This window comes from Sorghum bicolor, chromosome 1, assembly GCF_000003195.3.
Source record: "Sorghum bicolor cultivar BTx623 chromosome 1, Sorghum_bicolor_NCBIv3, whole genome shotgun sequence".
NCBI classification, from domain to species: domain Eukaryota; kingdom Viridiplantae; phylum Streptophyta; class Magnoliopsida; order Poales; family Poaceae; genus Sorghum; species Sorghum bicolor.
Genome location: NC_012870.2, coordinates 18319990 through 18378162, shown reverse-complemented (window position 1 = coordinate 18378162; position 58173 = coordinate 18319990). Strand labels below are relative to the sequence as shown.

Here is a 58173-nt window from a genome sequence, read left to right as displayed (position 1 = left end):
ACGAAATATATATTAACGTTTGTGCAGCTAATCTAGTGTTACATTTTGGAGGGCGAAGCTTCGCGTGGATGCTCACCGCTTTTTCCGGTTTGGGCAAAGATGCCAAGGCTACTGCCTTTTCAGCCGGCCTCGCCCAATTCATGCGACGTCACAGCTCGTGACGCGACCACCACTCACGTATTCCTTGCCGCTCGCCCGCCGTGTTTTCGCAAAAAATTTTAAATTTTAATACAGTAGCATTTTCATTTTTATTTGACAAACATTGTCTAATTATAGAGTAAAGCCTTGTTTAGATGCACCCAAAAACCCAAAACTTTACAAGATTACGCATCACATCGAATCTTGCGACACTTGCATGGAATATTAAATATAGATAAAAAAGATAACTAATTGCACAGTTTATATGTAAATCACGATACGAATCTTTTAAGCCTAGTTACTCCATGATTGGATAATGTTTGTCAAATAAAAAAGAAAGTGCTACAGTGTCAAAATCCAAAAAGTCACTATACCACAACCCAAACTAGTGTCCGACCAGGGTCGCTAAAGATATAGAAATAGCGTTGGACGGTTGGTCGGTATAGCATAGTGGCTTACGGTCTGACGCTATATTTTGTTTTGGCGTCCGACGGTTGGACGCTAGTTTTAATTAGGTTTACCGTTGGACGGTCGGACGCTATTTCTTACGAACTGGGTCCGCCGATCGGTCGCCATATTAAATTGGTCCTGCGCGCCCAACATCCCTTGATTTCGCGTCTACAATTTGGAGGACGAAAACGTCATGGCGCCCTTCTCTGTCTTAACTGGCGTCTAAATTTTTGGAGGCCCACTTGTCAGATGAAAAAACTAAAACCTAGCCACTCCAATCTAATTTCCAGCATCCTCGCAGACTCTAGAAACTCGCATCCTCGCAGCGCCGCCGTCCCATCCTCGCAGCACCCATCCTCGCATCCTCGTGATCCTCCCATCCTCGCATCCTCGCAGCGCCGCCGTCCCGTCGCCCCCAGGCCGGCGTCTCCCAGGCGCCCCGCCCAGGCCAGCGTCTCCCCGGAGCCCCGCCCAGGCCGCGCTGCTTCCCGGCGTGTTGCCCAGGCCGACGTCTCCCCAGCGTGACGCCCAGGTCGGCAGCCCTTCCGCTCGCCAACCAGGCCGGCGGCCCTTCCGCTCGCCGCCTAGGCCGGCGACTCTCCGGCGACCCCGCCCCGTCCACTACGGCGGTTTCCCATCGAGTGCCCCTGCTCCCCTCCCTGGCACCCCACATCCTCAGCACTTGTCTCGAGCAGGCAGCACCCAGGGGTGGATCTGTTCCCTATTGAGCAGGCAACAACCAGGAGCAGGCAACACTTCGAGATCTTCTTTAATCAAATTCAAAGGTAAATATCAATTTGCTCAATTTTTTGGGGCCTCAAATTTACAGTCTAGCAAGGGCATATATACTGTACCGCAGGGGGGGGGGCTTCGCCCCCCCGCACCCCCCATGCACACACGGGCGCGGCGTGATGGGCCTCCGCTTCGCTTCGTCAGAAGCCCGGCCAATATCCTAAAGTAAATTTGGAACAACTCCAATATTGTCTGTCATCTCGCCATTTTCTGCTAGGCCTGGAATGAAACCTGAACTTCTGAAATCTGTTATACACCTATGCTGATTTACAAACTGGCGAACTGACATAGAGGCTGAGGCTAATTGGAGTTGTCATATATAGTATTTTACTGTTGGAATTATTTGTATTGATTAATTACTTACTAAATGCTAAACTTTGGCCAGTTTGTGTAGAACTTTTGTGTTGGAATTATTTGTTTCAGAGGTTTGCTATATAAAACATTTTAGTATATATATTGTTGTCATTATTTTCAGGGCCTATTTTAAATTTTCGAACAAGGTCCCGGATTTTGTCGCACGGCCCTGTTTCTACATTACACATTCCTACTAATATTGATATATTTAAAAAATTTAGTACATTTCATATAGTTTAACAAAAACAATATAATTCCTTGCAAAATAATACAAACACCATGAGAAGTGTTGAGTGTTATTGCTGACCACATGCATGTTATATGTTCCCTGCTGACCAACTAAATTTTTTTCTCTCTGTAGCTCAAGATTCATAGAATTTCTCTAACTAACAATATTTTTTTTTGTTATGTTGGAGTGTCTAATGCTAAGTCTCTTTTGTAACAGATGGGATTTCTCGATATGATATGAAAAGCAGGAGGGAGTAGTAGGAGCTGTTGTGCTGAAGCCAGAAGTCAAGATCTGGGAGGTGTCCTCGAGTTAAGATCCGGTGTCGTTCGAACAAGCAGTTGTCATCATGCTTGTGGATTTAAGGTGACGCTCTCTCTCTCTCTTCCGTCTGCATGTGTGCTTATTTTAAGAACCATTAATTTTTGGTGCCCCAAGTTTCATGGATGGATTATATGATTTGGACAGCTTGTTGTTCTTCCCTCATTAACGATTGATGGATAAGTCTTGGATTGATGATGATGCTAGGTAAAAAATAGTAGCTTCATAAATAGTGATAGCGTTATATGTAGCTATATAAAATATCTTTTAACACAATAGTTTCATGTAGGCACGAAAAGGCATATTTGCAAGGAGTGGATAGTTTCTTAGCTTTTGCATTGAGTAACTCAGCTGTTGGTAGCAAGATACTGTGCCCATGTAGAAAGTGTGTCAACTCTTTCTAGAAAGAGGCTAGTGAGGTCCGTGAACATTTGATATGTGATGGGTTCCTAAGAGGGTATAGAACATGGAATTTACATGGAGAAGCTACCCCTTGTGTGAATCTTGAAGACTTTGTTGGTGATGATGTTGAGGGTGTGGATGAGTCCAATGAAGATGATGACATATCTGATTTTCTTAGAGACTTAGCTGCTGGCTTAGATGATAGGGGAGATTATGAGGAGGACAGTTCTGTTCGAGATCCTTGTAAGGAACTAGTTGCCATTCAAAAGTTAGTCGCGGAAAATAGCAAAGAATTGTTCCCTAATTGCAAGAAATATACACAACTTCGATTTATTATTAGATTGCTCCACCTTAAACTCCTTGGAGGATGGTCTGACAAATCTTTCAACCTGCTGCTAGAGCTACTTAATGATGCGTTCCCTGAGGGTTCAGCACTAGCTAAAACCTTTCATGAGGCTAAGAAATTGGTGAAAACCATAGGGATTGGGTATACTAGTATTCATGCCTGTAAAAACAATTGCATTCTCTACTGGAAGGGGAACATAGATCTGGATTCATGTCCAAAGTGTAAGCTTTCACGGTGGAAATCAGTAAGGAAGTCTCTAGATGGGAAACATACATATAAGGTTCCTATGAAGGTTCTACGCTAGTTTCCAATAAAGAAATGTCTCCAAAGGCTGTTTTTGTCCTCAAAAACAGCTAGTCTAACAAGATGGCATGATGAAGGCAGAAAAAAAAGATGGTCTGCTAAGACACCCCACAGATTCACCTCTATGGGATGACTTTGATAAGAAACATCCAAAGTTCTCTGAAGATAGTCGGAATATCCGTCTAGCATTCGCCAGTGATGGTTTTAATCCATTTAGAATGCAGAATGTTACCTACAGTATTTGGCCTGGTATTTGTATTCCCTTGAATTTTCCACCTTCAATGTGCATGAAGCAATCAAATTTCATTTTGTCTTTTCTGATACCTGGTAAGGAGGCTCCAGGTATGGATATGAATCTCTATTGTGAGCCACTTGTTAATGACATGTTAGATATGTTTGAAAATGGTGTTAGAACTTATGATGCTTCGAGGAGAGAGTTCTTCCAACTACGCGCAGCAATATTGTGGACTATTACTGATTTCCTTGGTCTAGGATACGTGTCGGGATCTGTGACATCCGGTGAAGCAGCATGTCCTGATTGCCACCTGTTTACAGATTCTTTTAGACTTGGTAGTGGTAACAAGAATATTTATATGTGCCATCGAAGATTCTTGCATGAAAATCACCCATTTAGGTTTGATGCCAACAAATTTGGTAGTACTGAGTTTAGGACAACACCTGTACCACTTACTGGGGAGGAAATTTGGGAGTGCACTAAAGATCTTAGCACTAGTTTTGGCAAGGATCCATCTGGAAAGAAACCAACACGCAAGAAACGCCAAGAAGGTGAACCATTAGTCATTTTCAAGAGAAGATCTATTTGGTTCAAACTTCCATATTGGAAAGATTTGATGTTGAGACATAATTTTGACTTCATGCACATAGGCAAAAATGTTTGTGAAAGCTTACTGAACACATTCTTGGGCACAATTGGAAAATCAAAGGATAATCTGAACTCTCGCTTAGACCTTCAAGCTCTAGGTATTAGAAGTGATCTTCACCCAGTTGAAGTAGAGGACCAATTTTATTTGCCACCTGCACCATACTCAATGAGTACAGATGAGATGAAATTATTTTGCCAAATACTAAAAGGGGTGAAGTTTCCTGATGGTTATGCATCTAATATAAGACATAATGTACATGTGAATGAGAGGAAAGTATTTGGGCTTAAGAGTCATGAGAGTCACATTATTCTACAAGACTTGCTGCCCATTGCTGTGAGAAAGATATTACCAGAAACAGTCAGTGTTGCAGTGATTCGAATATGTAATTTCTTCAAGATACTTTCTGCCCCTATCATTCGAATAAGTGATATGGATAGTCTACAGGCTGAAATAGTTGAAACCATGAGCCTTCTTGAGACTATATTCCTTCCATCTTTTTTTGACATGATGGTACACCTGATGGTACATCTTCCTACCCAAGCTAAAATAGCTGGTCCAATCCATTTTCGCAGCATGTGGCCTGTAGAGAGGTAACTATCATAGCAATATTGCATCTTAGTGAAAACAAATGTGTATCTACTATATGTATAACATTATCAACATGGCTATTATTTATGTGTGTGTGTATAGGTATCTCATGAGATTGAAGGGTTCTGTACGTACCAAAAGTCATCCTGAGGATCAATTATGGAGTGGTCTAATTTCACGGAGTGCCTTACACTTTGTTCTCGCTATCTACATGGTGACACAAAAATTTACCGCCAAATTAGAAATGACCAAGATGATAGTACAACTCCTTTCTTCCATAGCATCGGGCAAGGATTGACTGGAAAAATACACATTTAGTTTAGACCACAAGACCTGGATGCAAGCTCATAGATATGTTTTGTTCAACTATGGCAACATAGTACCATACTTAGAGTAAGTAATCCAAATCACTTACATCATATCATTAAGTTTGTAACCAATCTCAAAGTCAAATAACTTTTGTAGTAAGCATGCTCAATACCTTTCCTTTATCAGCATTCGAAATAAACAGGAGATCAACCGCATGCAGCATGAATCCTTTCATGAGTGGTTTAGGCTGCATGTAAGTGAAAGTAAAACTTAGCACTTGATATTGAGACAAACAACATGTTACTATAATAATAGTAGTCTATCATAATCACAGGTGGAAGAAACATGTGAGGAAGCACCAGAGGAGATCAAAATTTTGTCCAAGGGGCCAATGATGCACGCAAGTACAACAGCTATAGTATTAATGGATTCTGTTTCCACACAAAATCCTATGATGAGGGAAGACCTATTCAAAATAGTGGGGTTGCTGTGGTTGCTGAGGCAACAACCTTTGAGGGGCACAATAACAATGATGCGATAATAAGAAACAATATCTATTATGGGGTTATTAAGGAGATTCTTGAACTAAATTATAACCACAAAGGAAGTGTGGTGCTTTTCAAGTGTGATTAGGTTGACAACCGTGTTCAAGAAAAATGGGTAAAAACTGATCAATTTGGGATCACATCTGTTAACTTTAAGCACTTGTTCAATACGGGTGAAAAGCTGTGTGATGAGCCTTTCATTCTAGCATCACAACCAATTCAAGTGTATTATGTTCCTGAGGATCATGACTGGTCTGCTGCTGTTCAGTCCAAACCAAGAGATGTGTATGACTTAGATAATTTAGAGAATGAGCACACAGATAATGATATTGGATCAGTATGGCCATTACATGATCTGAGAGCAGATGTGACTGTGGATATTGTAAATGGGGTGGTTCCTTCAGTTCGAACTGACATAGATGGTACAATTGTTGATAAAAAAACCTAAGAAACAGCAAAGAAAGTATGTTTTCTGTTGCTGCTATAATTATGCTATTGATCTTTTATTCATCCTTGTATAGAACTAATTGTACATGTCCTTTTTCACGAAAACAGATGGCAAACGGAAAAGGAAGTAGTCAGAATGCCCCCCTTACCGAGATCGAGCGGGAGAGGAATGAGACCATTGCAGCAAACCAAGCGAAGCTGAAGTCCTTGCTCCCTAATCTATCTAATCCTAAACCACCTGCTAAGAAAAGAGCAAAGGTCATCTTCTTAGAAATTATTGTGTTTTGATGTCTTTGCTTATTTAATGAAAAGTATTTACATAAGAAATCATATTTCTTCTTGTAGAGAACTTATAAGACCAATGATGGAGAAACCCATGATCATAATTTGTGCCAAAGGCCACAAACAAACCCCACAGTGAATGTGAATGAACAAATTGAAGAAGGAGATTTGGACTGTGAACAAATTGATGAAGAACAAATTGATGAAGATTGGGAATGTGAACCAATTGGAGGTTTCTTAGGTGATGATCAAGGTATTGTAGCATACTCTTCTCCTCTTTTATTGTAGCATAAAAACTACTTTGCCATTGTGCTTCTAATTTTTCAAATTATGTATAGAAGATTTTTATGGCACAACACAAAAGAGGAAAGGAAGAAGTATCACTTTACTGAAGGACATCTTTGAAAGGCCACCTGGCATGCCTAAAATCAAAGTTCAAGTGAATCACCTTGGTCAACCTGTTGGAGACAACTATAGGCGCTTTTGTAGTGCTGTTGGGTGCCATGTGAGAAAGAAACTATCTGTTGCTTGTCCTGATTGGAGGCAAATTGATATTAAAAAAAGATGGATGTATGGACAGACATAAAGGTATGTCTTAGGCTCTTAGCTATGTCCCTATTAGGCTCTTAGGCTCTTAACAAGTATGCTGAAATCTAAGTACACATTTGCTATTTTCCATATTTCATTAGGAAACCTATGATATTAGTGATCGAGCTATGCCCTGGTTTTTACGTGATGCTGCAAAGAAATGGAAAGGTTTTAAATCCTACTTAAAGAAGAAGTATTTGGATGCAAAATTAACTGAACAGGAAATAAGGAAAATATATGGTGAAAGACTGAATGATGATGATTGGAAAAAACTAAAAGAGTATTGGGCATCCGAAGAATGTGAAGTAAGTACAACCAAATATATGAATTCAACAATGGTTTTGTAGAATTTAATATTTTTTGCCATAGGCTCGCACAATACAAGCAAAAGCAAACCGTGCAAAGTTGATCATACATCACACATCGGGAAGTAGGAGCTTTGCTCAAGCAGCATATAAAATGGTATGTCAGACTACATTTGAGTTTTATTTAAAACACTAATGTGCTATATTTTTTGGTACTGAGAGTGAAACACATGTAGGGAGTTGAACTAGGGCGTCCTGCTCGAAGAGATGAGGTGTATGTCACAACAAATACGAGAAAGAATGGAGTTCCGTTACCACCTGCAGAACCAATTATTGTAAGTTTTTCCTTTAACAACTTTTATTGCAGCTTGAAATCCTACTTTATGTAGTATTAACAATGATACTCTATGTATTTAGAATAAACTAAAATCAATTATTGAGGAACATCCTGAGTTGACACAAAAGTCAATCCAAGAAGGTGATGCATTTGCTGCTGTTTGTGGAGAAAAAGAGCCAAAAGGACGCGTGCGTGTTTTGGGTCTAGGTCCAACTCCCCAAAGTGTTGGTACACCAGGGGTGAAGTCTTACATACCAACAATCATTCAAATGGAAGAGATGGCCCTTAAAGATGTAGAATTAGCCCATAGAGATGCACAAGCTGAGCAAGAAGCTCTACGACAACGCATAGTGGAGCTAGAACAACAACTGTGAAGGGTCGAGATGGCGGACTAGAGGGGGGTGAATAGTCCTTTCTAAAACTTATCGCGCCGGCTAACCGAAACAAATGCGGAATTAAAACTATCGGTCTAGCCAAGACTACACCCCTCTATCTAAGTTCTCTAGCACCTTGTAAAAGATCCTAAACAAAAAAACAAGGTGCTACCTTAGCAAGAGCTCACCTAACCAATTCTAGAAGCAAGGTCACACAAACCTATGCAACTAGTACTTTGCAAACCGGGGGAGCTCCTACACAAACTAGTGAGGCAAAGCGCACAAAGCCTAAGCTCACTAGGAAGCTCAATAATAAGGCAACTAATGCCAAATTAGAGAGCGCAACTTACTTAGCTACACAAACTAAGCAATGTGACTAACAAGGTTACACAAACCGAATTAGCCACGCAAGGGAACTATTTCTAGCTTACACAAGCAAGAAGGTAACTAGCAAGCTACACAAGCTTAACTAATTACAAAAGCAACTACACAAGCACAAGTATATAAAGAATATAAATACAAGCTCAGGTATATGCAAACCACCGAGAAGAGTAGACAATGTTGACACGGTGATTTTTACCGAGGTTCACTTGGTTGCCACCAAGCTACGTCCTCGTTGTGGCGATACACCCACTTGATGGATCACGAGCTAATTGGCATTCCAAAGCCAAACCCTCAGCGGGTGCCGCACATCCACTCTCAAGATGGGGATCTTCCAAGCCACAAGCAATCCACTAGAGTTGCTCTTCGCGATCCCCACGGGGTGAGCACCGTACCCCTCATAATCTCTTCTCCGGAGCACCGCACAATCTCCTTGCGTGCTTCGACGGAGTGACAAGCCACCAAGCCGTCTAGGAGATGGCAACCTCCAAGAGTAACAAGCACCACCGGCTTGCAACACGAACACCTAGTGCCACTCGATGCAATCTCTCAATGCAACGCACTAGAATCGCTCACTCACACAATCGGATGATCACTATCAAGCATATGTGAGTTAGAGGCTTTACTAGCACTCCCCAAGCATGGACACTAAGTCCCAAGGGTGCTCAGCACCAGCCAAGGCCGGCCACCACTTCTATTTATAGCCCCAAGGGCTAAACTAGCCGTTGCCCCTTCACTGGGCAAAAGTCGTGAGCACCGGACTCACTGTAGGTAGCACCGGACGCTAGAACAGTGCGTCCGGTGCTTTAGAAACAGCCACGTGTCACTAGCCGTTTGAACTCGACCGTTGCCGCCAACGGCTAGCACACGCACGCGCGTCTGGAACAGTACCGGACGCTCTGCTGCTTCACACCGGACGCGTCCTGTGCGCACCGGACTCACACGCAGAGAGCAACGCAAACTTGCAGCAGCACCGGACTCTCAGCGTCCTGTGACACCGGACTCGTCCTGTGCGCACCGGACTCTCAGCGTCCTGTGACACCGGACTCGTCCTGTGCGCACCGGACTCTCAGCGTCCTGTGCCACCGGACTCGTCCTGTGCGCACCGGACTCTCAGCGTCCTGTGCCTGCAGTTCAACTTGTTAGGTTGCTAACTTTTAGCTCCGAACTCCGAATTCGATGATCTTGGATATTTTGGAAAGCTTACTTAGAGTGCTATCCAATCTATATGAATACTCAATCCAAATCAAAATGGATCAAAGTAGTATTCCAATCTAAAGGCCATCCTAATGTCCAGAGAACACCAAAAAACTACTCTCTCTTCTCCAAGTTGATCAAAATCAACTCCAACACCTTCTCCTTTGCAAATGTGCCAACACCACCAAGTGTACACCACCATGTGCAAGTGTGTTAGCATTTTCACAAACATTTTCTCAAAGGAGTTAGCCTCTCAAACTTGCCACGCCACTCGATCCTAACATGTATGCAAAGTTAGATCACTCAAGTAGAACTAGCTGACCGATATGCAAACAAGTTTGCCCCTCTTGATAGTACGGCCATCTATCCTAAATCCGGTCATAAACTTCTCTACACACCTATGACCGGTGAAATGAAAATGCCCTAGGTTATACCTTTGCCTTGCGCATTCCATTCCATCTCCTCCAATGCTGATGCAACACATGCACCAACCAATCACCAAATGATATGATCCACTTCATATCATCACGTGACCGTATTGGTTCATCGATCTGACCTTACTTGCTCTTCACCGTTGCCTTGGTCCATCGTCGCCAAGTCTTGCTCAAGCTTCACCGTCACACGCGGTCCCTCGCTTCAAAGCCTCTGACTTGTCCTTCATTCTTACAACCGATCCATCAAGCAAAGCCTCATCTTGATCTTCTCCACCATGGTCACATGACTCCATGTCATGTCTCATATGCAATGAGCTCCTCCATCATCACATCATCACCTGTGGACTAATCTCTTGTGTATCTCACATAAACACTATTAGTCCACATAAGTTGTCACTCAATTACCAAAACCAAACAAGGACCTTTCAAACTGTTGGAGGAAAGGTTAGCACGTGAAAGGTCAAATATAGAAAACATCTCACGGAATGGCTCTAATTCACAACATCACATGGTAAATGTTTACACCTCCTCTAATTCATGGCTAATATACTATCAAGTGCTACATAAATCTATAATATGTCTTGTATGTTTGTAGAGCCCAAGGTCTGAAGATGATGGTGTTGGGACACGTGTTGAAGCTGAATTTAATGAAAATGATGATACATATGAAGAACATACTAATGAATGTGATTACACGACTATGCGTAGGCATGCTACACCCTGCCAAGTCCAGAAATGCCCTCAGTCCAGCCCCATTAGTGGATCTCCATTAGAACAAACTTCTCATCGTCAGTCAAACCTTGTTCATGCAGGCACATTAGCCCAGCAGCCTCATCAATCCACCATAAGAGCAGCCCCATCCCAACAACTCCCTCAATCCACTAAGAGAGCAGCCCCATCCCAACAGCCCCCTCAATCCACTATGAGAGCAGCCCCATCCGAGCAGCCCCAACAATCCACCATAAGAGCAACCCTATCCCAGGAGCCCCCTCAATCCACCAAGAGAGCAGCCTCATTCCAGCAGCCCCCTCAATCCACCATGAGAGCAGCCCCATCCCAGCAGCTCCCTCAATCCACCAAGAGAGCAGCCCCATCCCAGCATCCCCCTCAATCCAAAATGACAGCAGCCCCATCCCCCAGGAGCCCCTTCAATCCAACCATGTTTATGTCCAGCAGCTGCAGCCCTGTCTAGGCATAGATACAAGGAAGGGTGATACTAATCATTCCTCATATGACGAATATGTAAGTTCTCATTCATCTTACAATTTTTTGCTTCTAGGTTAATGGTGTTTTTATTAGTTGATATAATTCTCATACATCCATCATTTGTTTCAGATTGGCAGAGAAGTTATACTTTATCCAAACATTAAGTCTAGTCAACCTGTCGCCAAGGGAATGGTTATTGCAACTAATCCTAGCTGCGTGCTAGTAGGACAGGCTCTTGGAAGGCAATTTTGTCAAGTTGTTGTTAAGCTTGTGATGAAAAGAGATGTTGTTTTGCCTCGCCCTTATGCAGGTGTTGAAAATATGGTCGATGCAAAGGACCTGGGAATTGCATGGCCATACAATTGGGTAATAAGCAACTCCTCTTTTTATTTCTTATTTCCATTTGTTTTATGAATGATGAGATTTTCTTATTACTGATATCTCTAACAGCTGAAGCTTTGCAAGACATCAAAATCATCCCATGATACAGGTATGCAATTAGTACTTTATCCCAAGCTCATTCTTGTAGTAGTCTTGATCTTTACATCTTGTGCAAGTGCATGCAGCTTGCTCTGTCTCTAGATTGTGTATGTGCTTGTGATTGTGCCATTTATATTAATTATTAGTTGGCTTGTTAGCTAGTCAATTCCTAGAGCCATATTAACTTACAAACCACAGCCGCAGAGCCTCTATGAACTGCTTTCTTCAAACCTGGGTTCACATATATATTAATTTCAGCATCATATATCGGTTTCTTCTTTGCCACAAAATCACTGGGTATCATCAGAATTTATTTATGTCAAAAATATGATTGCTTAAAAAATATTTAAATATCTAACACTAACTAGGAAAGGTGCTCCAACAGTCCAGCCTTCAAGTATATAATTATTATTTTTTTAAACATGTACATCACTTCTCTGCTTTGCATACAAAAAAGAGAGAAGAGATGGAGCTCCAGTTTATTCTTTTTCAATTCCAAATCTATACAACTACTGCTCATGAATTTAGAATTTTGTAAGACTTGGATTTCTAGTTTTTATTGATGGATGTAATCTTTTATTTGCAGGTGGGAGGTAATAGCTTGAGGTGGCCATGCAGGAAGCAGGGGCTGGAAGTGTGCATGACTAGTGCTTATTTTGTACATCCTAACTAGAGATGAATGCTTTTGTTAAGACTTAAGTTATGAATCATTTTGTAATGAGTGCAAGCAAACCATGAGATGTGAGCTGTGCAACTAGTTCAAGCATCTATGCGCTATGCATATATCTTGATGGCCAAACCGTACGTATGCCATGTAACTTATTTGTGCAAGTTGTGGAAAATAACACAAGACAAATGTTTATGGATATAATATAATTTTGAGCTATGATGAACTTCATTGTCATGATTGTGTATTGTCCAAAATGGAATTGGTGATTTTATGGCTCCTTGATTGTATGTTTGATTGTATGATTAGTACTAATCTTGAGGTTAATGAATAACTGTGTTGTTATTTTCTATTATGGATAGCGTCTGACAGTTGGACGCTATATATTACTAGCGTCTGACTAATGGTCGCTATAAGTTTCTAAAAGGCGTCGAACGGCTGGTCGCTATATCTTCAACTTACTGTCCAACGGTCGGTCGCTATAAGTATGGTCGGACGCTAAAACTTATAGCGACGCCACTTATGGGGACCGGCCAAGTTGGTCGGTATATGTTTATAGCGACCGTCCATAGGTCGCTATACCGATTTATAGCGACCGTCCGTAGGTCGCTGTAGATAGGCTGTGGTATAGTGAGTTTTTGGATCTAAACAAGACCTAACTAGGCTTAAAAGATTTATCTCGTGATTTATAGATGAACTGTGCAATTAATTTTTGTTTTTATGTATATTTAATGCACCATGCATGTGCCGCAAGATTCGATGTGATGAGAAATCTTGAAAAATTTTGAAAACTAAACAAGGCCTTATTTCCCAAATCTATTTCACCCATTGCTCAGTGCTCACTGGTTACCTCCAGTACAGCGAACAACACATGTGCTCGCAAGGATCTCTTTTCCGTACCATTCCTTTTTTTACTGGTTCTATATGCCGTTTCTTTCTTTCTTTTTTTCTTTTGGTTTTGTGCAGTTCTTAAATATATTTTCCCTCTTTCGTGGCATACAACGTGCACACATGTAATTTTTTAAATACTGATAGTATGCCCGTATGTTGCCACGGGATAACAACATTTTATACTAAAAACACATAGATCACACAATAAGATAACAATATTTTAAAAATTAAATACCAATGTTAATTAAATATTTAATTTAAAAATAAAGTTTATGAAATTAATACCGAAGAGTGTAATGTCGTAGGCTCATAAATTCTATTTTATAGAATTTTCTGTGATATTTGCATATGAGCCCTCCACCGTCTATATCTTTCACTGTCCAATACTCTAGGCTAGACTCCTCCACACTGCCACTGCGTACTACAGTAATATACGGGCATACGGCCAGACCTCTATTGTAGCCTATATATACACTACAGCACGTCCCATTATAGGAGGCATTTACAAATGCCTTCAAAAGAGGTCAAAACGCAATCAAAGACCTTTTAAGGCATTTATTAAAATGTCATCTAAAACAGGGAAGTAAAAGGTCTTTTAAGACATTTTTTCAAACCCTTTTAATATCAATATTTAAAGGTATTTTCTGACTGCCTAAAATACTATTTAGAGGCGTTCTGTTCAACGCCTTCAAACATTAATGGAGGCATTATTAGAAATACCTCTAAAATCAAGCTATTCATATGGAACTGCTAGCAATATAGAATCGATCCATTGGAGAATGAACTAATAAGAGCACACTTAACACTATATACTCCAAATATTTTAATCTTGCAGACATACAGGGCCTGTTTGAAGCTGTTGTGAGCTGTTTTATTTGCCAAACATTTATTTCCAAAACAGCTTCATAGGTGAAGTTATTTTTCCCCCTCCTCTCACAAAGACATAAGTTGGGATGAAGCTGGAAAAAGTAGCTTATTGCAGCTCCCTCTCTCTCATTTCTCTCTCTCAGCTATGTATGAAGTAGTTCGTGAAGCTATTTTGCCAAACACTTTTTACAAAATAGCTCAGCTTTATCTAAAAAGTCACTCATGAAGCTATTTTCTAAAAAAAAACAGCTTTACTAGTGAAGTTGAGCTGTGCCAAACAAGCCTATAGTTATATTTCTAACCAGATTACAATGCTCCCTTTAAGAGAGATTAAAAGCCAGACATGTTCACATCACAATTACATACATATGCAAGCTCCTGTCCTCATTTGGCAATTGCTCCCACTTGAAACTAAACATGTCCGAATGAGTGAAGGTTAAGTGGTGTGCTAATGTATTACTGTGCCTTGGAGGTCATGGGGATTACCACCATATTATGCTACAAACCCCACCGAAGGACAAGCTGCGCCAACATCTTGCCGTGCTTCTCAGCCAAGCTCTGCAAATTGTATTGCTGCCACAATGCCAAATTAGCTGATCACATTGGCACCAAAACTGATGATATTCAAAGTATCCAAACAAAATGTACTACTATTTGTTAAACAAAATGATGGTTGACAGTCTAGAGGGTTGTAATGGAAATTTGAAATAACAACCACCTTAATGACTGATGCGCAGCTATGAGTGCGTGAGTTTCCTTCATCTGTTAGCATTTCTGTTAGCTGCAGAGACACATATTTTTGTTCAGTTTTGGCAGTAGAGCCATCCAGAGGTATGCGCTGTGATGGTTGATAGTATTATTATTGTTGTAGAAAAGTGACTTCACCAGCATGAAAAGTAAATCGCCAAGTATGGAAAAAGTTGCAGCAAAAAAATTTTAGTGTAAGACTTATTATACTCCAATTCAGGATATTTCGGAACTACACTACGCTTTGAGCACCTCCAAGTACAAAAGGAAATGTTGCCAATGCAATGAATCATAATACAAAGGGAAGCTTCCCAATACTAAATATTTCAAATGTCAAACTGGTGCTAACGAAACAGAGAAAATTGTTGGTTTGGTTTACCTGATTCCAATGCTGCGCACCAGTCCCATGGAAACAAGTTCTTTCATTGCATAACATGTTGTTTCTAATGAAATAGAGGAATCAATGTCTACCACGCCATCATCACCAATTGAGGTCATGGCATCTTTATCACTAATCTGAGCAAATTAAGTAAGGCATCAGAAGCACTAACCCAGCACCCATCCATATATAGGAAGATAGCTAGTACTAGTACGTGTACAATAATATATATATAATACTATACTACTCCTATAGTAATCAAATAATGTAATGAAAATATTGTAGAGACACTCAGCTTCAAGGACAAACATATATAGTCAATCCAATTGAGGTCACACTCAACGAAAATGTTGTAGAGACAAACATCTCTGAGGTTACTGAATTTAGGGGAGGGATGCTATGTAGGCAGTCATGAGCGAGCGAGGGAGGGAGATGAGCCCATCACCAAGACCAGGAGAGTGTGCTACAAGCAAGTGTTTATTTGATTCTAAGGATGGACTAGTGCTCGATCATTTTCTACTTTCAGAGTGTAGCTATCCCCTTCCTTTTCTACTGCATTGGTTTCCTTTCAGAGTGTAGTTACTAGATATCTAACCAAGGACTATTCCATGGCCGATGGCCTATTAGCAAAAATCAGGCATTTATAGTACCAGATATCTACGAAACCTATTAGCAAACATCAGGACACTATAGCTTCGATTCATATTTGGATATTACAATGCACACTATCTAATCACTGGAGATATTGGAGATAATCTAGTGTGACACTTTCTATAAGCATTTTCACAAACAGGTGTTGAGCATGAGACACTAGCATTCATAGATTCAACAAAGTGAAACAAATTAAGTGCAGAACGAAACTTGATGTAGTTCCTGACCTGCGCATGAGCCAGGGGAATGAGGAGCCTTAGTAGTCATAGCAGTAAAGGCACGGTAACCTCGGCGAAGGGCGGTGGTGGCGATTGATAACGGAGGCGCGGTGGTGGTACATTGGTACTGATGGGATGGTGTAGTGGAGAACCTCGTTGTCGGCGAGCTCGCGAGCACTCGTGGCCGCCTCAGGCCGGGATGTTGTGGAGGACGTCATCGTCCGCGAGCTCGCGAACCCAACAATCTCACCGCCCTGCCTCCTAGCACCCGCGCCGTCCCTCCCCGTGCCGCCCAAGGTAGCTGTGCTACCTCCTCGTCGCTGTCGCGCCATCCCTTCCCGTGCCGCCCGATGCAGCCGCGCCATCCTCACGGCGACGCCGGACGCAGCCGCGTCGCGAAACCCTATCGCAACGGGTGAAGGGGGAGGATAATGGAGCGAAGCTTTTTTTGCTACGGGGAGGATACGGGTCGTCCTTCATTTCACGAGCTGGAGCTGGGCCACAGCCGAGAGGGATTGACGCAGGGGTCTCCAGCATTTGTTTTCTCGAAATTTAAAAAAAACTGAATATACGTGGTTGTATGCGCACGTACAACATTACGTAATGGACTAGTAGGAGTTGTCATTTTCAAACAGAGCTATATGCACATACATCAAAGGCGTTCTGTACAAAAACGCCTCAAAAAGTTGTAAGTAACTAAGGCATTTTTTATAAGATGCCTCTAAAGATTGTAGTTATTTAAGGTGTTTTTTAGTTTGCCTTTAAAAATATACTTTTAAGGGCCTTTTAAGAGAAATGTCTTTATACAACAATAAATTAAGACACTTTAGAAAAAATGTCTTTGATAAAATGCCTCTTATAATAGGACGTGTTGTAGTGATAGGAGTATAATAAAGTAACTGGAGTTTTAATATGTTGCTGGTCCTACGACGAACGCAAACGTATATACTCCATCGGTAATGAAAACTTTAATTTGTAGACTTATCTTAAGTCAAACTTTTAAAATTTTGACTAAATTTCTAAAAAAAAAACGCTAAGATTTGTAATACTAAATTAATACCATTAGACTTATCATAGAATATATTTTCATAATTTACTCATTTTATGTCATAGATTTTAATGTTATTTTTTCTAAAATTAGTTAAACTTAAAAAATGATTGACACGAATTCTAAGAGTTGGGACAGTAGGAGTACTGGATTTTTATACCGTTTCAAACTAGCTAGTCAATAATGCACGGTAACAATGACGATCTATCGTTGTTAACTTAAGTAGCCAATCGGCTCCTACTGGATTTTTATACCGTTTCAAACTAGCTAGTCAATAATGCACGGTAACAATGACGATCTATCGTTGTTAACTTAAGTAGCCAATCGGACCACCAGTGGCGGGTCAACCAAAAAAATCTAACTTGTCAAAACTAAGGATAATCGACGACTGCCTAGCTTGATTTATCGACTTGACGTAGGTGCTCACATTTTCTATATGTATTTTAGGATCAAATGTGTTATTCTTCCGATGTTAAACGACACATCTTTAACAGAAAGATGTTTGAGATGATTTTGTAAACCAGCATGATAGACGTGTCTCTATTTTTCTAAGGTGCTTCTTTATGTTTTGTATTCCCTCCCTCCCAAATTATAAATTATTCTAAGAATTTTGGAGAATCAAAATAGAAAGAATTACAAAGATTTATGTCATCAAATAGGTATATTGTGAAAATATAATTAATGAAGAACCTAGTAGTAGTTAGTTGATATCATAAATATTACTATCTTATTATATAAAATTGGTCAAATTTAGGATGCTTTGACTCTCTAAAATTCATAAAATGACTTATAATTTAGAATGAATGGAGTATGATTTTACTATCTAGAGGATACTTATAAGTATATATAACAAAAATTGTTATATTTTTCTCTTAATATAAATAAAAATTATAAATTTATACTAATAAAAATATTTGTTGATACATGTTAGGGGGGGCATGGCCTCTGCTAGCCCCCCTTGGCTCCGCCACTGCGGACCACCACACAAGCTCTGCCAAAAACGACGAGCATTACCGGCACCGAGCTATAACTGGCCGGCGTCGGGCGGCCAGACTGACCAAACAATCCTCCGCGCGATCGAATTCAGGTACACCGGCAGTCTCTCTCTCTCTCTCTCTCTCTCTCTCTCTCTCTCTCTCTCGTATAAGACCAGGTGCTTTGCGTTACAACTGAAAAGTTGAGATAGGATTGCAACAACCAAAGTGTAAGACTAAAAGTAGCGATATGATTGCATTGCAACAACTAAAATGGAAGATAAGATAGATGATATCATAAGATGCTACAGCAATGTAAGGTGCTGATATATTGCCAAACTTCCGAGAATCAGGAAGGAACCTCTGGGGAAGTCAAGAACAAGCTGTTGCTGTGATAATGTCTCAGAATATACCACTAAAGGACTGCCAGTTTTCTGTTCTGACTAAATGCTATGAGCAAAATGCTTATCTATTCTTTTACTTCATAACTGAATACCTGGACAAACTTGTCCTCTGATTAAGTGAAAAATTGTTGTTCTACTAAACTTGTTGATTCTTGTACAAGCAACTAGTTCCTCTCTGTAACCGTGTCACATTTTAAGAATACAGACAACTCTTCATCTGTAGCATGTTCAAGCTCTAATCTCCTTTTTGCCTCTACTGCTCTCCCGAGTACTAGTACTGGTGGTAGCCGGATAGCTGCACTGCTACAACAGAACAACTCCTAACCTGCAACCTAATAGATTCACGAGAATTGCTTAGTTGGCTAACAAGTGTTGACTGGGTCAACCATTCTAGCTAGTGGTATCAAGATAACTTGGTTTTGGCTCTCAATCTGCAACCTCTAATAGATTCAGAAGAAAGCCAATGAGAGGGTGGGCACAAGGAGTGACAGAAGGCTTCGGGGTATACAACAGTGCCTGAATCCTTTTGCATGAGAAAAGATAGGAATAAATTGAAGAGGTTGAGTCAAATGAAAAGGTCAGAGGCGTATAAGAATACTAGAATAGAAGTGACACGCGGTAACGCTAGCTTCGGGCACTTCTCCTAGCATGGCTTTAGTTTTTGCCTTTTGTCCTACACAAAGTGATGGGCCGTACTTAGTGTCCAATGATGGGTAATGGTCACAAATAGTCGAGACATCTTCAGAAGAAATGGAAAATTAAGACCCAGTGTCATCTGTCGCTTGTTAGCCAGTGACAGGCAATGACAGGTAATGTCATCTGCACCAGAAACACAGGCGATTAAAAAAGTATATTTTCATCATCATACAATAGCTAATTGTAAAGAAAGTGCAATTAGCCTGTTTGAGAAGAGTACGGCCATGAAAATGAATTGTATTTCAGGACAGAATGACAAATAAGCTTATATCGAACATCAAGAACAAGAACAGAAACTAGCTCGTTGAATGACAGGAATAGAATTCTCTCTACCAATTAACTGGAGGAAAGAGGGGGGCGCCGGGGGGGGGGGGGGGGGGGGGGGTGTTCTCTAGTTCAGGGCTCTTTTTTTGTTTTAATCTGGTTTCACTCCCAAGAATTCATCCTGCAAAAGAGCAAAGAGGGTGTACCATGTCAGTTTCAGTTCTGCTTCTATGCAAAGTACTCTGGGAAATTCAGGACAACCACTGATGTCGACAGCTACTCACCAATGGGGAATGCGATCGAAACATACATCTGCAATTACCACAACAAACATTTATAGAATACATGATTTATATATACTGATTTTTCAGAGGAGTACAAAATAAATGATATGATTGGTATAATATAATTCACTGTTTGTACGTTCTAAAATTTGGTTACATTCTTCTGGACTAAGGATGTAGTGGCACATAATGCCAAAAAAAAGGCAGGGAGCAAGGAACTTAAAGAAACGATGAAATGCAACAATTTTACAGTTGATCAGAACTGAAGCCAAAATGCCTTTGAATTTCTTCCAGTCTTCTAACCAAGTTGGTATATTGTGTTATCCCACTCACAAATATCGATAAGCTCAAGTTAGTGCCATAGTGGTCCGTACGCAGCCATTTTAGTCTGAACAATGTGCCATTCCAAATGAAGTTACTTCTTGAGCAATCTTATGACATCGCCAACAAGGTGCAGGGAGCCAGCAACTAAGACCTGGCTCAGCGTGGAAATGCAAATGTATCAGTAAGTAGGAAAGCAGTTGCTAGAAACATGTAAAATAGAAAATAGCTATACCATGGAATAGTAGAACAGAAGGAACATAAAACCAAAAACAAATTTGACAAAGATGTTAGATATTCAAAGTAATGGAAAACACAACAAAAGAAAAGCAAGAAAACATAAATATGTATGCAGAGTCGTACACAAGCAATCAGATTACATGACAATATTAATGAAGAAGTACATAAATCAGTGACGGTTATTGCAGAAAATGTGATACACTGGCACTCAATTCTGCAAGTCCATGAAATAGCTAAACCTGGTACTGAGCGAATCATGGACCGAATGTCTAAGTGCTGTGGAACATTTGAGAGAACATTATAGAAATTGTAGCATATGCTTTCACCTGAAATCGAATCGATTGGTTTTGTTGAGCAGTTTCCCTTAGCCATTTAATTGCCAACGGAAGAGATTCAAAAACTGAGCTAGTTCTGCCAGAGTTTGCATCATTTAGACCTGCAGCATCCCAAAAAAAAGTCCATATATCATCTTCAACTCAATGTTTCAATAAGAAAACACATGCTGACAACTAAACACAATTTCAAAATGAAGTTTGGAACAACCTTTATTGCCATTAGGCAGGTTTTCCCACACCTTTTGGAGTGACAACTGCCATGACAAATCAATTTGTTCACGCTCTGAAGGTGGGGATGCAAGGGAACCAAGCTTGTTGTACTGTGATTGGTTTGGCACAAATAAGGCCTGCTCAAAGTGGAGCCCTGAGAAAAATGGTTACTAATATTATAAGACCAACAGCAGCATTCATGCAACTCATGATACAAGTACACTGCTCTTGAAAGAGCAAGCAAATACAGAGTATGGCAGCTAGTTCATACAATACTTAATCAGCTGGTTAACTAGACACTCATTGGAACAAAGGACATTTTCTACATGATATGCATATCAGCATTGGTTATAGGAGAATCTTGTATTTTCTCCAGACATCATTACATGCGAGTAACTACAGAATGAAATATTATATGGTTCAAGATCTTCAAAAAGAAATAAATAATTTGATTGATGTACCATTTTGAGCACATGTATCCAGAAGATGTGGGAGCAATCTCTGAGGATCTCTTACAGTCATGCAATTGAAAAGGAGAAACTGCACATATCAAAAAATTCCAAAAGAGGATGCTTAATAATATATAGGCAGAATAGTCATTTTGGTCCCTCAACTATTACTCCAGACTCAATTTCGTCCTCGAACTTTCAAAACGACTGTTTTAGTCCTCAAAGTATACTTTTCGGTTCAATTTCATCCTAGAACTATGAAGAAGGTCGTTTTAGTCCTCAAACTTTGTATTCTGAGCTCAATTTCATTTTAAAACTATTAAAGTGTATTTTGTTCTTTAAACTTTTATTTTTTAACTCAACTTCGTCTACGTTGTACGTGGAACGCTGCACTATTGCACATCATTAGCTCCAACACCACCAGCAATTGAAGATAGAAAAATATTATTTATCCAAAAACTCTTTCACGGCCATTGATAATTCCAAGCTGTTATTTCTAGTGTTACCTTATAATTGTACCATTTTTATATATCCAACTAAATTGATATTTGTGGGAGCAATTATAGTTACATCGAACACTATTTACTCTTCAAGAATACATGGATATATTGAAACAATAGCAGATCAATTATTTTGATAATCTATGGATGAAATTATGCTTAAAATATAATGTTTTATTTTTGAATAAACAAAATTGAGTTGAAAATAAAAAGTTAAATGCACTTTGATAGTTTATTGATGAAATTGAGCCCAAAATACAAAATTTAAGGACTGAAACGATCATCTTCATAGTTGTAGGATAAAACTAAGCCTAAAACTAAAGTTTGAGGACCAAAATGGCCGTTTTAAAAATTTAGGGACAAAATTCCCTCGAGTAATAGTTGAGGGACCTAGTATATAATAAGTGAAGAAAAATGGTATGTGTGTGCGGAGAGAGAGAGAGATGTGATTCAACACGAAAACTGCCACTGTAATGCATACCTTCCTAGAATCCCTGTCAGTATGAGGCTGCTCCAAAGAACATGTCTGCGTTCCATCATTATTTGTAATGTGGGCAAACCATCTTGCACACATTTCCATGCTTTCTGGGCTATGTGCCCCATCCAAATAGAAAACCAGTGAAGAATCACGATCCTTATTGTTTTCTGAGTTCACTTGTGGATCTGGAACAATCTGTGCTCGACCTTGCAGACAAGCACTTGACAGCCCTTTGATGAACTGATCTGGCAAGGTACCCTGCATTCAGTGGTAGAATGACAACTGCCGCTAATATATCTTGCAGGGAGATAAATACATACATATTTGGAGTACTTACAGAATGTTTGACATGTATTCTGTTCAAATGGCCTTCCCTCTCAAGCCAGGTATTAGCCAATGCAACTGCAAGACCTGCATTCATGTATTGGTGTTCACCATGGAGTCCAAGGGGTTGATCCTCTAATTTCTGTGGGTCCAAAGGCTGGACTACTTGAAGAGAAACCTTTAGAGAATTTCAGTTGATTATATCAAAAGCTGATCGTAATTATAGTCATGTTAATGGACAAATTAATAAAGGCAGCGTTATGGACTAGGCATTGGCCTGGAGCCATGGGTTCAGCAGTTCAAGGGCAAGTAACAGCTGCATATCAACACAACAAAATAGCCGTGTGGTCTGCCAAGGAAACATGTGAAGATTAGATTAGTATTGATCAGCTTGTAGTTAAGGTCATTTAGTTGTATTTGTTAGCTATGTTTATTAGGAGCCGGCCTATAAAAGAAAGGCATACATCAAGATCTAGGGATAGATGGAATAATAGGAAGAACCCTCACTAACCACTGAGAAAGGTCTTCCTTTGTGACTCGCCAACAACCTCGCTTGCTGCACCCATGCCTCCTTCAATGGTGGCATCAGTGTCATCTTCACCACCAGTATTGCCACTGACTTTGTCTGCCTTAGGCTGTTGCATTGACTGCACTCACAGTGGTATGGAGCCATGGACCACTTCTCCAACTGAATCTTTGCATTGCTACTATTTGTGTCGCAGTTCTTCCAACTGCTTCATCAAAGTCTTCACCTCCCACTGGAGGATCTGGGATAGCAGGAAGAACCAGCTAATCGCCCTTCCTCTAGAGGCTCTGACTGCTTTCTAGGGTTCTTCTTGCTTATCCTTAGAGCTTGCCGTATTGCCTTACTTTTATAGGATGGCTCCTAAGTCCTAACAAGCATAGCTAACAGATTCAACTCAAGGATCTTATCTAACAAACCAATGCGTACTAATTTAACCTTCACACTGTTGCCAGCCACATAGCTAGTTTGTTGCGCTGAGGAGCAGCTATTGCTTGTTGAACTACTGAAACCATGGCTCCAGGCCAATGCCCCAGTCCATAACATGCAAGACGTGGTGACAACTAAAAAGGACTACGACATCAAATGTAACATACACCCAACTCAGAAGCTCGCTGCACCAGTACAGACATTGCCTCTTCTGGCTGTGGAACTGTATACGCCGAAACTCCTTTCTGTATTAAAGAAAAATGCCATATATGAAAGAAATCAGTTTTAGCTACAGTAGGTCAGCTGATTAATATCCAGGCAAAGCTAGCAAAAAACCTTAAGTATCCCAGCCTTCTCTCCAGCAATTTCTCCAAGTGTGCTTCCTGGTCATTGGGAAGAACAAGCATTGGCTGTGTGAAACAAATCTACTAAGGAATAAGGATGCTATTTCATCTTTCAATTTCATAACTAACCAAGAATTTCCATATGATCATACCCAAGAGATGATACTCCACAAACTACAGGTGCTCTGACCTGCAAGTGTTTACAAATCAGCTATGCTCCTCAGCATTTGTTAAGCTATTGTCAATGATTTTCACATGCGCTAAGTGTGAATTTCAAACAGACTATGCACAGTGCAACTGAACCTAGATGGCTATATGAGCCAACTACAGCATCACTGATTATTAAGCTTGCACAGAGATCTCAGTCCAAACTTTTTGAATACAAAATATAGTTGCAAGGTTCAGCATTTCAATCAGAAAGTCAAGATTGTATATCAACATAAATCTTGCTAGTCAACAAGCTTCCTTTTTGTTTGGTGAATGGTGATTATATACTATATAGTATGAATCATGAACATTTTCTATTACCGTGTATTGTTTTTAATAGAAAATAATAATAAGCATGCTACACACCACATTCGTTGCATCATACTTCCCTCCCAAACCAACCTCGAGCACCGCAACATCCACCTGCTTAAACAGGACAAAACAAGGATTTTTTTTTTTGAGCATGCTGCTAGGAAAGCATAAAAAATTTGAGCAGCATATGACAGCTTCATGTACCTAAAATGGTAATGCTTCTTAAATAAACTTATTAGATAATTAAGGACTTTGTAGTGCAGATTATTAATAATGTATCATATCTGTCAGGAGCATTAGCAGCAGGCAGTTTGAGTGGAGATGATGACAGGTATTATGGAGGAAGCAATCTTTTAGATTGCACTATGACATAAAATGTGCTTTTCAACCAATTTATTTCATATTTATCTTCACACAAAATGAGGCAACATCCACGAATTCCCTCAGGCTGGGAAAAAATCCATTAAAAAGGAAGCTGGTATACGCTTCCTACACCCACTACATGATAAAAAAGTTGTGGACTAGAAAGTGTTTTGCAAAGTATAAACCTGCTCATCTGAAAAGATCTTGAATGCTAGCAGTGCAAGGAACCTGAAGTAGGCTGGCATTGGTACATCATCACCAATCCTGTCCTGGATGGTACAACAAATATTTCAACAGTGTCAATGATTGTTTCCAAGGAGCCCATAAACTCTGAGTAAAATGTCACAGATCCACTGTTGTTCCTTTTATATTTTAAAGAAAATCAGGTGGATAGTTACCTTCAATTTGTTCCAGCACCACCAGAAATACCTAATAAACTTTTCTTCCGAAATGTCCAGCCTATAGACTCATCAGAACATAGGATATTCAATGAGTGTCAAGGCACATAATGATAGAAAGAATTAAATAAATTGAAGCAACTAAACTATAAGTCAATAAGTGCCTTCAGAACAAGCTAAACATACCGAACTGATAAACAAAATAAAGGTTGAAAGGCGGTAAGTACCCATCAAGCCGAAATCGCTCGCGGACATCCATCAAATGCGGTGAAGTGAAGAGCCCAGTGCGGAAGCCACATGATCGAAGGATTGACTCAGCAAATGTGCATGTTGAACCCTAAAGGATAGAAAAGATATAGAGATTTCAAGATGCATCCATTAAACATTTTCTTTTAAGAGACTGGCATAGAGTTTCCACAGTATATTGAGTGCTAGAACAATCTAAAAAGAGCTTCAGTTCATTTACATTGGCCTGGCAAACAAAGCTTGCAGTCCAATCCATTTCTCAGGAAAGAGAAACTCCACAGATATGCAGGTTTCCAAAGTAAACCGTTCTACAACAAAGATGTTGCTGGTTGCGATTATGATTTCAAATACCCCGGTCTCCCAGAAATTAAAGACACATGATTAATCTTGTGTGGTCTCCTTTTTTTAGTACCAAGACAGAAAACTCCAATGTTCCATCGGGAAACACAGGCCAGACAGAAACAAATTGGATACACAGGGTGTATGGATGTGGATTGTAAATCTGGACCCCTTTCTTCTTAATACAAAGATACACAGCTCTGTGTGTTCTAGAGAAAAAAAAAACAAATTGGATCTAGCACTGATAACTGAGATATTGTTATAACTCCATAACAACTACCGTCATGAATCGTGATTGTGCAAGATCACCAATAAGTGTAAATTCTAAAAATCACCAATAAGTGTGTTACTGAAACCGCATAGCTAAATCCATCTGAAGCAGTTTAGAACTATAAGAAATAAGAAAAGGCTAACCCCACAGTGCAACAACACAAGCAGCAATTACCTTTCCTTTGGTCCCAGCAACGTGAACCACTTTCAACTGTGCGATGGACTCCTCCAGTTCAAGTATCTGACAACAGAACCACACCTCAATCAGAAACAGCAGCAGCAGACACACACGAACCAAACGGAAACACCCCGGCGTCACCCACCTGCACGTACTTGGCCATGAGCTCCCACTGGTTGCCGCGGTTGCCGGTGTCCGCGCGCACCTTCTGCGTTATCAGCGACGAGAGGCACCCGAGCACCTCCTCGTATTCCGTCGACCCCGTCGCCAGACCTGCGCTCCACACGCACCACCGATTCACCAACCAGAAAGCCAACGGAGACTAAACGGTACGGTCTCAGCTGGCTCGTCGCCGCTCACCTGCGTGCGCGACGCCAGCCATGGCACGGGCGAGGAGAAGGGACGGGTGAAGCGGCCCGGGGAGCGGGTGGCCTAGGTTGGGGGCCAGCGAGCGGGCCGGGGCGGAGCGTTGTGAGAGGAGGAGGTGGCGGAGGTGCGCGAGGCGCGGCGCGGGCATGGCGACGGAGGCGGGTACTAGCAGCGTGGCAGTGGCGGAGGCGGTCGGGGAGAGGGGTGCGTGTCTGGGGCGCGCGCCGCCGCCCGCGCGCATCTCTCCGATGTCCGATGAGTGGCGCGGAGCGGATCCGCCAACCTTTTATGCGAAAAAGTTTGGGCCTGGATTCAGGATCGACTTATGTTCTTCTTTTCGTTTTTTTTTTCTTTTTTGATTTCAGCTCGGACCAGCTCTGATGGGATTCGTTATTGGTCTTTGGCTAGCCCATTTAAACGACCAACGATAATATAAGAGAGATTTACGGCCCTCAGAAGAAAAAAATGTCTCTTTTTTGTATGATTTTCTTTTTAACTTTCTTCTACTAGTACACTGCACGTGCTAACGCTACGGCAACATTCTGGTATATGTAAATTACAACTAAAATATACAACGTAATATAATTGTTTCAGGTCAGAAAAAAACATCATCCATGCTTTTGATAGCGGCAAAATAATCTTGACCATATCAAAAAACAATCTTGAGAATATCAAAACAAATCTTTTCAAATATCAAAACAATCTTGACAGGGAATGTATTTCCTCCATTACTGAACCAGAATTACTGCTAAAGCCCTTCTTCACCTTAAAATTCAAAGGGTACAGGTTCCATTAACCAATATATTATCGCATTCCTGAGATACAATAAGTATGTTGACCAATAACTCTCAGAGCAATAATACATGATGATTGGGGAAATTTAGGGGCAAATATCGTACTCAACTCTTAACTCAAACCCAACCTAAACAGAATTCCCTCTCGTAGAACTCCTCATACCTAAACAAAATTGGCAGTGTGTGGGGGTACAAACCCCTATACCCTTATGGCTAGACTTGGGCCAGGAGGCTTGGCCCATTACGAGACGAGTTCAAGGCTTGATCCGACAACCTGGAGTTTCGCGCAAGGAAACAAGATGTGGAGATCAAGCAGGATTCTAGTCGGTTAGAATAGGAATTGATATCGAATTATCCATGGCAATTGTAACCGACTAGGATTAGTTTCCAGATCTGTAACCCTGCCCTCCGGACTATATAAGGAGGGGCAAGGGACCCCCCTAGGACACATCATAATCTCTCAACACAATCCAATACAACCCGACGCAGGACGTAGGTATTACGCCAACTCGGCGGCCGAACCTGGATAAAAAGCTTGTCCGTGTCCTGCGTCACCATCGAGTTCGTAGTTTGCGCACCGTCTACCGATAAACTACTACCGTGGGTATACCCCAAGGTAGACTGCCGACCAGCTTTCGTCGACAGTGGCGCGCCAGGTAGGGGGTGTGCGTGCAACTTTTCCGGCGAACAAGATGGTCACGATCCCAGCTTCCGCGACCGTGCCCGAAGGCCTCACGTTCACCGTCGGCCAAATCACGTGGACGACGCGCAGCGGCGGTTTCGCGACCACGGTTCCGAAAGAGATCCAGATCCAATCTGAGACCACGTCGTCTCCGACCACGCGCGTGACGACACCAAGCTCCCGACCACCGCTCCCGCTCTACAAGGGAAGGGAGATCGACTGCTCGGACCTCCTCCAAGCGCTCGATCGCGCTGACTCCAAGCTATTCGAAGTCTCCCAACTAATAGATGGAGTTCTGCGCCGGCCCGACCAAGCCGCTCGAGCGGATTCTTCGAAATTCCGCCGGCCAACTCGTGTCACCACACACGAACGGCTGGGAACATCCCTGACGATAACCTCAACCCCCTCAGGACGATCCGTCGAGCTCAAAAAGGAAGACTATCCTTGCGGCCTGAACAACTCGGCCTCTGTTTATTCACGGCATGTCCAATCCGTTTTCAGCAAAGCGGGCTGGTCGCCGACAAGGAACAATCGCCACCATGTCAACATGGTGACCATCCGAGAGCTACGGGACGGCCAGGTTTCCAGCACCAACTCAAGCACCGGCTCCGTCCCCACCGAGGTTGTGAACACCGAAGACGAGGACTATGACCTGGATTTTCCTTCACACCCTCCGGGTTTCGACCGATTCCCGATATTCCCCCCCCGGCGAGGGGATATTGTATTCAATGTCAGCGCCGACGAACCAGCCGTTGACGGAGAAACAGACGACCAGAGGCAACTCCGTGAACAGCGTAACGCCGAGCGCGCCCGACGGCGTGCAGACGAGCAACAACAGACGCCGCCAGGCAACCTCAACGATGCCTTCGACATGGTCGGGGACCAGCCGGTCTACAAAACGCCAAGCGCCAACGTGGCTGTCGCCATGGCCAATCTGGATCGGCTTCCTGACACCCCCGAATGCCAGGGAGTCCGGACCAGTATCCGAGCACACCTGATCGCCGCAATGGGACAGACAGCCGCTCTGCTCAAGAGAGTCCAGGACGCCTCTTATACGGAAGCCGCCTCCGACCAGACTCATCGTAGCCGGGCCTCACCCAGCAGGCGTCGCCGCAGCCGCTCCCCCGACAACCGTCGAGGGGACTCACGGCGCGATGATGGTGGTCGGGACGCCGATGGCCGCCGCCAGCAGGACCGCGTACGCGGCCAAGAAGAAGAAGATCAACACAGGGATCTCCGCCACAACATCCCCCCCAAAGATGCCCGGGACCGCATCAACAGGCGCGCCGCAGAAAGAGCAGTCCATGAGAACCTGCGCCGCATCGAGTACGACGCGACCCACGGTCCTCCGGGCCTAAGGCAGTTCTCTTCACACCTCCGCCAAGTCGTGTGGCCCCGCAATTTCAAGCTCGAAAAACTTAAAAAATACGACGGCAAGGAAAATCCAGAGAACTGGATCACTCTCTACGAAATCGCCGTCCGATCAGCGGCAGGAGATGAGCACGTCATGGCTAATTACTTCCCCGTAGTCCTCGACCAGGCTGGTCATCAGTGGCTTCTCGGCTTGCCCGAGGACTCCTTCGACTCTTGGGAGGAGCTGCGTCAGGCTTTCATCGACAACTTCATCGCCACATGCGAGCAGCCCGGAAACAAGTATGACCTTGAAAGGATAAGAGACAGGAAGAATGAACCTCTGCGCGATTACATCCGACGATTCTCGGATATGCGTCTCAAAATCCCGAGGATTTCTCATGACGAGGCCATATCAGCCTTTATCAAGGGTTTGCGTTTCCATGAAGCGCTGAGGAACAAGCTATTGCGTAAGCGCCCATCAACGGTAGCGGAGCTCCTCGCCACGGCTAAAAATTACGCCGATGCTGATGACGCAGAAAAACTAATCCGAGACGATGCGAGAGGCACCGACCAGCCCTCCCGGCGAGACGACGGTCGTGGTCGCTACGACAACAGAAATCATCGCCGCTCCGACAACCGCGATCACCGAGAGGGTTGGGATCGGCGGCGCGACAGCCGCGACGACTTCAGAGGAAAGCGCCCTCGCGAGTACGACCACGAAGTAAACACGGTCAAACGTCCCAATGGACGACGGGACTACCAAGACGACTACAACAAAACGTTGAAGGGACCGTGCCAGCTACACCCGAAGTCTAACCATACCATGGAAGAGTGCCGCGTCCTCAAAAGTATCTATACACGGCGGGCCGCCCAAGAAGACACCGCCAAGAAAAGCAGCAAACGCGACGGGCACGACCACGAAGATGAGGATGAGGACCAAGACAGGGACCCCCGACACCAATATGTCAGCCCTACCGACGTGGTTCACTCCATTTTCGGGGGCAAGGTCTCCACTGAGTCCAAGCGAGAAAGAAAACTGTTAAAGAGAGCCTGCCTCAACATAGACAGCACGGACGGGCTGATCGCAGATCCGAAATTTCCCGCCTGGTCCCACAGGGAGATCGCGTTCAGCAGGAAGGACCAGTGGGCCACTATCCCAGAGCCGGGTCGTTTCCCACTGATTCTTGATCCCTGCATCAATAGCATCAGATTCGAGCGCGTGCTCGTGGACGGGGGAAGCTCCATCGACATCCTCTTCCGCAACAGCCTGCCCGCCCTCAAGATATCACCGGCGCAACTAAAACCTTACGACGCCCAATTCTGGGGGGTTTTGCCAGGTCAAAGTTCGGTGCCCCTCGGACAGATAACATTGCCTGTCCAATTCGGCACACCCGATCACTTCCGGACGGAGTTCATCAACTTCGTAGTCGCGGACTTCGACGGGACCTACCACGCCATACTGGGCCGCCCATCACTGACAAAGTTCATGGCAGTCCCGCACTACTCATACCTGGTGCTTAAGATGCCCACGGAGAAGGGCGTCCTGACCGTCAGAGGCAACGTCTATACTGCGTACACCTGCGAAGAAGAAAGTTTCAAGATCACCGAGGCAATTGACCTCTCAATCCGCATGGCGGAAACAGCAACCCAAGCCGCACAGCTGCCCCCCGACCAGCTCCGATTACCCGAGCAAGAGACAGCCAGAAAGAATTCGAAATCCAAGGAGTACAAAGAAGTGCAGCTGGTCGAAGGTAACCCCGAGAAGACAGCCCTCATCGGGGCTAACCTGGATCCAAAATAGGAAGACGCGCTCGTCAGGTTTCTAAAGGACAACGTGAGCGTTTTCGCATGGAAACCCGCAGACATGCCCGGTGTCCCACGAAACCTGATCGAGCACTCCTTAAACGTCTCGAAGACCGCAAGACCAATCAAGCAAAAACTACGACGGTTCGCTCGTGACAAAAAGGAGGCTATTAGGACAGAGATAACACGGCTTCTAGCAGCCGGATTCATAAAAGAGGTGTATCATCCCGATTGGCTCGCCAATCCGGTTCTTGTACGCAAAAAGAATAATGAATGGAGAATGTGCGTTGATTACACCGATCTCAACAAGCACTGTCCTAAAGATCCTTTTGGTCTTCCTCGCATCGACGAGGTGGTCGACTCAACGGCCGGATGCGAACTCCTCTCCTTTCTAGATTGCTACTCTGGTTATCACCAGATCTCGTTAAAGGAAGAAGATCAGATCAAAACATCCTTCATCACACCCTTCGGCGCATATTGTTACACTACCATGTCTTTCGGACTTAAAAACGCCGGGGCCACTTATCAAAGGGCCATCCAGCAATGCCTCCACGACGAGATTCGCGATGACCTCGTCGAGGCCTACGTGGACGACGTGGTCGTAAAAACAAGGGACGCGAGCACCCTGATCGACAACTTAGACCGAACCTTCAAGGCACTCAATAGGTACAAGTGGAAGCTCAACCCCAAGAAATGCATTTTCGGCGTTCCTTCCGGTCTACTGCTCGGCAACGTCGTCAGTCGCGACGGCATACGACCAAACCCTTCAAAAGTCAAAGCCGTACTCGACATGCGACCACCGAAGAACGTCAAGGACATTCAGAAGCTAACCGGATGCATGGCCGCCCTCAGCCGTTTCATTTCAAGGCTGGGAGAAAAAGGCCTCCCTTTCTTCAAACTATTGAAAGCGTCAGAAAAATTCTCCTGGACCGAAGAAGCCAACGCCGCGTTCACTCAGCTTAAGATCTTCCTCACTTCACCGCCTGTCCTCACAGCGCCTCAGCCTAATGAAGACCTGCTCCTTTACATTGCTGCAACCGACAGGGTTGTTTCCACGGCAATAGTGGTCGAGCGAGATGAACCAGGTCACGTCTTCAAGGTCCAGAGACCCGTTTACTTCATAAGCGAAGTTTTAAACGAATCCAAGGCCAGGTACCCACAAATACAGAAGCTTATATACGCCATCCTGATAACGTCAAGAAAACTGAAGCATTACTTCGACGGCCATCGAGTCCTGGTGACAACCAGCTTTCCTCTCGGTGACATCCTGCGCAATAAAGACGCCAATGGCAGAATCGTGAAATGGGCAATGGAGTTATGTCCATTTTCCCTGGAGTTCCAGAGTCGCACCACTGTCAAGTCCCAAGCCCTGGTCGATTTCATTGCCGAATGGACGGATCTCAACGAACCTTCCGTTCCCGATGTCTCAGACCACTGGTCTATGTTCTTCGATGGGTCCTTGAACATCAACGGTGCAGGCGCTGGGATACTGTTCGTATCACCCAACAAGGACAAACTCCGCTACGTCCTTAGGATCCTTTTCCCGGCGTCAAACAACGTCGCCGAATACGAAGCATGCTTACACGGCATACGACTAGCCGTTGAACTGGGGGTCAAGCGCCTCTATGTCTACGGCGACTCTGCCTTGGTCATCAACCAGCTCAACAAGGAGTGGGACGCAACCCACGAGAAGATGGATCTCTACTGCAAAGAAATTCGCAAATGGGAAACTCACTTCTATGGCATAGAGTACATCCACGTGGTCCGGGACAAGAACCAAGCAGCAGATGCGTTGTCAAAGTTAGGCTCATCTCGGGCCCAGATCCCGCGGGGTATTTTTGTCCAGGACATCCATGAGCCAAGCGTAAGCCCTCCCCTGGTCGACAAGCAACCCACCGAGGCAATGCTCATAGATGACGCCACTCCGGCAACCGGTGGGCGTGACTGGCGCACCCCGTTCATCAAATACATATCAGACGGAACAGGCTATCAGGACAAAACAGAGAACGAGCGCCTCATCCGACGGTCAAAGAACTACATCCTGGTCGACGGAAAACTCATGCGGAAAAACGCAAGCTCCGAAGTACTGCTCAAGTGCATACCCCAAGACGATGGTATCAAGCTCTTGGAAGACATACACGCTGGATCCTGCGGCAACCACGCCGCATCTAGAACGCTGGTCGGAAAGGCTTTCCGAGCAGGTTTTTATTGGCCAACCGCGGTCGGCGACGCAGAAAAACTGGTTCGGCATTGCGAAGGATGTCAGTTTTTCGCTAAGAGGACCCACGTACCCGCCCATGAAATTCAGACTATCCCGTCGTCTTGGCCCTTTGCTTGCTGGGGGCTTGACATGATCGGACCATTTAAACCAGCCCCGGGCAACTTCAAGTTTGTCTTCGTGCTAATCGACAAGTTCTCCAAGTGGATCGAATACATGCCCTTGGTCAAGGCAACCTCCGAGAAGGCCGTGGAGTTTCTCAATCAAATCATACACAGATTCGGCATCCCGAACAGCATAATCACCGACCTGGGCACTCAGTTTACTGGCACCACTTTTTGGGATTTCTGCGATGACAGAGGCATAGTCATAAAATATGTGTCAGTAGCACACCCACGTGCTAACGGTCAAGTCGAACGTGCTAATGGAATGATCGTTGATGCCCTAAAGAAGAGGCTGTACACCGAAAACGACAGAGCACCCGGTCGATGGATGAGAGAATTGCCGGCAGTAGTCTGGGGCCTCCGAACCCAGACCAGTCGAAACACAGGGGTGTCTCCCTACTTCATGGTATACGGTGCAGAGGCGGTCCTGCCGGCCGACATACACTTCAGATCTCCTAGAATCGAGCACTACGACGAGGCGACTGCCGACAACGCCAGGGAACTCGAAGTCAATTGCATGGAGGAAAATCGTTTAGTTTCATGTCTCCGAACAGCAAAATATCTCGCGGCAGTCAGGCGATACTACAACAGGAACGTCAAGGACCGTTCCTTTGTGGTCGGCGATCTGGTGCTTCGATGGAAAACGAACCAGGAGGGAATGCACAAGTTATCCACTCCCTGGGAAGGACCCTTCGTGGTGACCAAGGTCACACGACCTACGTCCTACAGATTGGCATACCCAGACGGAACACGAGTGCCTAACTCTTGGCACATCGACAAACTGCGACGATTCTATCCATAACGTTTTAATGGCTTTCTTTTGTAAGTATCTTATAATTTTTGATAATAAGATTCTATATTTCTCGCCTATACCTTGTCGTACGCAGCACCCAGCAAAACTCCTGCAATGGATGCTCTTGGCGACAACCAAGACAAATACGGTGACACGTCACTCAGACATTCTTACAGCGCTCAAAACAACAGTCATGACAAAAAAGAAAACTTTATTACAAACTTTACATACAAAGTTTACAATAAACACCCTGACGGGCAGATACTAGTCTATTCCTACAGACTACTTTATTGGCCTAGCTGCTCGGGCTGATCACCCGCCTGGCCTTGCTGCCCGGACGAAGGGGTCGGGGCCACCGGCGCCTGGCTGGTCGAGACCGCAGGCGTCGACCGCCCATCTCCAGCAACGGACGCGCCCGACAACTCCCTGGCCGACCTATCTGAGCTCGGCTGGTCTGGAGGAGTGGCCGTTCCGCACAGGTTGATGTCGCCGATCACCGTCGACGACAAATCCAGCAGACTACCCCGAAGTTCGTCCGCTTCCTGTGGGCCGACTTCCTTCGGGTACCCCTTCTCCAGCCTGCTCAAGTCAACCAGGGGGTAGTGGGCGCGCACCATGCTGAGGACGTGCGCGCCGGCAAACTCTCCGGCGTCCTTCACAAACTGCTGGAGCCAGTCCCACGCCCGTTGCGCCTTCCCGACTGGGGTCAACTGCGGCGCGCGGGGCTGGCTCTCCGGGAGCTCGGGACTGATCAGGTCCAGGACCGGGGACACTCCCTTCCAGATCTTGCAACAGTTGGCCTTCCAGGAGTCCCGGTCCCTGATCAGCTCATCCAGGTGCTTCTTGGTGTTCACCTTGAGCACTGCAAACGAAATGAAACGTTACCAGACAAGCACAGGGCAGGCAGCAATCAACAAGGCGGCACTCATTACCAGCTAACTCCCGGTCTTTTCGGCCCAACTCCTCTTCCGCTCGCCGCCCGGACTCCTGTGCACTGGCGAGCTGTTGGCCGAGCTGCTCCTTCTCTTGTTGGAGGCTCGCCACCTCCTCCTCCAAGTCTGCGTGAATCGATTAACTGGTCAGCAAAGCAAACTATACAAGTATGTGAAACTGCTCGGAGCGTGTGACTAACCTTCCTGCAGCCGGTACTGGTCGGCCAGGCGACGAGAGAGGTCGAGACGACGCTCCTTTTCGGCGCTCATCTCGACCACCTTCTCTCCGACCTCCGCCCGCAACCGGTCTACCTCCGCGGCAAGGGCCTTGTTCTCGGCCATGACGCCTTCTATCTGGTCAAAGCACCGTTTCCGGTACTTCGCCGTTTTCATAACGTCCTACAAAGCAAGCATATAAGAATGCGCAGAAGACAAGGCAAAAGATCGCGCGGCAGCTCAAAACGCCGCTTACCTTGACCTCGTCGACAAGGCGCTTAGCCGCGCGCTCCACCCTGGCGGCCTCTTCGGACTCGGCGAGCTCCTCATGACCGATAAAGTGATCCCCGCGTTGGCGCCACACATACACGTGTTGGCGGCCATCACGGGGACGACCCTCGATCTCTTCTACCTCGTCGTCGGAGGCCGCCCTGGTTTCCTCCTCCTGGGCTGCGTCACCCCCGGTGGTAGTCCCAGGCGCCACCGTCCCTTGGACCAGACCTGGGGAGCCCGCAGCCGGAGAGGCTCCTGCTCGGGGCGGCAGGGGGACTTCACTCCCCCCGGCAGGAGGAGCGGTCGGAGACTTTCCCTTCTCCGAGGAGTCAGTTGGGGGAGCCTCCCCAGCCCTGGTCGGGCTGCTTGTTGTAGTAGGCGCCGCGCTCGGGAGCCCCTCCGTGCTCCCAGGCGCGACTGCAGCTGTTGGCTGCTCTGTGGTCTGGGGGGCCGCATCCCCAGAACCGCGGGCAGGCTCGCCCGTTCCCTGGCCAGCAGTTTGGCCAGGGTCGACATCCGATGCCGCACTACAGGAACAAAAGTTAAAAAAAAAAGAAAAAAAAAGAGAGAGGAGTCCAAAATACGTAAGTTGAACACTTACAGGTCTGACCGCCGATGGGTCGCGGTGAACCTCCTCCTCGCCCGGCCGGTCGGCGCCTGTGCCCCCACCTCGGCAACTTGCGGGGCAGCCGCGTCGCTGGCCACTCGATCAGTGGCGACCGGCGCAGCGTTTGGGCGGTCCCGAGGCCGTCGGACCAGCGACGGCGCAGCCTCCTCGTCGTCCTCGTCGTCGTCGACGATCCGCACGAGCCGACGACGCTTCGGCGCTTGGCTGCTCTCCGCCGGTAGGTCTGCCGGCAGCTCCGGCGTTGGCAAGGGATTCGCCGGCAATGGCCTTTTCCCCGCTACCCTCTCCTCGGAGGTCAGGACGGGGCGGGCTCGGTCTTCTTCCGACGGGACCTCTCCCACAGGATCTTCCATCCCCGGTACCAGTGATGCGTACACTACGCACCGGTCGACGTCACCGACCTGCAAAAGCAACAGAGGTGAGCCAACTGCAGACGACATAAGAATGATCAAACGGGCTATGCTACATACCTTTGGTGCTGGTCGTCCTAGTTTGAAGGCTTGCACCCGATCACTGCTACGGGTGAAGCCCCCATCGGCAAAGTTAAACAGCTCGTTCAGCAGCTGTTGTACCTCCGCCTTCTCCAGGATCTCCGACCGCATCCTGGTCGGGTCTGCGCTTCCGGCATATTCATACGCCGAGTGCACCCTCTTCTGGCAGGGCATCACCCGGCGGCAAATGAAGTTGCCGACCACGCTAAACCCGTCCAGGCGCGACCAGTCGATCAGCTTCATCAGCTCCGCCACTTGACCGTCGTACTCCGGGCGGTCGCTCCAGCTCGCCCTCTTCTCGGGAACGTACCCCACGTCGCAGAACGTGGAGCTGCCCGGTTCCTCCCTGACGTAGAACCACCTCCTGTACCATTCGGTCAAAGAGGTGTTCCATGGGCAGTGTAGGTAGCGGTTCTTCATCCCATCACGAAGGTTGAGGTATACTCCACCTGCAACCTTGGAGCCTCCAACTGCTCCCTTCTTCCTCAGACAGAAAAGGTACCGGAAAAGATCAAAGTGCGGCTCTATGCCAACATAGGCCTCGCACAGATGGATGAAGGTGGAAATAAGGAGAATCGAGTTTGGGTGCAGATTGCAAATCCCGATCTCATAGTACAAAAGAAGACCCTGTAGAAAGGGATGAACAGGAACACCAAAGCCTCTCTTGATGAAGTCTTCAAAAACGACGATCTCACCGGCGCGAGGGTCGGGGTAGCTCTCCCCTTCCGGCGCCCTCCAGCCGCCGAGCTCTGCGTCGTGCAGAAGCCCCATGTCGACGAGGTCACCAAGAGACTTTGTGGTGCTGCGAGATTTTTTCCACTCCTTGGCCATCAGTTCGGCCCTCTTCCTGGAATCGCTCTTCGCCATTAGAGGTGCGAGTGCGCGCTGGGCTAGGAAAGTGCAGGAGATTGGAGAAGATGAGAGCGGAAGATTTGACGGCAATTGCAGGAGAAGCGGTACAGGAGGTCCTATTAGGCCCTTATAAACCCGCGACCCCACCTCTCCCACTTCCTGTATTCTCGGGAAGTGGGCAGGCCATGCGGCGGACGCGGCGTTTCAGTTTACAATGATTATAGGCAATTAATGCGGCGGAGTTTTCGTATCAATTGATGGTTTCCTTTTCTCAAACCATGCAAAGAGCGGTTGTACAGTTGCCAGGCGCGGCTTTTCATGCATCCGTCTGACATATCGTCAGGAGACCCCGTCATGTCAATTTTAATGGGAAAGACTTTTTCAAAAGTAAGAAGACACATACGCCAGTGAGTCAGCAATCCGGGGACTGCACCGACCACCGAGCACTCGACGCTCGGGGACTGGTCGCCCAGTCAATCAGCTCGGAACTTCAGGGACTGCACCGACCACCGAGCACTCGACGCTCGGGGACTGGTCGCCCAGTTTATCAGCTCGGAACTTCAAGGACTGCACCGACCACCGAGCACTCGACGCTCGGGGACTGGTCGCCCAGTTTATCAGCTCGGAACTTCAAGGACTGCATCGACCACCGAGTACTCGACGCTCGGGGACTGGTCGCCCAGTCTATCATCTTGGAACCTCAAGGACTGTACCGACCACCGAGTACTCGACGCTCGGGGACTGGTCGCTCAGTCTATCGGTTCAAGGCTTTAAGGCACGTACCGACCACCGAGCGTGATATGCTCGGAGACTGGTCAATTAGTCTATTCAATCGCAGACGAGCATGATATGCTCGGGGACTGGTAAAATCAATTTTTTAGACCTTGCTACAAGGCTCATACTTCGCCTTCCAGCAAGCTCGGGGACTACATCGGTACGATGCATCTTGCGATGCATCTCAGTCTCAAAACTACTTTGGGGAATTTTCTTTTGACCCTGGCACCACGTGCCTACGTCACCTACTACCAGGCTCGGGGACTAAGTGGGCACACTTCACCTTGCGGTGAATATGCTTGCTTTTTAAAAGACTATACTTTTTAGAAAAGTAAAGTGGGCACACTTCACCAAGAAAGAAATTTTTTTAATCAAGAGCACCATGCATTCTTCGAACAACCTGCTTCTTCGATGTCAATGTTGATCAACTGTCTTTTGAGTTGGTCGAAATACCGTTGCAACTGTTCGGGCGACTTTCCTGCTTATTGAAGACGTCAAGCCTCACTGATCGAAGAAGCTCAAGACGGCGTGTTACATCACAATACATGGTGCTCGGGGACTAGCTGTGGGGGTACAAACCCCTATACCCTTATGGCTAGACTTGGGCCAGGAGGCTTGGCCCATTACGAGACGAGTTCAAGGCTTGATCCGACAACCTGGAGTTTCGCGCAAGGAAACAAGATGTGGAGATCAAGCAGGATTCTAGTCGGTTAGAATAGGAATTGATATCGAATTATCCATGGCAATTGTAACCGACTAGGATTAGTTTCCAGATCTGTAACCCTGCCCTCCGGACTATATAAGGAGGGGCAAGGGACCCCCCTAGGACACATCATAATCTCTCAACACAATCCAATACAACCCGACGCAGGACGTAGGTATTACGCCAACTCGGCGGCCGAACCTGGATAAAAAGCTTGTCCGTGTCCTGCGTCACCATCGAGTTCGTAGTTTGCGCACCGTCTACCGATAAACTACTACCGTGGGTATACCCCAAGGTAGACTGCCGACCAGCTTTCGTCGACACAGTGAAACAGTGAATACATGAGAGCATTTTCAAAAAAAAATTGGCAGAAAACATAAGCATACAAACAATGCCCCCTCCCCCCCAAAAAAAAATGCAGATCAAGTAAACATTCTATATTCTTGGCAAATAAAATGTGCTAGTGACAGAGATTCTTTGATTTTTGCAAGCAGAGATCCTTTCATTCAGTTATTTAGGCATAAGGAGATAAAGACATATATATGCTTAGAAATTTCTAATTTGTACCCTATTCACTGTAGTCTCCATAAATGATTATGAATTTCTATGCTATATATTCTTACTTGAGGAATGGCAAAGTCAATATCTTCATCAAGGAAGGATTTCTTTGTTGTGACAAAAATCTCTGACTCTATTCTATCTATTTTCTCATCTTGGTTTGCATCAGCTTTTGATTCCTTCTATGGTCTTTCGTCTGTTTTCAGCATTTAATAGTATTAAGTGGAGGATAAAAAGACCATAATACCCCTAGCATGAAATTTGTTTTCATAAAGTTTGGTTTATTTCTTGTATAAATGAAAATTTTTAGCACATATTGTATTGTAGTGTGATGCTGTCCAAATATTTATTGTGATCCAGATATGTACTATTATAATGTCTAAATTGTTAATTTATTTGTTTACTATTACTCAAAATATACAAGAAACAAACCAAACTTTGCAAAATTTTTGTTGATGCCAGGGGTATTATGGTCTTTTTAACCTCCACTCAACATCGTTAAGTGCTGAAAACGGACGGAAGATCATAGAAGGAATGAAAGTTCGTTTGAGGACCGTAGAAGGAAGTTCAAAAAAACTGGTCATGCAAGAAAGAGGCATTTTTGAGGGCCATATAAGTAAATCTCAAATAATAGAATAAGAAAGAAAAATCATACAAGAAATAGCACTTCATTAAAAATGCAAACGCTCTAAGAAACTAAAAATAGCAAACAAAATCATTCAAAATTTTAAAAAGAATCCTACTGACTTGTTGGAAAAAGAAAATAAACTATATTTGCCCAACTTTGAGTAATTTTGATGTTGGTAGTGTGCGTGCGTTGTAAGTGTTTTATGTTGTACTATGTAATTTTAAAAAAAATTATAGAAACTAATCTAAGTCATCATCATAATTGACAAAATCTTTTAATCAATGCATATGCACTTCTTTGTAAAAAAATATAGGCAAATAGGTAATGAGTAGCCAAGTGAAATTGAATAGGTTAGGGTATCCACAATGATCAAATAAGTTTGTTCTCTATAAGATCTACATCTATGTCATGTTCACATGTTGGGTAAGATTACTCACACAAGCATCAAAAGACAATGTGAACTTAATTGAGTATTTATTTCATGTCCATTTATAGTACATGTCAAGGGGTATTTATAGAGGTTTGCACCTCGTTAATCCTAATGCAAAGTTTAAAGTACCCCTAAGTCAATTGATTACAACCCTTCTAACTTCTAGGGGAGTATTGGTCATTACTCTTTAGCTCAACATTTCACATGTTCTAGTGCCCTTCATGGAAGAGAACATCGATGGCTTCGTGTCTAAGAGACAAATCATGTTACCTTCGTTTGCTCAATGTTCACTTGATAGCAAAGTGGTCTAGTTATCTTCATTCTTTGTTCTATGTCTTTGTATTCTAGCGAAGTGGTTCAACTGACTTTGCTTCCTTTCTTACCGTATGAAGTCTCCTTTTATTTTTCACGTGAAGATACCCATGAAAGGCGAGCACTAACAAAGAAAACATTAGATTGAAACGAAACGTTGGGGACTATATTTGCCTAAGATCAAATCCCCAACACTACCTAAACCATTTTTTTAGAGAATGGAACAAAAGTCCGAGCCTCTACCATCGGAGAATGATATACAACTTGTTCAGTACAAAAAAGAGCGTTGAAGGTCAACTTCTAGATATGAGAAGACACAATGACTTTACTCGCTAAAGATAATGGATTCAAAGAACAAAAAAAGGTTCAATTCTATCACGAAACTTCCATCCAAACTTCACGGAGACCTCCATGATGACCGCTTCCAACATTCAGCAAGCATCCTTGTGCGTGATCTTTCATCTTCTTTTTATGTAGAAATGTCAATAGTTGAATCCAATATGCCATCCTAAAAATGACTCATAAAAAGGTGCTAGTTTTAACATTGTTGAATACCACATCATTTCTATTTAGCCACATTGCCCAAATAGAGCTGCAGCACCAAATAAAATTTGGCTCTTGAAATTTGGCTGAAAACCATGAAGCCCAGAACAAAACATCATGTGCCTTCATACAATTGGGGTGAACGAGTGTTCGACGCATGTCAACGGCCTGGCTGGTTGTTTCATGCATTCGCCCTACATGAGTGTCTTCACACAATGGGAAACGGAGTCATGTCTCTCGCAGAGCATTGATGCCTCTCCATGCTACTCCTTTCCCTCGCCCCTTCCCATTATTGTGCCCTTCGCAGCATCGCTTTCCTTCTTAATTTTGGATTGACACATTGGAGTAGTTGAGAGTAGCTAAGGGTAGTTTCATGAAAGTTTAATCCGAACTTCATTCGCATTTATATAGTTTGCTACATAAGTATTTTTTGATAATATGACAAGTTTTTCAATAAGAGGAATAAGAACTGAGTTTTATGTAGATAAAACTCCCTTGGCTCGGTTTACAACTTTAGATAGTCAAGGAACGAAATGTTTTATAGAATAATGATATAAAATTATGCATCAATTGAGGGTGATTATTTTGTCTACCTTGACATTCAACGCCATGAAACCCTGTAGTAAGAATTCCTAATGATTAATAAGTACTTGAGTAGCCAAGTGAAAAGTAGCTTTTGGATTGTGTCATGCCAAATACTTGCCAAAATCACTAATATGATGCGTGGATCCATTAATTATCTTAGCATATGAAAACATAGTTAATTGTCATATTAACTTGTAGATTTTATTGCAAGAAGGAAGACAAATGTACAAACAAATAAAACTAAAAGGATGAAAGAGCATCTAGGCCCCTAAGTGATTTCGGTGATTAATGACATTATTGATTACTTTGACTAACGTGTGTTTTGCAGAGGCAAAGTCATAGGTAAGGTCATGGTAAATAGGTACTCGATGGACAAGGACGTACATGCCTACTTAATAGTGGAAATCGTTTCGGTTTTCAAAGGACGGATGGACATCGTCAAGACTAGACTAAGTCTAAGTGTCATATGGTGAAGAAGGGCACTTAGAGTAGTTTAGGACTTTGTTTTCCTTTGACCGTACTATTAAGAGGAGCTTTGATCTAGTAGCTTGACTTAGGCAAGGCTTTAGGTTTAGGTGTGGTGCACACTTGGTAAACCTAGCACTAGGCAGCTCAGAGATAGTCCTTAGATCGAGGGGAACCAACTTCGTTTTAGAACGATCACGTTTCGACGGAGTTTGGGTGCCCAAAGGGGCACCGGACGCTGCACTGGACGCTCTGTGAGTGCGTCCGGTGAGGTCCTTAGCTGTTAGAACAGTGCCATGCTTAGGGTTAGGCACCGGACGCTAGCACCAGACGCACCGGGTAGCGTCCGGTCCCTTACCCAGGGAGGTTGCAAGCCTTCCCTGAGCACCGGACGCTAGCACCGGACGCGCCGGGTAGCGTCCGGTCCCATGCGCAGGGAGCATGTAATGTTTCCCCGAGCACCGGACGGTGCACCGGACGCTGGAAGTTAGCGTCCGGTGACCTGTCAGAGAGAAGGACAGTTAGCCGTTATGAAGCACCGGACGCTCGGTGCAGTGCGTCCGGTGCAACATAATGTGCGTCCGGTGACCCCGTTTTCAGTGGAAAACGGTTGGCCGACCTTTGGACTTCGTGGATTGTATTTATACTCCTCCACCTCGTCCATGAGAGGTCTCTTGCCCATTTGAACACTAGAGAAACTTGTTGTGGAGCAAGAGAGTAGCAAGAGCCTAGAGAGGATTGAGACTTGAGTGATTTCTTGAGAGAATCCTCCTCTAGTGAGTTCCAAGAGTCAAGTGTGCATCCACCACTCTCTAGAGCCTTGTTTGGGTCAAGTGAGAGTTCGTTGCTTGTTACTCTTGGTGATCGCCATCACCTAGACGGTTCGGTGGTGATTGGAGGCACGAAGACCGCTCGGAGTTCTTGTGGGTGGCTCGTGTCAAGCTTGTGAGCGGTTTTGGGTGATTCACCACGACGGAGTGTCGAAGAATCAGCCCGTAGAGAGCACTTGGTCCTTGCGCGGACCAAGGGGGAGCAAGACCCTTGAGCGGGTGCTCCAACGAGGACTAGTGGAGAGTGGCGACTCTCCGATACCTCGGCAAAACATCGCCGAGCATTTTCTTCCACTACTCCTTTACTTTCTAGCTTTTACTTTGTGGTTTTACATTCTTAGAATTGCCATGCTAGAATAGGATTGGAACTAGGTTGCAAAACTTTTTATCCGGTAGCTCTCTAAGTCACACTAGGCACAAGGGGTTGAATTGGAGCTTATAGGTTGCTTAAATTTTTAGAGAAGCCCAATTCACCCCCCCTCTTGGGCATCTTGATCCTTTCAATTGGTATCGGAGCCTAGTGCTCATTATTTAGGCTTCACCGCCTAGAGAAAGATGTCTAACGGGGATGGACCGCCACCCATGTTCGATGGAGATGACTTCCCGTATTGGAAAATACGGATGGAGTCATACCTTGAGGCATGCGATGTAAAGTGCCTAAAAGCCGTGACCGAAGGGTTTGCCCCTCCGGAAAGAGCCACCGCTCTTACTCCACAAGAGCAAGAAAACGAGAAGTGGAATGCGAAGGCCAAAAACCACATCTTTAGAGGCCTTTGCAAGGAGGTGTTCAACCGCGTTCGGAGCCACAAAACCGCCAATGCTCTTTGGAAGGAACTTTGTGCGCTCCATGAGGGATCAAAGAGTGAACGCGAGGAACGCTATCACTTAGTGATGAACAAGCTTAATACATTTGAAATGCTTCCCAAAGAAAATGCTAATGAAATGTATTCTCGCTTGAATGTCATTGTAGAGGAGCTAAATGGACTTAGACTCACTCAAATGAGTGCGGCGGATGTAGCAAGGAAAATACTATGTGTGCTTCCCATTGAAAAATATGGGCACATAGTAACAGTGCTTCATCAAGGAGATCTTTCCACCGCTACACCAACCGCCATATTGGGAAAGATCAATGCTCATGAGATGTACATGCACATGAACCCCCAAGATGGCTCCTCATCGGCCAAGAAAGAGAAGAAGGACTTGGCTCTCAAGGCTTCTCACAAGGGCAAGGCTAAGAAGAATGAAGTTGAGTCATCAACTTCAAGTGATGATGATGCATCTATTGCCCTCATGGTGAGAAGAACCACAAAGATGTTGAAGAAGCTCAACAAGAATGGAGTCAACTTTGACTCCAAGAAGAAGAAGTTCTTCACAAGTAGCAAGAGGAAGCCCATCTCCGAGATGGATTGCTACAATTGTGGTGAGCTTGGTCATCTTGCTCATCAATGTCCAAAGCCCAAGAAGGACAAGTACAAAAATAAGAACAAAGAGCAAGATGACTCAAGTGATGATGACAAGAATGAGAAGAAGCAATACAAGAAGAAAGGTGGCAAGAAGAAGGAGCACTACATGAAGAAGAATGGCAAGGCCTACATTGTTGGTGATTGGCTCACCGACATTGAAAGCTCAAGTGGTGACTCCTCCGGCAATGAAAGTGATGATGAGAAGGTTGCCGCCACCGCCATTGCCATCGATGCTCCATCACCATCATCTTCACCACCATCTACATCCTCTACACACCTATGTCTTATGGCTAAGGGTGACCGGAAGGTACAAAGTGAGGATGAGAGTAGTGAAAGTGATAGTGAATATGAATCACCTTCTTATGATGAACTTGTAAAATTGCTAAACAAGTACACAAAAGTCATAAGAAAAACTAGAAGTGAAAATGAAAAGCTTGAACTTGAAAATGACACTCTTCTAGCAAAGCTTAAATCTAGTGATGAGCTTAGAGACCAAAATGAGATCATGACCACCAAGCTCAAGGAGCTCAAACTCTCTCTAAAAGAGTTCAAAGAAAAACATGATAAACTTGAGAGTGTTCATGATGAGCTTATCACTAGATATAGAGCAATGAAAGAAGAGCTAACAACTCTAAAAGCAAACTATGACAACCTTGAGATTGCTTATGAACTTGCAATTGATGAAACACATATTGCTACTAACAATGTTGCTAAGCTTGATGTAGCCACATCTTGTGATGACTTACTTGTGGAGAGCACAAGCAAATGTGTTGATTGCAAGGGCAAGAAAGTGGTAGTGGCCGAGAGTTATGAGGACACTATCAAGCTCAAGGATGAAATTGTCATGCTCAAGAAAGAGTTGCAAGACCAAGCAAAGCACAAGACCATTGTAATTGAGACACTTGATCAAGACAAGAGACTTGCATATGAGAACAAGTTACTCAAGGAAGAAAATCAATATCTCAAGCTTGGTTTGATGTATGACAAGCAAGAAGAAGATGAGACATTCATCTTGGATGAGTTAGCTAGCAACAATGACCCAATCATCAAGAAGCTAACTCAAGAGAACAACAAGCTCAAGAAAGAGAAGGAACACCTAACCATGGGGTTAGCAAAGTTCACAAAGGGGAAGGAACTTCAAAGTGAGCTTTTCATGAACACTGTCATGAAGATGGACAAGAGTGAAATTGGCTACAAGGCTCATCAAACAAAGCTCATCAAGTCACTAGCTACTCATGATCAATCAAGCAAGCTAAAGCCAAAGAGATGCTTTGAGTGTGGTCAAGAAGGACACTTTGCTCATGAGTGTAAGGCACCACTACCACCACCCTTGCCCAAGCATGCAAGACCATTTGCCTTCAATGCTCACTACATTGTAAGGAAAGACAAGTGTGGCAAGGTCAAGGTTAGCTTCATGGGGCCGCCCAACAAGCAAAGGCCAAAGAAGATCTGGGTGCCAAAGCAACTAGTAGAGAAGGTCAAGGGCACTAAGCAAATGTGGGTCCCTAAATCTCAAGCTTGATCTCTTGTGTGTAGGTGAACTACAAGACCGGTGGATCACATTGGGTAATTGATAGTGGTTGCACTCAACATATGACCGGAGATCCCTGGATGTTCACCTCTCTTGATGAAGATGTTGACAATCAAGAAAAGATCACATTTGGTGACAATTCAAAAGGTAAGGTCGAGGGACTAGGAAAGGTTGCTATATCAAATGACAACTCTATCACCAATGTGCTCTATGTGCAATCATTGAGTTTCAACTTGCTTTCGGTTGGACAACTTTGTGATCTTGGTTTTGAATGCCTATTCAAGAAGAAAGAAGTAATTGTGACCAAGGAAGATGATAATGAAGTGATATTCAAAGGCTTCCGACACAACAACTTATATGTAGTTGATTTCTCATCAAATGAAGTTGATGTCAAGACTTGCTTATTCACCAAGACTTCACTTGGGTGGTTGTGGCATAGAAGGTTAGCACATGTTGGAATGGGCACACTCAAGAAGTTAATGAAGAAAGAATTGATTAGAGGCTTGAAGGATGTGACATTTGAAAAGGACAAACTTTGTAGTGCATGTCAAGCGGGCAAACAAGTTGCAAACACACATCCAACCAAAGCCTATCTCTCTACTTCAAGAGTGCTTGAGCTACTTCACATAGATTTGTTTGGACCAACCACATATGCTAGTCTTGGAGGCAACAAATATTGCTTGGTCATAGTTGATGATTTCTCCCGGCACACTTGGACATTCTTCTTGCAAGACAAGGCCGAAGTTGCATCAATATTCAAGAAGTTTGCAAAGAATGCTCAAAATCAATTTGATGTGAAAATCAAGAAAATTAGAAGTGACAATGGCAAAGAGTTTGACAACACCAACATTGAAGAGTATTGTGATGAAGTGGGAATCAAGCATGAGTTCTCCTCAACATACACACCACAACAAAATGGGGTTGTAGAAAGAAAGAACCGGACATTGATTACCTTGGCAAGAACAATGCTAGATGAGTACAACACTTCGGAGAAGATGTGGGCCGAGGCAATCAACACCGCATGCTATGCTTCAAACCGGCTCTTTCCTCACAAGTTCCTAGAGAAGACACCATATGAATTGCTCAATGGGAAGAAGCCCGATGTCTCATTCTTTAGAGTGTTTGGATGCAGATGCTACATCTACAAGAAGCGCCAACACTTGGGAAAGTTCCAAAGAAGATGTGACATTGGCTACTTGGTTGGCTATTCATCAAAGTCCAAGGCATATAGGGTCTTTAACCATGCCACAAACATGGTTGAAGAAACATTTGATGTTGAATTTGATGAAACTAATGGCTCCCAAGGAGCAAGTGATAATCTTAATGATATAGGTGGCGAACCATTGAGGGATGCCATGAAGAACATGCCGGTGGGAGACATCAAGCCTAAAGAAGATGATGATGATGTGCAAGTCATTGAGCCACCATCCACCTCACAAGGTCCACAAGATGAAGACAAGGATGTGAGAGATGCTCATGAAGACACCCAAGTCACTCATGAGCAAGCGGTGGCACAAGCACAAGATGTTGATGCTCCTCAACCAACCCCTCAAGTGGCACCAAGAAGAACATCACATCTCCTCCAAGATCACTCTCAAGATCTCATCATCGGGAGTCCATCACGTGGTGTAACTACTCGTTCTAGACATGCTTTATTTATTGAACATCACGCTTTTGTGTCTCTTGAAGATGAACCAAAGACTATAGAGGAAGCTCTTCGTGATGCGGATTGGATCATGGCCATGCAAGAGGAGTTGAACAACTTCTCTCGCAACCAAGTGTGGACACTTGAAGAGCGACCCAAAGATGCAAGAGTGATTGGAACAAAGTGGGTCTTCCGGAACAAGAAGGATGATCAAGGCAAAATGGTGCGTAACAAGGCAAGACTTGTGGCAAAAGGCTTTTCACAAGTGGAAGGTCTTGACTTCGGTGAAACCTTTGCACCGGTGGCAAGACTTGAAGCAATCCGTATCCTACTTGCATATGCATCTAGTCATGATATCAAGTTATTTCAAATGGATGTGAAAAGTGTCTTTTTAAATGGTTATATTAATGAGCTTGTCTATGTTGAGCAACCCCCCGGTTTTGAAGACCCTAGGTACCCCAAGCATGTCTACCGGTTGTCTAAGGCTCTCTATGGTCTCAAGCAAGCTCCTAGAGCTTGGTATGAGAGGCTTAGGGACTTCCTCATTGAGAAGGGCTTCAAGATTGGGAAAGTTGACACAACACTCTTCACCAAGAAAATGAATGGGGAAATCTTCATTTGCCAAGTTTATGTTGATGATATTATTTTTGGCTCTACTAATGAAGATTTTTGCAAGGAATTTGGTGATTTGATGTCCAAGGAGTTTGAGATGTCCATGATTGGCGAGCTATCCTTCTTCCTAGGATTTCAAGTCAAGCAAATGAAGGAAGGGGTCTTCATCTCTCAAGAGAAGTACACTCAAGATCTTCTCAAGAGGTTCAAGATGATGGATTGCAAGCCAATCAAGACTCCCATGGCATCAAATGGGCATCTCGACTTGGATGAGGGAGGTAACCCAATTGACAAGACTCTCTATCGCTCCATGATAGGAAGTCTACTCTACCTCACCGCATCTAGGCCCGATATCATGTTTAGTGTGTGTATGTGTGCAAGATATCAAGCAATGCCTATGAAATCTCACTTGATTGCGGTCAAGAGAATTCTTAGGTATCTAAAATACACACCTTGCCTAGGCTTGTGGTATCCCAAAGGTGCAAGATTCCAACTTGTAGGCTATTCCGATTCGGATTATGCCGGGTGCCGGATTGATAGAAAAAGCACATCCAGAGGGTGCCATTTCCTAGGTAGATCACTTGTCTCTTGGATGTCAAAGAAACAAAATAGTGTCGCCTTGTCAACGGCCGAGGCGGAATACATTGCCGCCGGTGCTTGTTGTGCACAAATACTTTACATGAAACAAACTTTGCTAGACTATGAAGTAGTACTAGACAAAGTACCTTTGTTATGTGACAACGAAAGTGCCGTAAAACTTGCTAACAACCCAGTTCAACACACCCGCACAAAACATATTGACATCCGCCACGATTTCCTTAGGGATCACGTTGCTAAAGGTGACATATCTCTAGAGAATGTGGGAACGGAAAATCAATTGGTGGATATCTTCACAAAACCCCTAGACGAAGCTAGGTTTTGTATGTTGAGAAATGAACTTAATGTGCTTGACCTATCCAACTTCACTAAAAGATAAAAGTTGTGTGTTGAATCTTGTAAATAATTTTTGCTTTGCATGTCATGCATACTAAAACTAAAATACAACTTGCATGTAGGGCTTGTCTAACATGGTTAAGATAACCCCCTTGTGTGTGTGAAAAAGCTTAACCTTGGATCAAACCTGACAAGCATTAGTTTACTTTCAAGTATTGCATTACAACTCATATCATATGCATGCTTGTTAGTTGACCGTTTCTTTTCGGTTATTCGTTGAGCATCCACTGTGTTCGTCCATAGATAGGGGGAGCATTCAAAGCTCATTGTGACTCAAACCCCTAGCTTTATGGCCATACGATGCTCCTTGGTGATTTTCTCGAGTTATTTTCATAAAAACTATTAAGCCTATGGATAAATATTTGTGAAAATTTGAGGGTTTGAGAGAAGTCACTCATACCAGTTCCATTTGGTGTTTATTTGTGTGTTTTTGAAATTGGAACTTGGTTGGGTCAAAGTCGGACGTGGTGCTTAGTTGAAAAAGTGCTCAGAGGAGCACCAGACGCTGCACCGGACGCTGCCTCGGTGCGTCCGGTGCGGTGAGTGTGCTAGACTGCACACACCGGACGCAGGAACAGTGTCTCTGCTGCGTCTGGTGCGGTGCGTCCGGTGCTCACCAAGCGTGACCTGAAGCACCGGACGCTAAAGCCAGCGTCCGGTGCCCATCGTCCGGTGTGATGCAAAATTGCATCCTTCTCTGCGCATGAGTCCGGTGGTCACCGGACGCGTCCGGTGCCACATAAAGAGCGTCCGGTGACCCCACGGCGGGCGCATAAAGCCCGCGCCCAGGGGCTTCGAGCGGCTGTTTTTTTCTTTCTTCCGCCGACTTCGCCCAAGCCGCCCGTGCCCTAAGACGTCGTCCCGCCGTCGCCGACGTTCGTTCACCGTTCTCCGGCATCCTCGGCCTCTTCCCCGCGCCAGATCTGCTGTAGAGAGTCTCCTCTCCCTCCCTCTCTCGCGTGGATCCAAAATCTCGTGAGTTTTCTAGGGTTTTGGGTGAGGTTCTTGAACTCTGCCTTCAAGGTGCTTGATATAATGTCTCAATGGATTAGGTTAAGGTTTTTGACCTCGATCTTCTCCGTTCTCTGTCTGCAGCACCTTGTTGAGGGATTGTGTGGTCTCCGGCTGTTCTCGATCGTGTTTTGCCATCCGGAACGCGTCCCGTCTTGGATCGTAAGCCGTTCGCCCACGTTCTTTATCTCATCTTGCGATCTATAGGGTTCTCTCTCCTTTAGTTGTTATAATTTCTTATATATATCCTATCTTGTCTATTCTCTGCAGCGCTTTGTTCTCTGTTGTCAGTCGGTTGCTTGTCGGTCGCCTGATTTGCAATGGCTCGTACCAAGAACGTCAGTGGTCCGGCAGTTGGCTCAGGAGGTTCCCCAGGGGGTGATGGTGGAGGTGATCCTCCCCGTCACCTGTCAGCGGCAGAGAAAGGGAAAGGCAAGAAGTTGGCCACCAAGAAGCGCAAGGCCAGTGACAGAGATGCAGAGGTCGCAGAGGTAGTTGCAGCAGCAGCTGAGGCAGCCGAGAGGGGTGGTCGTTCAGGTGCCCTGAGGATTGGGGATGACCTCACGCCACGGCAGCGGCGTGCAGTTCTTGAGACAGAGGCATTCCATGGATCCCCTCCAGGCACCGTGACGATTGGAGGACAGAGGATTAGGCTTGTGGTCAGAGATCCATCTCAGGAGGATCCAGACACTCAGACAGAGACCCAGGCAGAGGGTCCAGCACAGGAGCAGGAGCAGGAGCAGCCCCTCCGGAGGTCGACTCGCGCTCGTACCCAGGCCACTCCTCAGACTGGTACGCAGGGTCAGTCCACCTCCACTGCTCGTGCTACACCAGCTAGAGGCACTCCAGTTTCTCGACCGAGGCCAGTCAGGATCCACAGGGATCTCTCTTTTGTGTCAGCCAGAGAGATCCAGCAGCTGAGGTTCGTTCCGTTTCCCACCTGGTTTCCAGCTGCCAGGGATCCCAGAGCCGGTGCCAGGTTCTATATAGTCGTCCAGGAGGACATCCACGAGGCACTGGTTCGCTCTCAGGCTCAGTTCAGGGAGCACAGAGTGATAGACCTAGAGATACTGGGGAACGTGGTTGGAGCAGACATTCGTCAGTATTTCACCTACCTCCACGGACTTCCAGAGTTACTAGCACTCCCTAGCACTTACTGTGAGCAGTGGGTCAGAGAGTTCTATGCGTCAGTATGGGTTTCTCCAGATCACATTTACATCCACTACGCACTGGCAAGCATAGACTACAGAGTGACAGCTCAGAGGGCCAGAGAGGTGCTTGGACTGCGAGCCTCTCCCACCAGGATTCACCAGCTGTGCTACGGGAACGTGGATCCCCCTCGTCGTCCTCACGGTGGTGACATACCACCGGTTGACTTCGTGGCTCCATGTTTTCGTCCACCTTTTGGGGAGGGCTCCAGTAGGACAGTGGGAGATTTGACACGCCCAGCTAGGATCCTCGACTTTGTGTTGAGGAAGACTCTTCTCCCCAGGACAGGCTACAGAGACGGATTCACTCGTATTCAGCAGTGGCTCGTTGCTCACCTCATCACTTAGACATAGTTTGACCTATGGGATCTGATTGTCTCAGAGATAGAGGACACCATCTCAGAGAGCTTCAGGGGCCGGCGTCAGTTTCCCTACGCACATTGGATTACCTTGCTTATACTTCATGCTAGGCCACTGCCCCTGCCAGCTCACTTGCAGAGGGAGTTGACAGAGTCAGACACCGTCTTCCCCCACTACGACCCCAGGCAGATGCTGCGAGCACACCACGACCTCCGAGCTGCACCTCCTCCTCGTGCTCCACGTGGACCGGTGCCCCCACCTTCTCCTAGGGGCACCCGCAGTACAACAGCAGTTGCAGAGACACAGGAGCAGCAGGATATAGCCATTAGGGCTTTCGCAGATGCAGAGGCAGAGGGAGAGTTTGACTTCGCCTCAGACAGTTCAGATGATGACTATCAGCCGCCAGTGACAGATCTCCCTCCCAGAGCACACGACCACGAGGCAGGCGGTTCTTCGAGTGTTTCAGACCCTGCCCTGCTTGCTATCTTAGAGGAGATGAGGGCAGATCAGTGCCGTGCAGCTGAGGAGCAGGCGAGGCGAGACAGGGATCAGGCTGCCATCAATGCAGCTATGCAGGCCAGGCAGGATGAGCTCCAGCGTCAGCTTCTCACCTTTCAGGAGCAGCAGCTTGCTTTCCAGGCCCAGCAGACAGCGATGATGGCCGCTCTCATGGCCGCCTCCAGGATTCAGCTACCGCAGATTCAGCTCCCAGGCACGTCGACTGTCAGGCCACCGACTCCAGCGCCTCAGACTCAGAGCCCGTCCCAGCAGCCGCTTCAGCTACCAGCTCAGAGTCAGCCGTTCTTGACGCCACAGCACCAGGTCTCCTAGGGTGCTATCTCTTCAGGTTTTGAGCAGGCACCTCAGTTCACTCCTCTCCGCTCAGGCTTCACTCCTCAGTCAGCGTCAGCGTCACAGCTTGTGTGGGATTCACAGACAGATCCGCATCTCAGCTTCACCTACAGTGCTCTGACTGGTGACCCTACGCCTCCTCCTCTGCAGGCTCCTGCAGTCTTTACGGTGCCAGTTACCACTACAGAGCTTCTGTCGTCATCTGTAGCATCGTCCGAGCAGCTTGCACCGTCTACTACCGTACCAGAGACGACAGCTACAGCGACCGAGTCCGTGCCAGCTTCGTCAGCCGGACTCGAGCAGCCAGCTCAGCCTGTGACAGCGCCAGAGCAGACCCGGACCGCTTCACCAGCACCTGCAGCTTCAGAAGGTCACTCCACCTCCTCCGCCTCGACGGCCGACAGTTCAGATGATGCAGCTCGCTTCGTGGCCGTGCCGAGGGACTCCACTGCTCCGCCTCCTCCACCGACTTCTTAGGTTTTTGGCGCTTGATGCCAAAGGGGGAGAGAGTGTGCGTATGAGAGATAGGAGTTAGGGGGAGCTAGAGAGGGTGTTTAGGAGTTTATTCTTGAGTTTATTCTTTTGAGATACTTTTTATGTGTGCTACTTTATCATGCATCACATTTACTTTCTGCATTGCACTTGTGTGAGATACTTCGGTTGTGAGACATGACTTGTGGTTATTGTGATATCTTAATGTCATGTGTTTTGGCTCATATTCCTTTGCTTCCGCGTTTTACTCCGATGTACTTGTGAGCCTTATGTTTATATCCTGTCGTATATCTCTCACATATTTGGATGCAGGATATTGGACTTGGTTGATATAAGCTTGACTAATCCCGTTGTTCTTATTGCAACATGCTTATTGAAACCAAGTCACTTTAAAAACCTCAACTCTTTTCATACTCGAGTTTGTCATCAATCACCAAAAAGGGGGAGATTGAAAGAGCATCTAGGCCCCTAAGTGATTTCAGTGATTAATGACATTATTGATTACTTTGACTAACGTGTGTTTTGCAGAGGCAAAGTCATAGGTAAGGTCATGGTAAATAGGTACTCGATGGACAGGGACGTACATGCCTACTTAATAGTGGAAATCGTTTCGGTTTTCAAAGGACGGATGGACATCGTCAAGACTATACTAAGTCTAAGTGCCATATGGTGAAGAAGGGCACTTAGAGTAGTTTAGGACTTTGTTTTCCTTTGACCGTACTATTAAGAGGAGCTTTGATCTAGTAGCTTGACTTAGGCAAGGCTTTAGGTTTAGGTGTGGTGCACACTTGGTAAACCTAGCACTAGGCAGCTCAGAGATAGTCCTTAGATCGAGGGGAACCAACTTCGTTTTGGAACGATCACGTTTCGACAGAGTTTAGGTGCCCAAAGGGGCACCGGACACTGCACCGGACGCTCTGTGAGTGCGTCCGATGAGGTCCTTAGCTGTTAGAACAGTGCCGTGCTTAGGGTTAGGCACAGGACGCTAGCACCAGACGCACCGGGTAGCGTCCGGTCCCTTACCCAGGGAGGTTGCAAGCCTTCCCTGAGCACCGGACGCTAGCACCGGACGCGCCGGGTAGCGTCCGATCCCATGCGCAGGGAGCATGTAATGTTTCCCCGAGCACCGGACGGTGCACCGGACGCTGGAAGTTAGCGTCCGGTGACCTGTCAGAGAGAAGGACAGTTAGCCGTTATGAAGCACCGGACGCTCGGTGCAGTGCGTCCGGTGCAACATAATGTGCGTCCGGTGACCCCGTTTTCAGTGGAAAACGGTTGGCCGACCTTTGGACTTCGTGGATTGTATTTATACTCCTCCACCTCGTCCATGAGAGGTCTCTTGCCCAGTTGAACACCAGAGAAACTTGTTGTGGAGCAAGAGAGTAGCAAGAGCCTAGAGAGGATTGAGACTTGAGTGATTTCTTGAGAGAATCCTCCTCTAGTGAGTTTCAAGAGTCAAATGTGCATCCACCACTCTCTAGAGCCTTGTTTGGGACAAGTGAGAGTTCGTTGCTTGTTACTCTTGGTGATCGCCATCACCTAGACGGTTCGGTGGTGATTGGAGGCACGAAGACCGCCCGGAGTTCTTGTGGGTGGCTCGTGTCAAGCTTGTGAGCGGTTTTGGGCGATTCACCGTGACGGAGTGTCGAAGAATCAGCCCGTAGAGAGCACTTGGTCCTTGCGCGGACCAAGGGGGAGCAAGACCCTTGCACGGGTGCTCCAACGAGGACTAGTGGAGAGTGGCGACTCTCCGATACCTCGGCAAAACATCGCCGAACATTTTCTTCCACTACTCCTTTACTTTCTAGCTTTTACTTTGTGCTTTTACATTCTTAGAATTGCCATGCTAGAATAGGATTGGAACTAGGTTGCAAAACTTTTTATCCGGTAGCTCTCTAAGTCACACTAGGCACAAGGGGTTGAATTGGAGCTTATAGGTTGCTTAAATTTTTAGAGAAGCCCAATTCACCCCCCCTCTTAGGCATCTTGATCCTTTCAAAGGATTCTCCGCATATTGCCGCATGTATGAAGAAGGAATATAAATAGATTAGAATGTGTATTGTTTAGTTGGACAACTTGCATGTTTAGATAAATATGTAACTAGATGTGGGTATTACATTGTATGAGCTAGTGAATTTTAATTGTTTATGATAGTGGATTGTTTAGTTGGATAGTTTACATGTTGAGAAATAGGTAGTGAAGTTTTGTTTTATAAAAATATAAGAGAAGATAAGATATAAGATATTTGTTGAACGGATTCAAATATTAATTGTCAATTGGAGACTAGACTTGTTTTATTTGATAATTAATGTCTAATTATAGACTAAGTGTATGTTTGGTTCCCCTTGCTAAATTTTAGCTAGCTAAAATTATTTTAGCTACTCTTGGGTGACTAATGGAACTAAACTATTTTAGCTCATTTTAGTCAATGTACTCGGAATTCTAGCTACTAAAGTGACTAAAGTTTAGCTAGCTAAAATTTAGGAAGGGGAACCAAACAGAGTCTGATTATGCTTAAAAATTTGTCTCATAAATTATTCTTTAGCTTTTTTTTATTTTACAAATAGTATATATTTAATACTTCATATATGTGTCAAATATTCGATGTGATGAGTAATAAAAAAAATCACCTGGAACTAAACAAATGTTGTAGTTGGCTGCGGCCAAAATTTGCACGGCACGCCAAATCTTGGATCTAAACCAAACAAAAGCCAAATTTCGTTGGCATACCAACATTTGGCATGGATCGGACGGACCAAGAAAACAACCCCCCACCCCTACCCCTACCAGGGACCGAGGACAGCAGGCATCTTTGGATCGATCTGTCTCTGAAGCTCCATGCACCACACACGGTGGCACGCTGTAATTAAGGGCCTTGTTTAGTTCGCAAAAATTTTCAAGATTCTCCGTCACATCGAATCTTGCGGCACATGCATGGAGCATTAAATATACATGAAAACAAAAATTATTTGCACAGTTCATCTGTAAACCGCGAGATGAATCTTTTGAGCCTTGTTACTCTATAATTGAACAATATTTGTCAAATAAAAACGAAAGTGCTACAGTGCCGTTTTTCACAAGTTTTTGCGAACTGAACAAGGCCTAAAGTGCAGGTTCTCTCTGGCAAGGACCAAGGAATGTCCCAAAAAAACTGGACCAAGAAGGGCACTTGCATGGATTATGCGAGGAAATGACCGCTCATTCTGGTCAACTGGCCGACCATCTTACAGAGAAACTACTAGGACAGTCATGTGCTAGTATATGTACTAGAAATGTGACAGTGAGCCTGTGAATGAAGGGTTCAAAGCGTGGCGACAGTGCTAAAAGTTGTGACGCGGGATTCGTTTCGGACAGATTTTCTCGGAAGGAGCCAACCAATTGCCACTAGCACACTGCGCACAAGCACTTGAATTTGTAGGACTTTTTAGTTCACCTCGAAAACTAAAAAGTTTTCAAAATTCTCCGTCATATCGAATCTTTCGACACATACATGAAGCATTAAATATAGACGAAAATAAAAATTAATTACATAGTTTAACTGTAAATCGCGAGACGAATCTTTTGATTCTAGTTAGTTCATAATTAGACAATATTTACCACAAACAAACGCGAAATTCAAATTTTTTTCGCATCTAAACGAGGCCCTAGTCCGGAAAAGAGGCAACTAACAGTGAGAACGGAGAGGACCCAACATTCAGTCTTGGGTCGTCGCTCGTCAGGTCAAGTGTTCAATGCAAGTGGGATTGCCGAGAGTCTGACCAGCCCAAGTCGTTATGTATCGTGCAATCCAACATAGGTCCCGTTTGGTGGCCCATTAAAGTTCAGTGTCCGTTATATTGAATATTTAGATGTGTGTATGGAGTATTTAAATATAAACTATTTACAAAATTAAATATAAACTATTTACAAAACTAAAAATATAGCTGAAGAATAATTTGAGAGACGAATCTTTTAAACTCAAATAATTCATAATTAGATACTAATTATCAAATAAGACAAAACTGCTACAGCTTTTAAACTTTAATACCCAACACAAACACCCCCTAAAATGCAGCCATGCAGGGCTCCACATGTTACTGCTGGTACTTTTATACTAGCATCCGTGTACATATGCATACATATATATAGCAAACATTGCATTGCATGCATCACTCTATTTTGAGAACTTTTTACCTCTTTCTTTAGACTAGATGACGACTTGGACTCCCAAGACATATAAAGCTTTTTTTCCAAAAAAAAAAACCTATATAAAGCTAAATGCTTAACGACTAGCTAGTCGGCATTTTGTAGACTAGGAGAACTTTCAGAGGACTGACTGAAGACGAGTGCTTCCGTCAGTGCTATCCAAGACGAAATTTCTGCGGG

At 44.9% G+C, this 58173-nt stretch overlaps 1 protein-coding gene and 2 long non-coding RNA genes across 5 annotated transcripts; all 3 read right to left on the bottom strand.

Moving 5' to 3' along the window:
- Window positions 14041-16614, bottom strand: LOC110434322. Its single transcript, XR_002451743.1, has 4 exons — window positions 16119-16614; window positions 15241-15377; window positions 14833-14895; window positions 14041-14687 (listed from the first exon to the last, which is right to left on the bottom strand). It is a non-coding gene; the product is annotated as an uncharacterized LOC110434322 (long non-coding RNA).
- Window positions 19829-26865, bottom strand: LOC8065198 (folylpolyglutamate synthase). Of its 3 annotated transcripts, none has more exons than XM_021452025.1 (16): window positions 26606-26865; window positions 26391-26518; window positions 26243-26308; window positions 25440-25549; window positions 25213-25273; window positions 25000-25083; window positions 24506-24565; window positions 24062-24122; window positions 23925-23971; window positions 23756-23833; window positions 22650-22814; window positions 22316-22570; window positions 21347-21425; window positions 20884-21039; window positions 20667-20776; window positions 19829-20254 (listed from the first exon to the last, which is right to left on the bottom strand). In XM_021452025.1, exons 1-16 carry the CDS (start codon window positions 26853-26855, stop codon window positions 20195-20197), a joined length of 1770 nt encoding a protein of 589 aa, XP_021307700.1. In that variant the 5' UTR covers window positions 26856-26865; the 3' UTR covers window positions 19829-20194. The 3 variants fall into 3 exon arrangements, with proteins under 3 accessions (XP_021307700.1, XP_002464416.1, XP_021307701.1); XM_002464371.2 differs by having other exon boundaries at window positions 24506-24562; XM_021452026.1 differs by lacking the exon at window positions 24506-24565.
- Window positions 27381-40017, bottom strand: LOC110431957. Its single transcript, XR_002449420.1, has 2 exons — window positions 39914-40017; window positions 27381-27571 (listed from the first exon to the last, which is right to left on the bottom strand). It is a non-coding gene; the product is annotated as an uncharacterized LOC110431957 (long non-coding RNA).

Bases quoted from the DNA above. Each gene is read 5' to 3' on its own strand.
- LOC8065198 (XM_021452025.1), bottom strand. From the start codon at position 26,855: ATGCGCGCGGGCGGCGGCGCGCGCCCCAGACACGCACCCCTCTCCCCG. The intron at 26,309-26,390 runs GTGGGTGACGCC...TTCTGTTGTCAG, and splicing joins TCATGGCCAAGTACGTGCAG to ATACTTGAACTGGAGGAGTC. The intron at 23,834-23,924 runs GTTTTTTGCTAG...TCTTTAATACAG, and splicing joins AGAAGGCTGGGATACTTAAG to AAAGGAGTTTCGGCGTATAC.